Source organism: Lactuca saligna, chromosome 5 (assembly GCF_052625555.1).
Source record: "Lactuca saligna cultivar CGN05327 chromosome 5, ASM5262555v1, whole genome shotgun sequence".
In the NCBI taxonomy this organism is placed as follows: domain Eukaryota; kingdom Viridiplantae; phylum Streptophyta; class Magnoliopsida; order Asterales; family Asteraceae; genus Lactuca; species Lactuca saligna.
This window is the reverse complement of record NC_136421.1, coordinates 36,612,109-36,684,197: the sequence shown is the minus strand read 5'-3', so window position 1 is coordinate 36,684,197 and position 72,089 is coordinate 36,612,109.

Sequence of the window (72,089 nt, the reverse complement as noted above, 5' to 3'; positions counted from 1 at the left end):
CCGAATAGATAGTTGAACAGATCATAGCTCTGACTACTGACTTTACAAGTCACCTAAAAAACAAACAATGACCTAGTTTCAAACTACTACTCAAAATACCCAAAATACGCCTAGGTCAATCCTAGTAAAAGTCAAAGGCCAAAAGTCAAAGAAGTCAACTTCAGACTAAGTACGTCCAGCATACTCAGCATATACGCATGGCGTACTCACCCTTCTAGAAGTGGGACTCCAAAGGAGTACGTGCAACATACTCAAAAGTACACCCAACGTACTCGGCCAAATAGTAATCTTCCCATTATGTTGTTACTCTCTTAAGTCCTTTCATCTAAATCCTATATCTAGTCCAAAATAATGTTCTAAATCATAGAGTTTCCAACTTTATGATCTTGCATGGCTATTAAGTGTCCAACACCAAAACCCTAACTCTAGACACTCTAAAACATCCAAAAGGACAATTCATCTATTCTAGAGTAGTCCATACTTACTTAGACCAAGAATATGGGACTAAAAAGCACAAAACTCGATATCTAGCAAGATCTACTGAGATAATCAACAATTTTGGAACTTTATACCTTCTGTAGGTTAGTCAAGGAGTGTAAAACTCAGATCTCAAAGCATGGAGTTCTTTCCTTGCTTTCTACTGGCTTCTTTACTTCCACAATTGACGCCAAACACCAAAAATAAGCTCAAAACACCACCAATGGAGATTAGGGTTTGTAAGGGACGAAGTGGGCAATGGATGCTAATGAGGAGAAGAGGTCTTGGGAGTTAATGATGCTTAAATAGGGCTCAAACCCTATAAAATAAGGTTTCGGTTTTTGTCACGTATGCCTAGCATATATGAGTGTATACATAGCATACTTAAAAAATGTGTCCTAGATATATTGAAGCCATGGACCAAAATGAAAGAAATTCTTATTTTAGGGTCAAAAATGCACATTACATGAGTAATGAAAGTTACAATTCTCCCCCACTTGAATCAGACGTCGTCCTCGAAGTGCAGTGATGCGAACAACTCAAGGTATTTCTTTCGTATCTCTACCCTAGGTTCCCAAGTCCATTCAGTACCCTTCTAATGCTATCACTGGACCTTGAATAAAGATACCACCGTGTTGCGTAAGGCCATCATTTTCTTATCCAAAATTATCATTGGCCTCTCCACATAGTTCAAGTGTTCATCAACCAGAATATCATCCAAATGCACCATTGATGAATCATCAGCCACACACTTCCAAAGTAGAGAAATATGGAAGTTTTTGTGAATCTGACTAAGCCCCTCATGCAACTCCAACCAATAGGCTACCCTGGCTAATACTCAAAATGGATCAATATATCAGGATCCCAACTTGGCATCTTCCTAAAGTGTATTACTCCCTTCTAGCGTGATATCTTCAGCAAAACCATGTCGCTAACCTGGAACTCATACTCTGAACGATACCTATCGGCATAACTTTTCTATCGAATCTGAGTTGTCTGCAACTTCTGACTGATCTGCTAAATAAACTCTATCGTCTAAAGAACTACTCGGTCTTTCCTATGATCCTGTGACTGACCTCTCCCCAACAGACTAGGGTACGAGTCTTCCTCCTATAAATAAGTTCAAATGTGTAACATCCTGACTCCCAGGTATTAGTTTCAAGTTTTAAATTTACATTTTTAGAACCTACTCGACGAGTTAGTTGTCCCCAAATTTTCGTGTAGAGATTGATCAGGCCGCGAGATTTAGGGAACCTACTGGACAAGTTGGAGGACCCAACTCAGCGAGTTGACGCTGTTTATGAAAACCCTAATCTTTAAGGTTTGCACCCTATTTAAAGGACCTTAATGTTGAATAACGTGTCTAAGTCCATAACTATATTTGGTATGTACTTGACCCGACTTGGCATGGTCCAATTGGGTTGCATGGCATCATGCATTTGAATAGACTAAATGAGAGAAATAACACTTATGGTTTATTAATATATTATAAGTTCTAATATATTAATAGTGTTATTTAATTAGTATTGATCAAGAATTAATTTGGAATTAATTAAGTGATCAAAAGATGACTAATTAAATATATGGGTTGATTATGTAAATCATCCATAACTTGTATAGTGGGCTAAAAGGCTCCATGGATTATCAAGTTGGGTTAAACCCATAGGATGCTCCATGGGAGTTACAAACCCATGGGTTATGGAAATGAAAAGTCATATCACATTAGGGTTTACATGATGTAACCCTAGATGTGACACACTATATAAGGAACATGATACTCAAAAAAATCGAACTCATTAAGAATAAGAGAGGGATAGGCTGATTTTTACAAGTATTATTCATGCTCAAAGTCATTCCAAAGCATTTGGTGTTGTGTGAACCATTTGAGGCATCACACTTGGGGTGGAAGGTTCTCAAGGTTTTCAAGGAATCAAATCAACTACAAGGTATGTAATTCTAGCCATCTTTTTAGATTAAAAGTTCCCCATGTATGCTAGATAGGATTATGAACCTTGGAAATCATATTTTGCATGTATTTTAGACAAACATAGATCCAAGGTTTTCTAGGCTTGCATGAACACTTACCGGTGTTAAAATGCTCAAAACCCATCAGTGGTATCAGAACCTAGGCTTGTTTGTTAAGAGTTGATGCAAAATAGTGAAAAAATTGAAATTTTGAGTTGTCTGCCCAGGGGACTTGACGACTCCATGGGGAGGACTCGATGCGTCCAAGTGAAAATGCATCCAAATCGGTGAGTCAATTCGTGTACTCGGCGAGTTGGCCATGCAGGGTGCAAAATTTCAATTTTTGCTACTAGAAATGGACTAGAAACATTACCCTAAACCGTTTGATGTTGTAAAAGTTGTTTTAGATGGTGTAATGGTTGTTCTAATCCTTTTACAGCGGCTAATATCAATTTTCATGATTATATGTGTTCATATGTTCTTGAAACTTTGATATATTTATTCATGTTCTTATGAGTTTTTGATATATCATAGGAATGACTTGTTTAAATGATTAATTCATGATCTTTATGTGTTTTAATGGAGTCCTTAACTTTTACTCAAGTTATGGATAACCAAAAGTCTCTTTGTGTTAAAAACCATTAAAAGAACACATAAGTTATAAAATGAAGAGTCTTCATTTTAATAACTCATAAGTTATGACTTTCAATGGTTTTGTAAAGTTACAAAACTTGCCCTCAAGTTTTGGAACATATAAAGTCACTTAATAAACTTTAGTTCCAACCCCTAGATTTTTAAAAGTTAAAATCAACCCTTATACTTTATAATATTATAAGTTAATATATATATATATATGTGTGTGTGTGTGTGTGTGTGTGTGTGTGTGTGTGTGTGTGTTTGTATAAGAGCAAGTCGTCTTATCATTAGTAGGTCTAATTCAAGAAGCCGCTCTATAAGGGGTTATAAGGTTGTTGACTATAAAGTGGCAGCTTAATGGGTGTCCACTCTTACCCACGACTTCCTTGATTGGAGGAGGGTCGTTAGCCGAACGGGTAGGATAAGGACTTATAAATTCTAGTTAAAAGTATGATGAATATTATAAAGTAACTAAATATTTATTAAATTCCCAATCTTAGTTAATTTAGGAAAATGTGAATAATGTGCTAATCCATGAAATTACACTTTACACTTTGTTTAATTCGTTGGTGGAGCGTGTGTGGTTAACCGGAACACTAACTTAGACTTAACAAGGTAGGTAAAGGGTGACTTGAGATTTATCATAGTATCGGTGGATCGTGTGTGGTTAACTGGCACATCGATTGAGTGATGAACTTTAAGGGTACCAAATAATTTGCATGGTTACTTCACACCTCGTTTTGTGATCCTCGGTATCCCAGTCACAAAACTTGGAGGGCACACTCGAGATTGAAACATGCCTTTGAAAAGTTCATTGAATCTCAAAAGAATCTAGGACTTTCTAAGAACCAATTAAAAACCTAATATTTATATTTTGTTTTTCATGGTGGAAATTGGTGAATCGTCATTCACCTACCTTTCAAATATGTTATAGCTTAGATTACGACATAGCTCTTCTAAGTTATGATATATTGTGATTGGATCCTAGCCTTCATATTACATTTGGGTGTTTTATTAAGGAATCTCTTTATATCTAAACTAAACTTGTTCTCTTATTTTCAAATGTCTTCCAACAACACTGCTTCTGGCTCAAACCCTAATGGCTCATTTTCCCTCATGATCCTCTATGGGAAGGTTATCTTCGATGGTTCCAACTTTATGGATTGGATTCAGAACATCAGGATGGTGACTCGCTACGTGGATAAGGAATATGTCCTCGATAAGAAGCTAAAGGAGATCAACGAGTCTACTACTATTCCCTAGGAGATCAATGGCTTCCGAACTCATGAAAGAGATGCCACCAAAGTGGCATCATGATGGCCACCATGACAGCTGAACTCCAGAAGTCCTATGAGGACTACTACCCTTTTGAGATGCACCAAGATATGATGGAAAGACACCATCAGAGTGGTCGTCAAGAGCGGTATGAAATAATCTCCTCCATGATAACAACCACAATGAAGGACGGAGATTCCGTCACGAACCACATGCAGAAAATGCAAAGGTATGTGGATCGTTTGCTAAAGCTTAATGTGAACTTCCCTGAGGAGCTTGCAATAGATATCATGTTGCACTCCGTACCCTCGTGTTATGATCAATTCCACATGACATACCACATGAATAAGGAAGAAGTCACACTCAGCAAACTTCAAGGACTCCTAAAGATCACAGAAACAGGTCTTAAAGGTAAGTCGGTTGTTAACACTCCTACTCCTACTCCAAACTCTGCCCCTGTCTTGGAAATGGGGAATGGTATAGGGAAGAAGAGGAAGAACTCTTCGAAGAGTACCAAGGCTAGGACCCTTGATGGATCTTCTTCAAGTGAAACCAAGAAAGGTTTCGTCACTCCTTCAATAGACCTAAAAGAGCTTGAATGCTTCTATTGCCATGAAAAGTCGCATTGGAAGCGGAACACCCCAATGTATGAGCAAGATGTGAAGGATGGGAAAGTTAAACCCAACCATGCAGGTATTTACACTATTCTATCTAATAACTCACCCTATTCTAACTCTTGGGTCCTTGATACCGGTTGTGGTATTCGTATATGTTCTGATTTGTAGGGACTAAGAAGAAGTGAGAATGTGGAGCATGGAAAGATAAACTAGATCATGGGGAATAGGAAAGCTTCACCTATCACCAAGATTGGAGTTTATTCTTTGTTGCTAAGTAGTGGGTTTACTTTAGATTTGGATAAATGTTGTTATTCGCTAGAAATGGTAAGAAATATTATTTCCTTTCATGCTTTGTACAAATAAGGGTTTACCTTTTCTTTTGATAACGAAATTGGAGGAATAAATGCTTTCTTTTTATAACATTCTTTATTTTAAAGCATTACCTTGTGATGGTGTATGAAGCTGAATTCGTTGTAGAAAATCTAGTAAATAATGTGTTGTGTATTGATTCTTCGAGTAATAATAACTTGGATAAAGCATCATTATGGCATTATCGTCTTGGATATGTGAGCAAGAAAAGCATAGGCCAACTCCAAAAGGATGGAGTCTTGGAGTCATTTGACCTAAATTCAGATGATAGTTTTGAATCATGCTTACTTGGAAAAATTACAAAGTGACACTTCATTTGTTCTTGTGCTAGGGATGAAGGTTTGTTGGATCTAGTGCACACGGATGTGTGTGGAGTCTTCAAATCTGCCACAAGGGATGCTAATCGTGATTATTTGACTTTTACTGATGATTATAGTAGATATGGATATGTCTATTTAATCAAGCATAAGTCGGAGACTTTTGAAAGGTTTAAAGAGTTTAAACAGGAAGTCAAGAATCAATTGGGTAGGAACATTAAGATGCTTCGATCCGATCGTGGTGGTGAGTATCTTAGTAAAGAGTTCCTCGACTATCTTAAGGAATGTGGGATTATCTCACAATTAACAACTCCCAGGGCCCCACAGGTTAATGGTGTGGCTGAGAGGAGTAATCAAACCTTGTTGGATATGGTTCGTTCCATGATGAGTCGAGATTCGCTACCAATCTCATTTTGGGGGTATGCCTTAGAGACTACCGCCCATATCCTTATTCTGGTCCCTACAAAGAAAGTTGTCAAAACTCCTCATGAGATGTGGACTAGTAAAGTTCCCAAACTGGACGACATAAAGATTTGGGGTTGCAAGGATTTCATGAGACGCGAGACTCATAATAAGCTCAAAGGTTGAAGTGAGAGGTGTATTTTCATCAACTACCCACAGAAATCCTTTGCTTGCCTCTTCTACAGACCTAGTGACAATGTGGTCTTTGTAGCAAGGAGAGGTGTCTTGAGAGAGAGAGAGAGAGAGAGAGAGAGAGAGAGATAGAGAGAGAGAGAGTTCATAAGCCAAGGAAACAGTGGGAGAAAATTGACCTTGAAGAAATTCAAGAGTCAAGTGGTGAAGGAACTTAAAGCCCTAGCACTCAACCTGAGGAGGAAACTCCTTTTAAGCTAATTGACAAGTTTGTACCTCTGAGGCGTTCCACAAGGGTTAGGAATGCACCTGAGCATTATTATGTTTTCCATATTACTACGGAAGGTCAGACTCTTTTCAGTGTTGAGACATTAGTAAGTCTGGATGAACCTAACAGTTACGTGGAAGCCATGACAAGCCCCGAGTCATCCAAATGGAAAGAGGCAATGGACAGCGAGATACAGTCCGTGTATGACAATCAAGTTTGGAACTTGGTTGACACTGTAAGAGGTCATAAGATAGTTGGGTGCAAACGGATCTTCAAGAAGAAAACCGACATAGACAAAAATGTACAGACATATAAGGCGCGACTGGTTGCAAAGGGTTTTTCTCAAACTCTGGGAGTTGATTATGATGAGACCTTTTCACTAGTAGCAAAGATTAAGTCCATTAGGGTTCTGTTAGCCATCGTTGCATTTCATGATTATGAAATATGGAAAATGTATGTCAAAACCGCCTTCCTTAATGGAATTTTGGCTGAAGATGTTTACATGTGTTAGCCAGAGGGTTTTGTCAGTGCAGAATACCCTAATAGAGTGTGTAAGGTCGAGAAATCCATTTATGGATTGAAACAGGCACCTCGCAGATGGAATCTTTTCTTTAATGAGAAAGTCAAAGGATTTGGATTTTCAAGGAGGGAAGATGAATCTTGTGTCTATGTCAAGGCTAGTGGGAGTATAGTTAGCTTTTTGGTACTGTATGTGGATGACATACTACTTATAGGTAATGACATTCCAAACTTACAGGAAGTGAAGTCCTGGCTTGGGAAGTGTTTCTCTATGAAAGACCTAGGAGAAGCTGCTTATATTTTAAGGATAAGGATTCTGAGAGACCGGAGTAAAATACTAATTGGAATTAGTTAGAGTACCTACTTGAAGAAGGTGCTAAATAGGTTTAGCATGTAGGACTCTAAGAAATGAGAGTTGCCTATCTAGTGTAACGCCAGACTGAATAAAACTCAGAACCCAAGTATTTAGGCTGACATAGTAGAAATAAGTCGAGTACCTTATGCTTCTGCAGTGGGCACGATCATGTAGGCTATGACTTGTACTCGTCCTGATGTAGCCTTTGCCTTGAGCATGGTTAGCAAATATCAGGGGAACCCTGGAAAGGCTTACTGGACTACGGTAAAGAATATCCTCAAGTACCTGTAGAGGACTAAGGACTGGGTTCTTACCCTCGGTGGGAGTGATGACTTGAGAGTTGTAGGGTATAGTGATGCAAGCTTTCAGACTGGTAGGGATAATTTCTGGTCTTAGTCAGGTTGGGTCTTTACCTTAAACGGAGGTGTAATCACTTGGAAGACTTCTAAGCAGGAGACAATGGCTGATTCAACTTGCGATTCAGAGTATATAGCAGCAAAAGAGGCGATATGGCTGAAGAACTTCATTGGAGACCTTGGAGTTGTACCAGCTATAAAGGAGCCAATGGAAATTTTATGTGATAGTGAAAGTGCAATTGCCTTAGCCAAGGAACAAAGGCATCACAGGAGATCTAGACACATCGACAGAAAATACCATTTCATCAGACGTCGAATAGAAGAAGGAATCATCATGGCAAAGAGGGTATCATTGGATGAGAACCAAAATATCCCCTCATGATGGGACTGAGTCGGGTTAAGCATCTCTAGCATGCTCGGAGCATAAGGCTAAAGGATGATATTAGTTTTAGTAGTTAGATAATTTTTGAAATTTGTAAAGTGTAAGTAACATTTGATGATGAATAAAAGTTGTGTTTATTTATGAGTAAAGTGTTGCTATCTTTTGTCAATCATTTACTATATTTCTTTTGCATGTTTTGATTTCCAGAAAAATTATGTTTGGTATATCATATTATTCGAATTCTCCACTGCCGGTCATATGTTAGAAGTAGGTATAAATCAAGATTGTTATGAGTTTATTGTAGAGGTCTAAGTTGTTGGAAATGGCTACAACATTCATGAATGCTCATAAGTTCTAAGCATTAGACTCAACCCACGCTCACTGGTATCATTTCATGTAATTTATCTCGAGTGATCGACAAACAGTAATATCATATAAGTCATCAAACCAAGAGATATGACTTGTTTCCTATGATTTGGTTATGCATTGATGGTATGAAACCGCATTGGTAACTCGATGTTATAAAACGCACTTTTGTGTGTGATTCAACAAGTAGTAGAATAAGCATATGAGTCGAAGTTTATTTATTCCTTCTTGGATTAGAAGCAATATATGGGCACCTCGATGATTTTGTTTTGACCTATGTACCGGGATCGGTCAGAACTAAGTTGATGTGTTCAATTAAGTTCTTTGTCAAACAAATCGGAAACCGGGAAACAAACTGCTGGACAATAAGAAAGACAGTGTTCCATGTATTTGCCCGGTTGATATCTAGAACAAAGGATTGTATGATCATGTATCTTAAATGGCGCATTACCATCTTCTCAGTTCCGAGAGACCTTGAAAGAGTTACGATTGTTGATCGGTTCCTGAAGTCATACTTACAGATATAGTTATTAGACTTATCTAACTGGGAGACTATTGGATAAGGTGTCTAAGTCCATAACTATATTTGGTATGTACTTGACCCGACTCGGCATGGTCCAATTGGGTTGCATGGCATCATGCATTTGGATAGACTAAATGAGAGAAATAACACTTGCGGTTTATTAATATATTATAAGTGCTAATATATTAATAGTATTATTTAAGTAGTATTGATCAAGAATTAATTTGGAATTAATTAAGTGATAAAAATATGACTAACTAAATATATGGGTGACTTATGTAAATCATCCATAACTTGTATAGTGGGCTAAAAGGCTCCATGGATTATCAAGTTGGGTTAAACCCATAGGATGCTCCATGAATGCTCAATGGGAGTTACAAACCCATGGATCATGGAAATGAAGAGTGATGTCACATTAGGATTTACATGATGTAACCCTAGATGTGACACATTATATAAGGAACATGATACTCAACAAAATCGGACACACTAAGAGGAAGAGAGGGCTAAGCCGATTTTTACAAGTGTTATTCATACTCAAAGTCATTCCAAAGCATTTGGTGTTGTGTGAAACATTTGAGGAATCACACTTGGGGTGCTAGGCTCTTAAGGTTTTCAAGCAATCAAATCAACTACAAGGTATGTAATTTTAGCCATCTTTTTAGATTAAAAGTTCCCCATGTATGCTAGATAGGATTATGAACCTTGGAAATCATATTTTGCATGTATTTTATACAAACATAGATCCAATGTTTTCTAGGGTTGCATGAACACTTAGGGGTGTTAGAATGCTCAAAACCCATCAGTGGTATCAGAGCCTAGGATTGTTTGTTAATACTTGATGCAAATTGTGAAAAATCGAATTTTTGAGCTGTCTGCACGGGGAACTCAATGAGTCCATGGGTAGGACTCGACGAGTCCAAGTGAAAATGCATCCAACTCGGCGAGTCAGTTCGTGTACTCGACGAGTTGGCCATGTAGGGTGCAGAATTTTGATTTTTGATACTGGAAATGGACTAGAAATGTTACCTTAAACTGTTTTGGTGGTGTAAAACTTGTTTTAGATGGTGTAATGGTTGTTCTAATCCATTTAAAGTGACTAATATCAATTTTCATGATTATATGTGCTCATATGTTCTTGAAACATTGATATGAATATTCATGTTGTTATGAGTTTTTGATAGATGATAGGAATTACTTGTTTAAATAAATAATTCATGATATTTATGTGTTTTAATGGGGTCCATAACTTGTCCTCAAGTTATGGATAACCAAAAGTCTCTTTGTGTTAAAAACCATTAAAAGAACACATAAGTTATAAAATGAAGAGTCTTCATTTTAATAACTCATAAGTTATGAATTTGAGAGGTTTTGTAAAGTTACAAAACTTGCCCTCAAGTTTTGGAACATATGAAGTCACTTAATAAACTTTAGTTCCAACCCCTAGATTTTTAAAAGTTAAAAATCAACCCTTATACTTTATAGTATTATAAGTTTATATATATATATATATATATATATATATATATATATATATATATATATATATACGTATAAGAGCAAGTTGTCTTATCATTAGTAGGTCTCATTCACGAAGCTAGTATATAAGGGGTATAAGGCAGCTGCCTATAAAATAGCAGCTTAATGGGTGTCCACTCTCACCCACCGCTTCCTTGATTGGTGTAGGGTCGTTAGCCGAACGGGTAGGATAAGGACTTATAAATTCTCATTAAACGTATGATGAATATTATAAAGTAACTAAATGTTTATTAAATTCCCAATCTTAGTTACTTTAGGAAAATGTGAATAAGGTGCTAATCCATCAAATTACACTTTACACTTTGTATAAGTCGTTGGTGGAGCGTGTGTGGTTAACCGGCACACTAACTTGGACTTAACAATGTAGTTAAAGGGTAACTTAAGGTTTATCATAGTATCGGTGGAGCGTGTGTGGTTAACCGGCACATCGATTAAGTGATGAACATTAACGTACCAAGTAATTTGCTTGGTTACTTCACACCTCGTTTTGTGATCCTCGGTATCCCAGTTACAAAACTTGGAGGGCACACTCGAGACTGAAACATGCCTTTGAAAAGTTCATTGAATCTCAAAAGAATCTAGGACTTTCTAAGAACCCATTAAAAACCTAATATTTATATTCTGTTTTTCATGGTGGAAATGGGTGAATCGCCATTAACCTATCTTTCAAATATGTTATAGCTTAGATTACGACATACCTCTTCTAAGTTATGATATATTGTGATTGGATCCTAGGCTTAATACTACATTTGGGTGTTTTATTAAGGACTCTCTTTATATCTAAACTAAACTTGTTCTCTTCTTTTCAGACGTCTTCCAACAACACTGCTTCTGGCTCAAACCCTACTGGCTCCTTTTCCCTCATGAACCTATGTGGGAGGTTCATCTTCGATGGTTCCAACTTTATGGATTGGATCCGGAACATCAGGATGGTGACTCGCTACTAGGACAAGGAATATGTCCTCGATAAGGAGCTAAAGGAGATCGATGAGTCTATTGCTACTCACCAAGAGATCGTTGCCTTCCGGACTCATGAAAGAGATGCCACCAAAGTGGCATGCATCATGATGGCCACCATGACAGCCAAACTCCAGAAGTCCTATGAGGACTACTATCCTTTTGAGATGCACCAAGATATGATGGAAATATACCATCAGAGTGCAAGTCAAGAGCGGTATGAAATAATCTCCTCCGTGATAACAACTAGGATGAAGGACGGAGTTTCCGTCATGAGCCACATGTAGAAAATGCAAATGTAACATCCCAAGTTTAGGAGTGCAAGTTCAAGGTTCAAAGTGTAAATAAGGATGGTCAACTCGACGAGTCCATGGGTGGACTCGGCGAGTAGAGTCGCGATTATGGTCGCGTGTAAAGTGGCCAATTCGGCGAATCGGCGGCTGGACTCAGTCCCCTTAGCTTCTACTGAAGTCTAGAAACCCTAAATCTGTTTGTGAGAGCATTAGAGAGCATTTGGAACCTTGATAAGTGCTTGGTGAAGAGATTTTTTAAGATTAAGAAGGTTGGAGCAAGGGGCTTTGCAGATATTTGGTTCATTCTTCAGTTGGAGCTTCCTTTTGAGGTAATAATTCGTTGCTGGAGCTTTTGAGCTTCTAGACCTATCATTGTGGAGTTTTAGGGAGCTTATTTAGAGTTATTTCGGGTTGGAGGTGGGATCTGACATTGCTACCTCAGATCTGGAATAGAGATGATCCAGAAGTGCGTAAAGCCCCAGTCCTTGAGTTGTTAGTGAAGCCTTCTTGTCCCAAACCCTAGCCCAAGAGTGTTTTATGCTTAGATCTCTTTGGATTCACGTAAAGTTTGACACTTTATGTGATGGATGGGTTGAGGAGACTAGATCTATGGTTGGGAGTCCCTGCATGGCTTAAAAACCCATTGTATGGGTTAAGAACTAGAAGTACTCGACGAGTCACATGGGTGTACTCGGCGAGTTGAATGAAGATAGGCAGGAACTCGACGAGTTGGAAGAACAACTCGGTGAGTCTGTTGAAGATTGCCTTGGACTCGGCGAGTTTGTTCTTGGACTCGGCGAGTCTGGTCGTGAAGTCCTAACCTTTTTGGTTGAGTTGTGAATCGGTGAGTCGAGGGACGACTCGGTGAGTTGAGCAGGAAGTGACTCAGAGTTTGTTGGACTCGGCAAGTCTTGGGGCGACTCGGCAAGTTTAGTAGTGGATTGGGAGTTTCTGAGTATAGGGACTCAACGAGTAAGCGGGTTGACTCGGTGAGTAGAGTCAGTCAGGAAGGTTGACTTTGACTGAGGACTTTGACTTTGACCTAGGGTTGGCCATTTGACTTCCAGGGGTATTTTGGTAATTATTGGTATTTATTGAGTTCAGTCTTTTGGTATTATCAGTGGTGGAGTTCGTGCTGGAGGTTGGAGCAGCGTGATCTTATCTTTTCAGTCAGCAGTTGCGAGGTGAGTTATCCTCACTATATCAACAGGGTCTAAGGCACCAAGGCTGAACCTTTATCGGATTGTAATCCGGGTATTGTTGTTACGTTATTGCTTTGCTATGTTTGCATCCTGGTAGTTAGGATGGTATATGTTATAGACCTGGTTAAGATCGGTATCCTGGTATATAGGATGATGTTATGCTAGTGACCGGTTAAGTCGAAATCCTGGTTAGGATGATGTTATGTTATGTGATTTGCTAGATCGGTTTGATTGGATGTGGATTGTTGTATGATTATATGTTTATGTGCACATGGTTTTCGGATTGGGGTTGGGTTGAGGCGGGTCCTGCTTTGTGCTGTAGGCCAACATACCCAGGGCGGACCGATTATCCCGAAGGCCCAGCATGCAGTTCGGATAGGCTGTAGGCCCCAAGAGGGCGGACCAGACGTGCCGAGGCTCAGAGAGTGGACCAGGCCTACTGAAGGCCCCGAGGGGCGGACCAGTCATACTGTAGACTCATAGAGTGGACCAGGTGGGTTAAAGTCCCGGTGCGGGTAGACCAACCACACTGCAGACTCGATGGATATGGCTAGACTAGGAGGGTGGACCAGGTGGACTGCAGGCCCGGTGCAACAGACCAGTCACACAGTAGACCCAAAGTGCATGGCTGTTCTATTATGATATTTTTTGTGTATGGTATATGTGGTCGGTATTTTGGGGGTATCTCACTAAGCTTTCGGGCTTACAGTTGTGGTTTAATGTTTCAGGTACTTTAGGAGACAGTGGCAAGGTGAAGGCTTGATCGTACCGCTCCTCATGTCCTTGTTTTATGATATGGTTCTGAGAATACTCTGATAACAAACGTATTGAAAACCTTTTTGTATTAACTTAATGAAATTGGGTTGTTTTTGAAAAGTTTAAATTGGTTAAAATTTTTGGACGTTACAAGTTGGTATCAGGGCCTTGGTTTGAGTGAATTGGAGAAACATTCGTGTGAATCCAGTCTCAAATCAAGGAGAGTTTTCAATAGAGAATTTAAAATTGTTCAAAATGAGTAGAGGAGGACGCAGAGGTACGATTAGCCGGAGCTAGTAAGTTACCCCAAAATTACCATACAAGTTATTTGTTTATGTGATATGTTAGAACAACATGCTAGAGTTAGGCTAGGGATCTTCAGGAAGTGCATGATAGAGTTGCCTGATTGTGATGCCTCCTAGCCTAAGGTCTCCTTTTTCGAGAATTTTAGTGTTCCTCAAGGGGTGAGGGTAGATTGCTCGTTAGATATATTCATCATTAAGGTGTTATAGGGATACTTGATTTAAATATGGGTAGGTGTGGAAGGCAGTATGGGCCCGTACTACTGAAAGCACAGGACCCATACGCGCATCAAGGAAATCACAACCCCTAGGGTTGGGTTGGAGGTTGATTCCCGGCTTAGTGGGAGGTATCTGATGTTTTGCGGTGTTTTTCAATATGGTGGTTACGAGGCATGCTGGGAGTGGATCCGGGTCGGGGTCGGGAGCAGGAGAGGGGGTCAGGGTGGATTGGTGCCACCCGAGGTCATCGGTCGGATGACTACGGATGAGTTGGACACTAGGATTCGTGTAATCCTGCATGATGAGGTTGCTGCTATGTTCTGGGCCGAGATGCTGGAACTGTTTGGGTCGATCAAGACCGCCATGGTCGAGTATTTTGATGAGCGCTATGCTGCTCTTACAGAGACGGCTACCACGATAGCTACAACGGTTGTAGCAGCGGCAAGGGGAGGAGCCAGTAGAGGTTTTCAGTATCGGGACTTCGATAATATGAAGCCCCCTACTTTTGATGGAGTTTAGGATCCGATTGTTGCTATGCGATGGTTGTCTGATGTAGAGGTATGTTTCTTCACATGTTCATGCACTGCTGATCAGAGAGTGAGGTGTGCTCTGAACCTGTTGAGGCTCGAGGCGAAGGATTGGTGGAGATTAACCACGGGGTCATATTCGGATGCACTGGGGGCTGCGGGTTCGTGGGATCAGTTCCGGGAGATGTTCAGTACCCATTATATTCCATAGGTTGAGAGGGAGAGGTTGGCTCATGAATTTTTGGAACTGAAGCAGGATTCTGAGTCGATGACGAAGATCACCAGGATGTTCACTGAGAGGGTGATGTTTTGCCTGGAGTTTTCTTCGAAGCAGGCTCAGATGTCCCGATATTTGAGTATGCTCAAGAGGGATATAAGGCAGTTTGTGTCTATGCAGAGGTGCGAGACCTTGTTGGAGTTGCAGGAGGCCTCTCGGCGGCGTGAGTTGGAGATTGAGTTACAGTTGAGAGAGTAGAGGCAGGCCCCGACACAATCGCAGCCGGCACCGAAACAGTCCAAGACCGTTGATACTAGGTTGGGAAATCAGAGCAGCCGCACTTGTGGGAAGTGCGGGAAGGGTCACACTGGAGTTTTTAGGTCCAGTGGTGCGTGCCACAAGTACGGGAGAGAGGGGCATTATGCGAGGGATTATCGTCAGTCATCCCCATTTCAGGATATGAGAATTTGTTATCAGTGTCATCAGGTTGGTCACATGAAGGCCAACTGTCCACAGCTTGCTTCAGGACCATTGCAGGCTCTAGCACTGGCCACCTTGAGGATTTCAGGTGGAGGTCAGGGTGGAGCAGAGCCCCCGAGAGCTCAGGGCCATGCTTTTCAGCTTATAGCAAAGGAGGTCAGGGCAGACCCAGATGCAGCTGCGGGTACATTTCCTTCTTGATATCTAGTTATCTTATGGTTGTTATGGAGTATTTTATCTGCTAGTCTCGTTCGCATAATTTATGGCATTGTATCTGTTCAATCTTTCAGGTTTATGGTATTATTGAGGGGTCGATAGTTAGGTGTCGAAATCAGTTAGCACCCAAGGGATTGATGGTCAGATTTTTGGTTGATTGATCTTGTTTCCAGGTATAGTAATTGGGATTTGAGAAGTGTTCAGCGAAGAGTCAAACTCCCTTAGAGTTTGAGATGTGCGATGTCAGATAATTGATTTTGTGGAGGTTGCTCATTTTGATTCAGTTCAAGTTAAAGAGAATTTGTTAAGTAAGAATGCTCAAGTGATGTCGGTTGGGTCACCAGTGGTTGATAGTCAGTACTCTAAGTGGGGAGAATTGGAAAATTCTCAGGAGGATCGACAAGTATTTGAGGTTGATTAGTTGTTTGGGAGTCAGAAGTGTTTCAGTCAGCCAAGAGTGTGGGTTGGTATGAGTAAGTGGCAGATTATTAGGGGCAGGGAGCAGACCATGGATTCAGGAAAGATAGTGTTTGATGTTAGGCCTGGGTTTAGGCCATTGGAAGGATTCCGGGATCGGAACGAGAGTTCGAAACCCCTAAGGGGCTAGAACAGTATGAACGGGAAGGATTCCCTGGAAGGGTAGTTGGAATGATGTATGATATTTGAGAAAACCAGGAAGACTGAAGGCCCAGAGAGGCAGTCCAGACATGCTGAAGGTTCTGAGAACGATCCAGACAGGATGAAGGCCCATGAGGGCAGCCCAGACATGTTGAAGGTTTCGAGAGTGGTCCATATAGCCTGAAGGCCTGGTAAGGCAGTCCAGTCATGCTGAAGACTCTGTAAGTGTTAGTGGATTAGGTATTAGTAGATTGAGGAAATGCATCACCAAGGGTGATAATTGATATGGTCTGGCCCCAATTATTGATCATGTTAGTGGAAAGCAGTGCCTGGAACCGAGAGTCCTTGCGAGCAGATTCATAATATATGGAAATTCGAGGGTAGTGGTTGCTCTACATGGATAATGTAGAGTGAAGTGTAGCTTGGTGGCACGTGCTGGTGCGGTAAGGGTGAATGAGTGGATTTCCTAGAAAGGAAGTGCATGTGGCTCCGAAAGGAGCGTAGGTACTTCAAAAGAGGAGGAAGTGGAATAAGTGGATTATTGTTGGTGCATCAGCTATTGGTAGTAAGTACTAAAATGGTATCAGGGGTATGGAAACACATCTAGACTGAGTGTCTGTCGAGGTTGAGGATGGATTTTCGGTAATGTAGAACTAGAGGAGTTTGTAAGGGATGAAAGAAGGGAGCCTTGGATTTTCGGTATGGTTGTGATCAGGAGGTTATGTATGTAGTGGTAATTCATCATGGGGATGCCTGGAGGTATTGTTAGTGTGCTGAGTTTTCCAGCCCGAGGATGTTGGATCAGGTATAGCATGTGTACGTGATTGCATTGGGGAGCTCATGGGAGTGCTCAGGAGCTGAAGGATGTGTCATTCTATAAGCTCGAGAAGGAACGAGTTAGATTCGGAAAGGGAAGCGGGATGAGCCCGAGCAACTGGTACTGGGTCAGGCCCCGGTGGATCAGGGTGATATCTAGCTTGTAAGATCCAAGTGATTGTGGTGAATTGGATTTCTTGAAGTATCATCGGGTGGTATTGGGTTGATAATTGATATTATCTGAGGAAGAAGCCGGTGGCCAGCTTAAGGGAGATGCTAGGATACTGCAAGGGAGGAGTTGGGTTTATAGGATTTCAGTTGTAGTGATTGGAGAAACCTGGATCGGTTAATGGCAGGAGGTGCATTGCAAGAGTAGTTTCTGGAATTGTGTTGTCGCAGGCTTCAAGGACAAAGACTAATTTAAGTGGGGCGAATTGTAACATCCCGAGTTCAGGAGTGCAAGTTCAGGGTTCAAAGTGTAAATAAGGATGGTCAACTCGACGAGTCCACGGGTGGAATCGGTGAGTAAAGTCGTGATTCTGGTCGCGTGTAAAGTGCCCAACTAGGCGAGTCTGCGGCTGGACTCGATGAGTTGGTGCTGAAGAGAGAAAAACCCTAATCTTCGGGGTTGCACCCTATTTAAAGGACTTAATGCCCTCCCCTCAGTCCCCTTAGCCCCTTTTGATGTCTAGAAACCCTAAATCCGTTTGTGAGAGCATTGGAGAGCATTTGGAACCTTGATAAGTGCTTGGTGAAGAGATCTTTGAAGATTAAGAAGGTTGGAGCAAGGAGCTTCCTTTTGAGGTAATAATTTGTTGCTGGAGCTTTTGAGCTTCTAGACCTATCATTGTGGAGTTTTAGGGAGCTTATTTAGAGTTATTTCGGGTTGGAGGTGGGATCTGACGTTGCTACCTCAGATCTGGAATAGAGATGATCCAGAAGTGCGTAAAGCCCCTGTCTTTGAGTTGTTAGTGAAGCCTTCTTGTCCCAAACCCTAGCCCAAGAGTGTCTTATGCTTAGATCTCTTTGGATTCACATAAAGTTTGCCACTTTATGTGATGGATGGGTTGAGGGGACTAGATCTATGGTTGGGAGTCCCTGCATGGCATAGAAAGCCACTGTATGGGTTAAGAACTAGAGGTACTCGGCGCGTCACATGGGTGTACTCGGCCAGTTGGATGAAGATAGGAAGGAACCCGACGAGTTGGAAGAACAACTCGGCGAGTCTGTTGAAGATTGCCTTGGACTCAGCGAGTCTGTTCTTAGACTCGGCAAGTCTGGTTGTGAAGTCCTAACCTTTTTGGTTGAGCTGTGAATCGGTGAGTCGAGGGACGACTCAGTGAGTTGAGCAGGAAGCGACTCAAAGTTTGTTGTACTCGGCGAGTCTTGGAGCGACTCGACAAGTTGAGTAGTGGATTTGGAGTTTCTGAGTATAGGGACTCGACAAGTCAGAAAGTTGACTCGGCGAGTAGAGTCAGTCAGGAAGGTTGACATTGACTGAGGACTTTGACTTTGACCAAGGGTTGGTTAGTTGACTTCCAGGGGTATTTTGGTAATTATTGGTATTTATTGAGTTCATTCTTTTGGTATTATCAATGGTGGAGTTTGTGTCGGAGGTTGGAGCAGCGTGATCTTATCTTTTTAGTCATCAATTGCGATGTGAGTTATCCTCACTACATCAACAGGGTCTAAGGCACCAAGGCCGAACCTTTATCGGATTGTAATCCAGATATTGTTGTTATGTTATTGTTTTGCGATGTCTGCATCCTGGTAGTTAGGATGGTATATGTTAGAGACCTAGTTAAGGTCGGTATCCTGGTATATAGGATGATGTTATGCTTGTGACTAGTTAGGTCGGTATCATGGTTAGGATGATGTTACGTTATGTGATCTGCTAGATCGGTTTGATTGGATGTGGATTGTTATATGATTATATGTGTATGTGCACATGGTTGTTGGATTGGGGTTGGGTTGAGGCGGGTCCTGCTTTGTTTTGTAGCCCAACATACCCAGGGCGGACTCGTTATCCCAAACGCCCAGCGAATGATCCGGATAGGTTGTAGGCCCCAAGAGGGCGGACCAGACGTGTCGAGGGTCGGAGAGCGGAGCAGGCCTACTGAAGGCCAAGTGCGGGCGGACCAGTCATACTATAGACTCTAAGAGTGGACCAGGTGGGTTGAAGGCCTGGTGCGGACGGACCAACGATATGGCTAGACTCGGAGCGTGGACTAGGTGGACTGAAGGCCCGGTGCGGTGGACCTGTCACACAGTAGACCCGAAGTGCATGGATGTTTTGTTTTGATATGTTATGTGTATGGTATATTTGGTTGGTATTTTGGGGGTATCTCACTAAACTTTCGGGCTTACAGTTGTGGTTTAATGTTTCAGGAACTTCAGGAGACCGTGGCAAGGTGAAGGCATGATCGTACTGCTCCTCATGTCCTTCTTTTATGATATGGTTCTTGGAATACTCTAATAATAAATGTATTGAAATCCTTTTTGTATTAACTTAATGAAATTGGGTTGTTTTTGAAAAGTTTAAATTGGTTAAAATTTTTGGATGTTACAACAAAGGTATGTGGATCGTTTGCTGAAGCTTAATGTGAACTTCCCTGAGGAGCTTGCAATAGATACCATGTTGCACTCCTTACCCTTGTGTTATGATCAATTCCACATGACATACCACATGAATAAGGAAGAATTCACACTCAAAAAACTTCAAGGAATCCTAAAGAACGTAGAAACAGGTCTTAAAGGTAAGTTGCTTGTTAACACTATTACTCCTACACCAAACTCCGCCCCTATCTTGGCAATGGGGAAAGATAGAGGGAAGAAGAGGAAGAGCTCTTCGAAAGGTACCAACCCTAGGTCCCTTGATGGATCTTCTTCACATGAACCGAAGAAAGGTTTCGTCACTCCTTCTTTTAACCCAAAAGAGGCTGAATGCTTCTATTGCCATGAAAAGTCGCATTGGAAGCGTAACAAACCAAAGTACCAGCAAGATGTGAAGGATAGGAAAGTTAAACCCAACCATGCAGGTATTTACACTATTCTATCTAATAACTCACCCTATTCTAACTCTTGGGTCCTTGATACCAGTTGTGGTATTCATATCTGTTCTAATTTGCAGGGACTAAGAAGAAGTGAGAATGTGGAACATAGAAAGATAAACTAGATCATGGGAAATAGGAAAGCTTCACATGTCACCAAGATTGGAGTTTATTCATTGTTGCTAAGTAGTGGGTTTACTTTAGATTTGAATAAATGTTGTTATTCGCCAGAAATGACAAGCAATATTATTTCCTTTTATGCTTTGTACAAACAAGGGTTTACCTTTTCTTTTGATAATGAAATTGGTGGAATAAATGCTTTCTTTAATGATATTCTTTATTTTAAAGCATTACCTTGTGATGGTGTGTATGAAGTGTATCTGTTTTCAATAATCTAGAAAATATTATGTTGTGTCAGACGATAATTGTGAATCATGCTTACGTGGAAAAATGATAAAGTCACCCTTCACTGGTTCCTGTGCTAGGGGTGAAGGTTTGTTGGATCTAGTGCACACGGATGTGTGTGGACCCTTCAAATCTTCCACAAGGGATGCTAATTGTGATTATTTGACTTTTACTGATAATTATAGTAGATATGGATATGTCTATTTAATCAAGCATAAGTCGGAGACTTTTGAAAGGTTTAAAGAGTTTAAACAGGAAGTCAAGAATCAATTGGGTAGGAACATTAAGATGCTTCGATCCGATCGTGGTGGTGAGTATCTTAGTACAGAGTTCCTCGACTATCTTAAGGAATGTGGGATTATCTCACAATTAACAACTCCCAGGGCCCCACAGGTTAATGGTGTGGCTGAGAGGAGTAATCAAACCTTGTTGGATATGGTTCGTTCCATGATGAGTCGAGCTTCGCTACCAATCTCATTTTCGTTGTATGCCTTAGAGATTGCTACCCATATCCTTAATCTGCTGCCTACAAAGAAAGTTGCCAAAACTCCTCATGAAATGTGGACTGATAAAGTTCCCAAACTAGACCACATCAATATTTGGGGTTGCGAGGCTTTCGTGAGATGCAAGACTCATGATAAGCTTTTACCTCGAAGTAAGAGGTGTATTTTCATCAGCTACCCACAGAAATCCTTTGGTTACTTATTCTATAGACCTAGTGACAATGTGCTCTTTGTAGCAAGCAGAGGTGTCTTCTGAGAGAGAGAGGGAGAGAGAGAGAGAGAGAGAGAGAGAGAGAGAGAGAGAGAGAGAGTTAATAAGCCAAGGAAACAGTGGGAGGCAAATTGACCTTGAAGAAAATCAAGAGTCAAGTGGTGAAGGAACTTCAAACCCTAACACTCAACCTGAGGAGGAAACTCCTGTTGAGCCGATTGACAAGTCTGTACCTCTGAGGCGTTCCATAAGGGTTAGGAATGCACGTGAGCATTATTATGGTTTCCATATTACTATAGAAGGTGAGACTCTTATCAGTGATGAGACATTGGTAAGTCTGGATGAACCTAACAGTTACACAGAAGCCATGACAAGCCCCGAGTCTGCCAAATGGAAAGAGCCAATGGACAGCGAGATACAGTCCATGTACGACAATCAAGTTTGGAACTTGCTTGACACTGTACCAGGTCATAAGACAGTTGGGTGAAAATGGATCTTCAAGAAGAAGACCGACATGGATGGTAATGTACACACATATAAGACGCGACTGTTTGCAAAGGGCTTTTCTCAAACTCTTGGAGTTGATTATGAAGAGACTTTTTCACTAGTAGCAAGTTTTAAGTCCATTACGGTTTTGTTAGCCATCGTTGCATTTCATGATTATGTAATATGGCAAATGGATGTCAAAACCTCTTTCCTTAATGGAAGTTTGGCTGAAGATGTTTACATGTGTCAGCCAAAGGGTTTTGTTAGTACAGAATACCCTAATAGAGTGTGTAAGCTCGAGAAATCCATTTATGGATTGAAACAGACACCTCGCAGATGGAATCTTTTATTATATGATAAAGTCAAAGGGTTTGGCTTTTCAAGGAGTGAAGATGAATCTTGTGTCTATATCAAGGCTAGTGGGAGTATAGTTAGCTTTTTGGTACTGTATGTGGATGACATACTACTTATAGGAAATGACATCCCAACCTTGTAGGAAGTGAAGTCCTGGCTTGGGAAGTGTTTCTCTATGAAAGACCTAGGAGAAGCTGCCTATATTCTGGGGATGAGGATTTTGAGAGACCGGAATAAAAGACTAATTGGACTTAGTTAAGGTACCTACTTGGAGAAGATGCTGAGGAGGTTCAACATCAAGGACTCCAAGAAAGGAGAGTTACCTATCCAGTGTAGCGCCACACTGAGTAAAACTCAGAGCCCAATACTGAGGCTGAGATAGCAGAAATGATTTGAGTACCATATGCTTCTACGGTGGGCTCGATCATGTATGCTATGACTTGTACTCGTTGAGATGTAGCCTTTTCCTTGAGAATGGTTAGCAGATATCAGGGGAACCCTGGCAAGGCTCATTGGACTGCGGTAAAGAATATTCTCAAGCACATGTGGAGAACTAAGGACAGCGTCCTTACCCTCGGTGGGAGTGATGACTTGAGAGTTGTAGGGTATAGTGATGCTAGCTTTCAGACTGATAGGGATAATTTCCGTTCTCAATCAGGTTGGTTCTTTACCTTAAACTGAGGAGTAATCACTTGGAGGAGTTCCAAGCAGGGGATAGTGGCTGATTCAACTTGCAAATCAGAGTATACAGCAGCAATCGAGGCAGCAAAAGAGGTGATATGGCTGAAGAACTTCATTTGAGACCTTGCAGTTGTACCAGCTATGAAGGAGCCAGTGGAAATTTTCTGTGATAGTGAAAGTGCAGTTGCTTTAGCCAAGGAACCAAGGGATCACAGGAGATCCAGACACATCAACAGAAAATACCATTTCATCAGACATTGAATAGAAGAAGGACTCCTCATGGCAAAGAGGGTATCATTGCATGAGAACCCAGAAGATCCCCTCACGATGGGACTACGTCGGGTTAAGCATCTCCAGCATGCTCGGAGCACAGGGCTGAAGAATGATATTAGTTTTAGTAGTAAGACAATTTTTGAAATTTGTAAAGTGTAACTAACATTTGATGATGAATAAAAGTTGTGTTTATTTATGAGTAAAGTGTTGCTATCTTTTGTCAATCGTTTACTATATTTCTTTTTCTTGTTTTCAATTCTAGAATAATTATTTTTGGTATATCATATTATTTGAATTCTCCACAGTCGGCCATATGTTGGGCGTGGCTACAACATTCATGAGTGCTCATAAGTTCTGAGCATCAGACTCAACCCACATTCACTAGTATCACTTCATGGAATTTATCTCGAGTGATCGTGAGATGGTAATATTAGATAATTCTTCAAACCAAGAGATATGACTTGTTTCCTATGAGTTGGTTATGCATTGATGGTACGAAACCGCATTGGTAACTCGATGTTATAAAATGTACATTTGTGTGTGATTCAACAAGTAGTAGAATAAGCATATGAGTCGAAGTTTATCTGTTCCTTCTTGGATTAGAAGCGATATATGGGCCCCTTGATGATTTTATTTTGGCCTATGTACCGGGACCGGTCAGAACTATGTTGATGTGTTCAATTAAGTTCTTTGTCAAACAAATCGGAAATCGGGAAACAAACTGTTGGACATTAAGAAAGATAGTGTTCCATGTATTTATCCGGCTGATATCTAGAACAAAGGATTAGATGATCACGTATCTTATATGGCACATCATCATCTTCTCAGTTCCGAGAGACCTTGAATGAGCTATGATTGTTGATCGGTTCCTGAAGTCATACTTACAAATATAGTTATTAGACTTATCCAAGTGGGAGACTGTTGGATAAGGTGTCTAAATCCATAACTTTTTTTAGTATGTACTTGGCGCGACTCGGCATGGTCCATTTAGGTTGCATGGCATCATGCATTTGGATAGACTAAATGAGAGAAATAACACTTGTGGTTTATTAATATATTATAAGTTCTAGTATATTAATAGTATTATTTAATTAGTATTGATCGAGAATTTATTTGGAATTAATTAAGTGATCAAAAGATGACTAATTAAATATATGGGTTGATTATGTAAATCATCCATAACTTGTATAGTGGGCTAAAAGGTTCCATGGATTATCAAGTTGGGTTAAACCCATAGGATGCTCCATGGATGCTCTGTGGGAGTTACAAACCCATGGGTCATGGAAATGAAGAGTCATGGCACTTTAGGGTTTACATGATGTAACCCTATATGTGACACACTATATATGGAACATGATACTCAACAAAATCGGACACACTAAGAATAATAGAGGGCTAAGAATATTTTTGCAAGTGTTATACATACTCAAAGTCATTCCAAAGCATTTGGTGTTGTGTGAAACATTTGAGGCATCACACTTGGGGCGCTAGGCTCTCAAGGTTTTTAAGGAATCAAATCAACTACAAGGTATGTAATTCTAGCCATTTTTTTAGATTAAAAGTTCCCCATGTATGCTAGATAGGAATATGAACCTTGGAAATCATATTTTGCATTTTTTTTAGACAAACATAGATCGCATGAACACTTAGGGGTGTTAGAATACTGAAAATCCATCACTTAAGCCCCCTTTCCAACTTCCTTACCACCTTTTCACGTACAGAAGAAAACCTTAATTGAGCTAACCCTTATTTTGAGTGTGTGTGTGTGTGTGTGTGAGAGGCTAAAAGTCTATGTTTTGTGTGTTTCTTGAAGATACTTGATGATTTAGAAGCTTGGAATGATAAGGGGCTTGTAGATCCAACATGTACATCATTTTGTCATCCTTTTGGAGGTAAAAAGTCATTACCTTGTCCATTTTCTTGTTAGATCTCTTCATTCAAGAGTTTAGGGTCATTTCTAGCTTATCCTTGAAGAATTTCTAGTTTTGAGCATGATTTGAAATTGTGACTTCAGATCTGGACTCCTCTAGGACCTCATGTACATAAAGTTTCAAGCTTTATGAAGCCTTGGCCCTTCTCCATACCCTAAACCTCTTTATAAGGCTTGTTTTGAGTGTTTTAGATTCTTGAAGCCTTGCATGCATGTAAAGTTAGCAAATTTAGGTACCAAATACACCCTTGGAGGCTAGATATACAGTTTGGGGCCTTGGTTATGCTTAAAAGCGTCTAAATGAGGAAAGGACTGAAGGAACTCGAAGAGTTGCATAGTTAACTCGACGAGTTGGGTGAGCATTTCCCGCTTTCTTGATTCTGCATGGACTTAGCAAGTTAGTGAGATAACTCAACGAGTTGGTAGGGGTTTACTGAGATTCTGAATGTTGCATGGACTCGACTAGTTGTCTAATAACACGGCGAGTTGACTAGGGTTTTCGCGATCTTCTGAGTTCCGAAGGAACTCGACAAGTTAGGTCAACATGGACTATTGACCTTGACCTTTAACTTTAACTTTGATAACGGGTTAACCAAGTTTGACTTCTGAGGGTATTTTTTTAATTTGGTAATTTATGGAATTGGATCAATGATGGTTTTAGGTGTTGGTGTTTGGATCCGTGTTTTGGGATTCGACGTTGTGAGGTGAGTTTTCCTCACTATACTCAAGGGTCAAAGGCACCAAGGCCATCACTTTTGATTGTTATCCTACTTTATTGTTAGTGTGATATGCTAGATATGTATCTAGGTAAATAGGATGGTTCTATATGGTTATGATCAGTTAAATCTGTATCCTGTTAGATAGGATGTTGCTATACTTAGTGATCTGTAGATTGGTTTGTCTTTCTGTAGAATGTTATATGATTATCTGATATATATATATATATATATATATATATATATATATATATATATATATATATATATATGCACATGTTTGATTGGTGGTTGAGGCTTATCTGCTTTGTTTAAGAGCCAATAAACCAGGGCATCCCAACCCGATGATTGTGGGCCGAGAGTATTCCATTCCAAGGATGATTAGACTCATAGTATGTGGACCCATAGTATGTTGGCAATCAAACCCGATGGATGAGGGCATGGGGAATTTCAACTTGAATGTTGATTGGGCCCATAGTATGTAGTTATTATATGTGTGTTATTTGTTGTGCGGGTATTTTGGGGGAACTCACTAAGCTTTAGGCTTATAGATTTGGATTTTGTTTCAGGTACTTCGGACGATAGCAAGAAGGAAAAGGTGTGACAATACACTTCCTCATTTTGTGAATTTTTATGGATGTTACAAAATGGTGGTGAATCGATACTGGATTGATAGCTATTGTTGTAAGAGAACTCATCCAAAGGAAGGTAGGTATCCCAACTCCCACTGAAACCTATGACATATGCTCTCAACATATACTCATGTGTTTGAATGGTCCTCAGGATTTGGTCATCATTCTGCAGATCATAAGCAGTGCGAAGATGCAATCTCGTACCCAGTTCCTCGTGGAACCTCTAACAAAATCGGGAAGTGAACCGAACATCTCGATAAGATATAATAGAAACCAAAACATCATGTCGAGCAACGATCTCACACACATAAACCACGATAATTTCTTGGCCTATGAGCTCTCTCGAATAGCTAGAAAGTGGGCAATCTTGGTCAGACGATCCACTATAACCCAATCGCATCAAACCCCATTAGACAACTGAGGTAACTTTGTGATAAAAATCAATGGTGATATGTTCCCATTTCCACATAGGAACCTGCAAAGGCTGAACCTTTCCATGCAGCCTCTGGTGTGCGGCCTTGACCATCCGACAAGTCAAGCACCTCTCAACATATCGGTTTATCTCCCTCTTCATACACGGCCACCAATAACTAAGTCTCAAATTCGGATACATCTTGGTGGCTGAAGGGTGTATCAAAAATATACACTTTTGTGCCTCCTCCAACACAGTCTGTCTGATCCCACCAAAATATGGTACCCAAACCTGACCACACTAGGTCAATAACCCATGGCTATCGATAGAAAATATGTCAATTTCACCCCTGATTCGCTCCTTTTTCCAATTCTCCTTCTTGAATCCCTCAGCCTAGGCCTCTCTAATTAGATCCAGAAGTGGTGAATCGATAGATTTCCTCACACATAAGCTCCCAATAGAAGAACTAACCGACTTGTGGCTTAAATCATCACCAACCACATTTGCTTTCCTCAGGTGGTACAAAATTTTGTAGTCATAATCCATGACCACGTCAAGCCACCTACGTTGTCTCATTTTCAAATCTGGTTGATCCATGAGATATCTAGGACTCTTTTTATTCATGTAGATGGCATATCGGACCCCAAGCAGATAGTGCCACCAAATACTAAGGGATACCACCAACTCCCCTAACTCTAGATCATGCATCGGACATTGAACCTCACGCAGCTTCAACTGCCTAGAAGCAAAAGCAATCTCTCTCCCTATCTGCATGTGTACTGCCCCAAAACCCATGATGGATGCATCACAAGATACAAAAAAATCCTCAACACCCTCAGGTACAGTCAACATTGGGTCCTCACATAACTTATGTCTCAGTGTCTCAAAAGTAGCTTGCTACTTAGGCCCCCAGCGAAAATCCACACCCTTCCTCATTAAATGAGTGAAGGATACAAAAACCTTGGAGAAATCCTAAATAAATCTATGATAATACCCAACTAAACCAAAAAAAACTCTTGATCCCCTAGGGAGACTTTGGGCCCTCCCACTGCATAATATCCAATATCTTGTTCTGGTTAATGAGGTGCCCCAAGAATAGGACCTACCGTAACCAAAACTCACACTTCAAAAACTTGGCATACAGTCATTCCCACCTCAAAACTCCAGAAGCTCTTGAAGGTGCTCCTCATGTTGCTCCCTGGTCTTGGAATATACCAAGATATCATCAAAAAAATAATGACTAATGGATCAAGCATTGACATGCATACCCGATTCATCAAAGCTATAAATGTTTCAGGTACATTGGTGAGCCCAAATGGCGTCACAACAAACTCGTAATGACCTTAAAGAGTCTGAAATGTTGTCTTCTCCACATCCCCCTCACTAACCTTTATCTTATGATACCCTGGCCTCAAATCGATCTTGGAGAATCAAGATGCACCCTGCAATTGATCAAAATAATCATCAATCTGTGTAAGTAGGTAACGATTCCTCATTGTCAACTTGTTCAACTCTAGATAATCATTACACATGTGGTGCAAACCATCCTTCTTCTTTACAAGCAGAATCAGTACTCCCCAAGGAGAACTGTTAGGTCTGATAAACTGCTTGCCCAACAGCTCCTGAAGCTGAGAGGACAACTCATGCATCTCTATTGATGCTAATCTATATGACGCCTTAGTAATCGGGGACGCACCGAGAACCAAATCAATCCGGAACTCCATCTGCCTATCAGGTGGCACACTGGGTAACTCCTCTTGAAAAACATCAAGGAACTCCCTGACTACAAGCACATCCAAAACCAAAACCTCCTTCCCGACCCAAGTGTCAACTACATAGGTGATGTAACCCATACACCCATGCTATAAATACTGTTGAGCCCTAGAAATAGAACAAAAGGTCGATTCAACTCTGGTACCCTCTCCATAAATAATCAGTTCTCCCCTACTTGGGGTTCGAACTACTACCTGCTAACCCTCACAATTAATCATCAAACCAAACTTACTCAACTATTCCATACCTACTATCACGTACACATTCCCCATGCAGATAAGGATCAGGTCAATCGTGTAACACTCCCCGAAAATCTCCAAAAACACAACCCCGATAAACGCTCGATGTCGAAACCCTGTGTTTGTTGGTGATAGAAACTCGCAACTGACTCTCCACATCTCCAAGAGTCATATCAAAACTCCCACTGAAAGACCGAAACGCAAAAGACCGACTCACACCCAATTCTGTCACACACCGAAACCGATTGTGGAAACGTTCCGGGGCGGAGAATGCCATGTAGTATCGCAACCAATGTACATAATAAGCATAGTAAACACAAAACATTACATAGAAATATTTACATTGTTTGAAAACAAAGAGTTACAAAAGTTATACATATATATCATATAAACAAAAGTTAAGACGAGTCTTCTATACATTACGTCTTCTCCAAAAGATCGTCGTGTACCTGTCTAATGTGGACCTGAGAATACAAGCAGTTTGAAAATCAGCATAAAGCTGGTGAGTTCATAAGTGGTTTATTTTTGTAAAAGAACAGGTTTCCTTTGGTTGTTCTGAAAAGTTCGTTATCTCAGGAAAAACCCTTTCCTATATGTGAATTCGTGATTTGTTTATTCTACAGTGTCGTTAGGAACAATTCGTTATCCCGGGAAAAACCGTTATTTCCTACAGTCATGGTTAGTTCTTGGTTAGGAATTTTTTGTCCTAGTATCTATCATACTTGTCGTATTAATTAGGTATTCTGTTATCCTAGTTATCCTGCACTCGATTTTCGAATATCTACTTTACTTAGCAGTATTTTCAAGACTCTGTCGATATCCAAAGGCGTACTTTCGTATTAATTTTATTTGTATTCGTTTTATTCGTATTCGTATTATTCGTATTCGTTTTATTCGTATTTGTATTATTCCTAGTTGTACTTTCGTCGTTCTATTACTATCTGAGGGTGTATCTTATTAGTATTAATCCTAATTAATGATTAGTATGAATTCTTAGTAGATTATGAAATATAACATAGATTATAACACTTTATCAAGAAATCTATGATTAATCTGAAAGCTAACTCTGCAATTCGAATTATTGGTTAATACGGTTTTCGATATTAAAAACAGACAGAATATAAACATGTGAACTGAAATAATAAGTTTGAGTACAAGATTTCCTTGTACTTTTTCTTGTATTACCCCCTGAAAACATTTGAAAAACACGAAAAAAGAGTAGGGGTATGAACTCACCAGTCGCGGAATGTGTCGGTTTGGATGATAAACGTCAGTTCGGGGCTTGAACGCGTGCGAGGTTCCTGTGTAATATGAAAAGATACACATTTGTATCTAATTAGGCTTTGTACTACTAATTAGTTGAGGATATACACTTCTAGTCACGAAAACACTTCATATCAAGTGTTCGGAGTGACCCGGGTGGCATCTAAGGGTGTGTAGGGCCTAATTATGGAGTTTACTTTTCAAGAATAAGCCCTTAGGGGAGTTTACGGTCCAATGATCATATCCCATGAGTTTACGGCCATAAACTCATAGGTGGTGTGTTCTTGGATGCCAAATGGTCTTACAATGCATACGGGAAGGTTCTAGGGTTGATTCCATGGCTTAGGAAGTGATCAGGACTTGAAATGACCTTGGATAAGGAGTTTACAGTTTATGAAGATGTTCTTGGGGAGTTTACTACCTTAAACACATAATTTTACAACCGTAAACTCATGTTTGTCCATGATTCATGGGTTTTAGTGGTCGTAGGTTAAGCATACAAAGCTCTAGATCCAATTCCAAGCCATACAAGGTGTTAAAGGAACTTTAACACCCATTGGAGGAGTTTATGGTCTAAGGAGGTGTGTTTACGGTCCAAGAATGTTCTTGGGCCATAGACTCAAGTTGTCCCATTTGTGTATGTTTTGGTGCATTTCTTGAAGGATTATAAGGTTCTAAGCACTCATGGAAGTTCATGGAGGCTTTTGGAGGTGTTTAAGGGAAATTTAACACCTTAAAAAGGTGTTTATGGTCTAAGAATGAGGGTTTATGGTCCAAGCATGTTCTTGGGACGTAAACTCATGTCCATACCTCAATTGGTGAGATTTTGGGGTCCTAAGCTCATGCATGCAAGTTTCTAAGCCAGATTTAAGCACTAGGAGTGATTTGGAAGGTTTTGGGGGCTTCAAAACCCTCTTTAGGGGTGTTCACGGTTTTGGAAGGGTTCTTAAACCATAAACACATGTTCATGAGTCTTTTGGGTGATTCAAACATAGATTTTCATGATAAGAAAGCTTAACAACAAGCTAGGATAGATTACTTACCAAATTGAAGCTTGAAAGGGAGTTTTTGGATCAAACTCGAGTTATTAGAGAGAGAATAGTGAGAGAAAGTGTTTTAAGAGAGAGAGAAAAAGCTTCAAACTGGGGAGGCGGCAGGGGTGAATTTGTTTGTGTTCTCTTAGTGCGTCTGGCAGATCTACAAGGTGGCATTTTTCTGTCATAGAATTTTCAAAGAGAAAAGGGACATTAGTCTTTTAGCAATTGGATGTAAGTCGAGTGTCGTTAAATTAGTTCATTGGTTTTCAAGTATAGTATTTCCCAACTTCCATATGTTTGCATTAGCAAGTAATTCATAGAAAAAGTTTATGCAATTAAACTTATGAATTAAATAGTGATGACTCAAACAGAGTCGTGTATTCGGTTCCGTGTCTGACTCATTCCTAAGATTCGTTCGATGTGTCTCAGTTATGTGTGATTAAATTTTTAATAAACTGTCGATGCTAATGAGTCTGCCCTAAGTCCACAACCAAACAAGGAACAGGTCCTAAGGCGGACTCGTCATTTCTAGGTCGATTACCGCTTTAATTACACATAACAACGAGGTACACTTAAAATCTTAGAATTATCAGTTGTAAATTGTTTGTAATACCACATAGTAAATCTCATGTCAGCATTCAATGAAGTAAAATGCATGTCAAATTCATTGATAACTTTTTAGTACATATTGTCTTAAGAAAATTTGACCTCACAAGGGTCTAAATTACATCAATGCAAAAGATAGTTTTTGACAGCACAAATGCCCTTTGAGTAGTGTAATCACTAAGTCGCAGGGTCAACCTACATACAAAAGAGTTGCACCAACGTAAGCTAAGAAACCTATAGTACAAAGATGTGTGAGTAGTATTGAGTTCTACTCACGGCGATCCTTCCCTGGTGGAGCTTGGGATGATGTCGATGCACCTTGTAGTTTCGCCAGTCTCCGCTCGGTTGCAAATATTCTCTCCTCGAGCGCTCTGTATCTTTCCCGATACTCCCTTGTTTCTGCTCGAGTATCGAGAAGGTCCTGAATAAGTTGGTCTCGATGGTGGGAGTCTCGTTCTAAGTCTCTGGTGCGAGCAGTGGTAGTTTCGACGATGGTACTCAGCTCCCAGACTTGATCGATCGTCGTCCTACCACGATCATCCATACTCGCTATCCGTTGAGTCATGATGGGGAGGGCTCTATCAGCCGGTCCACCGTGGATGAGGTCGTAATAACCTCGTTGGTCGCCATATTGTGACCGCTGGCGTTGTTGTTGGCTCCACCCTTCGCGTTGTTACCCAACGGGGCTCAGGCCCGTTGTATTCAAAGCAGTGTGCGGGCACCCTCGCGCTGTAAGGAAGGTTGAATACTTCCTTTTCTTCTTCAATTTCATTCTCAACCATGACTATATCACCGTCTTCCTCTTCTTCTTCTTCATCCCCTCCTCTTCTTCTTGTTCTTCCTCTTATTCCTCCTCGGGTTCCTCCTCGGGATCCTCCTCGGGGTCCTCTTAGATTTGTTGCTCGGGCTCTTCCTCGATCCATCCAGCATTTCCCTTATTGGGAAAGTACAGGTCCCTGGGTAGGTGAAATCCTGCCATGTCGTCTGTACGAGAATAGGGGTGTAAGTAGCATGTAGCGGTTTATAATAATAATATTGTGTTATAGCAAACATACAAATATTCCTATAATATTTTTGAATATTTAGGTTTGGTTCTTAATGCTTTATTTGTAGTGTGAAGTTAGATTATTAGATTTGTTTCCCACCATGACTATCCCCTAGTATACGTAAATCATGCCTCGGACAGATATAGTTGATCAGGATATATCCCTCCCAGGCTTGATTCACATATACCAAGGTATACTCATGGTGCACAACTCCTCTTCTTTTAATTTGCGTTCTCCTAGTTATGACACTACTCGAGTATATAATGCATGTAGGTATACTTTTAAACGAGAAAACTATTTATTTTCTAAAAGTATTCCCCCATTAAAATGTTTTAAAATCAGATACTTTTAGTCCCAAATGTGTTTATAGTTTGTATATCTTATGTGGTTTGATATACTTAATTCACTATAAATCGCGCTCTGATACCAATCTGTCACACCCCCAAACCAAGGATGGCGGAAACATCCGGGGGTGGAGGACTTCATGTATAGTATCATAACCACAATTGCAATAGTAATTTAAGCAACCACAACCAACATATATATAATTGAAAGAGTTACATCATTGTATGAGTTACATGTTTCCAAATCAAATACAATATGTTAACCAAACATGAAATGTTGACGCCTTAATGTCCCACCCTCAAAATGCACTTTGATACTTGTTTAGTGATTTCCTGAGAATACAAGTTGTTTGAAAAAGTGGCAACACAAGGGTTGGTTAGTTCATAAGCTTTTATTTTCAACTTGATAAAAGTCTTACTTTTGTAAATTTCATGTTTGTTTCAGAAAAATCCGATATTTTCCTTAAAATGTGTAATGTAGTCTTATATCCGAAAACCAAAATGTATAAGTAACCTTTATTACTTATAGAAAATGATGTAAGTTTAAATCGATATAAACATGTTTGAATTCAATGAAATTCCCGTAAATTGTTATGTTTGTTTATACTTTTTGTTAGTTTATTATAACCATGCTATGACCTAGTTGGCCTGAAACGACGTTCTTCAAGCGTCGTAAATGTTTATGACATTTGTCACCCCAGACCTGCCGGTCTAACTGTTGCATGCAGTTAAGGTGTGGGTTTGTCAAGTCTAATATAGATCTATATACAACTATCATGCTCTCCCTCCAGGAGACTCTGCTTACAATACAGGACTTAATGGTAAATGTGAAGCTAGTATCTTACAAGGTTATTAACGAATTTACGTGTAATGTAACGAAAATCCATTTTTGTATGAATGTACCCTTTTAAAATGTATGTATTATGTGGTGTATCATAAACTATACCTATTATAGTTTATCAAAAACAATGGTAGTAATGGTAATGTACGCAAACTATATTTAAAATAGTTTATTCAAATGTTTGCATGAGATGGACATACTTTGATCTTAATCAATTTGTCATCCTTTGTACATGTATCAAATCCATTTATTAATTCATGCATGTCTATATAACAAGACGAAAATGTCATTTATTGCAATAACATGTACTCACATAAAGATGTACACCTTGCTCGACATGTTACAAAGTGAAATGAAATCATTAGTATTTCTCTTGTTATTACAGATTTCATTATTGTTCTTAGAAAAATTATTGAAAATTCATAATAGATCCAAATCAGAATCCGTAAATCCCGGGAGTTTATAAAATCAGTCTAGTTTGTCTATATATTTTCCCATGATTTTTAGTGGCCTCCAACTTAGGTGAAAACGTCCATAAACACAGACTGGTCCAGATTGGTTCTTGAAATGATATATAGTTTTGCAAACATCACCATAAATTGTAGAAAAATCGTATGGAGATGTGCAAGTAGCCATTTTAAATCTAAGAACTTGAACTACTTTCACCTTGTACAGTTTTGAAAACAAAAATGTTTTAGTTGACCAAAACAGTCCATGAATGGAGTCCAACTTTTCTGATGTAAGCTGTTAGAAACATTTAGTTGTGTTCTTGACGATTTAACTGGTATCCCCCCGCCCCCTTAAAACTTAAGAAAATATTAAAATATAGGGGTATGAACTCACCTTATGTGATTTCATTGGCTGAATGTTGAATAATTGAAGTGTTCCACTCAAGAACACTTGAAGGATCACTTGAAGATTTGAGAATCTAACACAGTAATGATGGAGTGTGTGTAAGGAATCAATGATTTGTGTAAAAGGAAATGTAATGATGATGTGCACGAAAGTACCCATTAATTTTAATATTTATAACCTAACAAACTTAGACTAACTATGCACTTATAGGCAGTGTACCTAGTCAGATTACAGTATAGCTTAGGTAAGTCGGGTTTCGATCATAGGGAACTGTAACACCGTAAATTTCAAGACAAATTTTTTTATTTAAAATAATCATTTTATTCTTAGAAACACTTGTTCAAAATCTCATTCATAGTCGAATTACAAAACATAACTCCATTTCCACTTGCATAGAAAACCAGGATCCTCCAAAATATGACTCTTTCTTTGGTGTGTACAATCAAGCCGGTGCCGTCCCGTGATACTGAAAGAAACCTGAAAAACATCACACAAAACACTGTAAGCATGAAGCTTAGTGAGTTTCCCAAAATACCACACATAACACATATTAGCCACTTGAGGCTATAACTCTATGGGTCCGTGCACCCAAACTCTGTGAACCCTCAGGTTCTAACTCTGGGAAGCTTCCGGTTCCAACTCTATAAACATGCACAGCATAAATCACATAGAAGTAATGCAGTACAACACATCACGTACATATAGCATACAAATACTCTGATCACATAACTCTTGTTACCTACTCGAGGTAAAGTATAGTGAGAAGACTCACCTGGCAAGCAGAAAGCAGACATCCCCACACTTAAGTCTAGAACTCGCCACCGCCTAACACGTAAGGCAAATACTCTCATGAATATAACTCTCGAGACTAGAATCAATCCTCTCATGGCACCCTCTTAAGGGTAAAAGACTATTTTACCCCTCTCTTGGCCCGAAGGCCACATCGCTGACCAAACCCTAAAAGTCAACGGCAAACCCTTGGTCAAAATCAAAGTCCTCAGTCAAAGTCAACCCCTGACTGACCCTACTCACTGAGTCAACCCTGTGACTCGTCGAGTTCCCATAATCAGAACTTCACTCAATCCGCGACCTAACTCGCCGAGTCACCCCAAGACTCGCCGAGTCCAACAACTCTGAGTCCACTCACACACAACTCACCGAGTCATCCCTCGACTCACCGATTCTCGACTCAACCGGAGAATATCGGGACCCTTCGACAAGACTCGATGAGTCCAAGAACAGACTCGCCGAGTCTAAGGCTATCATCAACCTACTCGCCGAGTTGTTCATACAACTCGCCACGTTCCAGGCCATCTTCATCCAACTCGCCAAGTTGTTCTTCCAACTCGCCGAGTCCCAGCTCATCTTCAAGCAACTCGTCGAGTACACCCATGTGACTCGCCGAGTACCACCGGTCTGAATCCATTCAGAAGCATTCCAGGCCATGCAACTTCTCCAAAACATAGACCTAGCCTCTTACCACTCATCCATCACGTAAAGTGGCAAACTTTACGTGAATCCAAAGAGATCTAGGCCGTTTGCACATTGGGCTAGGGTTTGGGACATGTAAGCTTCACTAAACACTCCAACACAGGGACTTTCATGCTCTCTGATTCTCCTCCCTTCTAGATCTGACGTAGCAACCTCAGATCTAACCTCTAGACTTCCCATTACATCCATAGACAAATTGCCACAAACCCCCAAAATGAAGAAAAAACATAACAACAGTCCAATAACAAGAAATTACCTCTAAGAGATGCCCCAACTACAATGTAATTCGAATCCAAGCAAAGCCGCTTGCTCCAAGCCTTCAATCTCCCAAAATTCCTTCAACAATTACTTCCCCAAGCTCCAATCCACTCAACAATGGTGCTTCTCCATGATTTAGGGTTTTCTTGGGCTCAAGGGGTGATAAAGAGGCTGGGAGGAAAACATAATGATCTTTATATAAGGCTCAACCCCGAGAATTAGGGTTTTCTCCACTCAGCGCCTACTCGCCGAGTCCATTACACTGACTCGCCGAGTCGGCCACTTAACACGCGACCAAGTCACGACTCTACTCGCCGAGTCCGCACATGGACTCGCCGAGTCACTCTTTCCCAAGTTACTCTTTTAGCCCTTCAACTCTACTCTTGATATTTCGGGATGTTACAGGAACGGTGGATTAACTTAATATATTCGATTATAGGTTACAGGTCACACGAAAAGAATAAAAGAAATAGATTAATAAATCTCAAACTAATAATTAATTAACAACTCTCGATAAAATAACAGGGAAAACAAATCTCTTCAGGTACTTTGGTTTAGACAAATTACACCTTAAAAACATAGACAATTGCATACACGAATTCATTTATTCATGTTCACCGATTCCTAAAATGATTAGATTCGCGTTCACTATAACTAATCCTTTAGCAAACAAGTCAATTCAAACAGTGATCAATTGGTTAAACTAACATGCTTCCTAGTGTTCAGTTCGTATCAAGCAAGACTTGTAATAATAGTTAATCAAATTAGACATTCAATTAACCTCTTGTTGATGGTCATCAAACAAGGCTCACACATTAACTTACTTATTCCCATGTAATCCTAGTTTCACATTCGTTATTCCTAGACTTATAATCTCGATGGTCATCAAAATCATAAGAGACAAGCAATCAAGCATATGTCCATACAACTCAATTCACTTAACAATTAACAGCAAATAATTATCATTAATACGTAAGGATCTTTTAACAAGCTTGCAAGATAAATTAAACACAAGCAAACTATTCAATATAGCAATTAGTCTAATAATCAAAGCTTCATTCAATCATAAACTCAAAGTAAAAGGTTTTTACACCCAAGTCAGAAACTAAATACAGAATAGTAACACAATGGAATGCTAAACATGGTCACGTTAACAGCCCATAGGATTACCGACATGTATCCGCTCTCCAACCCTTGCGATCTCCTCTCCCGTTAGCTTAACGGCCTTCCGGCCGCCTTCTAGACCCTCAAAACGGCTTAACAAAAGTTAATTATCGACTAAATTAGGTTAGAAGTCAAATCTCCCCTCCTGGTTAGCTGAAAATCAACTTTTATAATCTTTGTAGCTGACTTAAGTACGCTGGGCATACATAGGATTACGCGGGGCGTAGTCAAGATTTACACGCGATTGAAGTTATCTGAAGCCACCCAGTACGCGGCGCGTACTCTTTAGTTACGCGGGGCGTACGACGATTTTGGGCACTATGCTAGGTGTAATGCGACGTTACGCGGGGCGTAATCCACTTCTTCAGCATTTTTAATTTCTTTTAGCTCCTAAGTCCGGTTTCCGCTTCAGTCTTTTCTTTTGTGCTTTATGGACAACGAATAGCTGCAAAACATAATTCAAAGTATTATGAGTACTTTTTAGTTCTAAAATAGAATAAATAAGGCCAAAATATTAAGATAAAGTGCATAAATATATATATAAAAATACACATATCAAAATACCCCACACTTAGCCTTTACTTGTCCCCAAGCAAATTTACATTTATTTTACCAATATTGCACTAAACAATCCATTTAAAACTCAGCCATTATGACAAGACCTCAACGCATGTATTTGTGTCTAAAATTTTCCTAAAGTACCCCTCATACTTTAAATACTCACAATCTTCATAAACACTTGCCCACTTTTTCCGAACAATGCTCATTTTATGCAACCCTCCGAATCCATCCGCAGAAAACCTCCTAACCTCAAGGTATTTTTAGTTGAGCAACCTAAGTATACATAAACTAGAATTACAATTTATGATACCACTATGGAGCTTTTTAGGAATTCTTCACTTTCTTAGCAATTTGATCTTTGATTTCTTCGAATTCACCACCTTATTTGATTTGATTTCTTGGTATCTTCAACTTTTTTGAATTTCTTGAAATTTTGATCTTTTGATCTTCACTTTATTTGCTCCCAAAATTCTTCAAACTTTTCCGTAATTCTCTCTTTTTTTTACATGTACCTCTCTTTTTTCACTCAAAACCTACATGTTTAAGCAGAGGCGCTCAACCTCAACCTTTATTGGTTAATGATAATAATTTTCCTGGATACATTTCAGGTTTAGTCTGCTAAACATATTGCATCCTTCAAACCGAGTGGGGTTATGTTTTTGTTCCATGATTTCACTAAAATAAGGGAAGCCACAAATGCACTATAACGTATATTGGCTCAACTAAACATTTGAGTTCTCATCGGATCATTTCATACAATATTAGCAAAATTTTAAATTATCACTAGATTTTTCTAAATTAAACTATTATTTCAAGTTTTCTTTTAAAATTTTAAATTTTTAAATTTCCCTAAATCTAGCAATTTCCAACTATTATTTCATTTTTATAATTTACTTTTACCGACCCCCTACCCCACACTTATTTCATACAATGCCCTCATTGTATGCTAAAACAAATTAAGAACATAAACAAGGAGAAAAAGGAACAGACTCCCCTGGGTAGTTGTGGCGAGATCGAATGGGGCTGCTACAGGTTGCTTCAAATATTGCTGAAAAACTGAAAACTGGAACTGCTGCTTCATAATTTGCCGAAAAATAAAATCAAGACCGCCATCTTCAAAAAAATGTGGTGCAAAAGATCGCAACAAATGCAATGTATAATAACCATGACGTGGGAAAGTGTCGACCACGTCGTCTCGTCAAGAATGACATCCTCTTCTCGCGATGAAAAATCCCCCACAACATAGGAAAGTGTCAACCATGTCATGGCAGTCGGGATGATACTTCTCCCTCGCGTCGAAATACAACTCTAATAAATATGCACCCCACACTTATGAAAAATTATGGGTCTTGACTATAATCTTCGAACTCTCACACGGCTCTCTCTAGCAACAGTCGAACCTAGCTGCTGAACTTACTGCCAGCTTTCTAAGAGCGAAAATTCTGCAGAGATCTAAACAACCAAAGAGCATCAACATGGAAAACAAAAGTAAAAACAAACTAAATTAAAGATCAATTACACACCAAATAAAAATACTTAACTAAACTGAAAATAACACAAAATAAATATAAAAATAAAAAGGATAACTAAATCACTCATCATCTCCATCATCCTACTGCTGTGTCCCAGAAGTACCGGCCCCATCATATCGTGACTAAAATGGTGGTGGGTAGGGAACCGAATACTGAAAACCCTGGTGGGCAAAGAATGCGTTCAACGCATTCCCTTGCCACTGCTGCTGCCTATCCACATGTGCAACATACTTACTAAGGTTCTGGACCCTCATGTCAAGACGATCAATACCCTGAGCTAGGTAGCGCATATCAATCTCCGGCTCAGGTCCCTGCTGTGCTCCCCGAGGAGCAGGTCTACGCCGCGGGACCCGTCTCGGCTGTGGCTCGGCGGCACCCTCCATATCTGCCACATCATCTGCTCGTACTCTCAAGACACCATCTCCACCTTGCTCCAATACACGCATCGACTCTAACAGCTGAAGACTCATCGGCCTCATGTCGTGGAACACCATCGATCTCGTGATCTCACGCGTCAGCAACTGATATGATCGGGCTAAACGCGTGATAAAATGCCCTCCGCAAATCGGGCTGTCCCCCCGAAGTCCCCTGGTCCTCCGTCCCAAATATACAGCTAAAGCAACTGGAAGGTTCAGGTGCCTCCTGGGAGTAACTAGTGCCCATAGGAAATACAAGTCCATTGAAGGCACTCTCTCACTATTCTTGTGATGCGTGAGAGACATAGAAATCAACCGGTGCAACATTCGGTATGTAGTAGACTGAATCATCCCTCCTCGTGCGGTAGATGGTGTATAAACTGCCCCTATAATCTCGGCCCAAAAAGTGTTCTAGTTATAGTCATCTGGCCACTCCGTAAGACAATCAGCAAGGAATGTCGGGAAGTGGACACTCCTCGTCTCATCGGCTGTGTAAATACCCACTCGAGTCGCAAGCTCTATCACGCTGCATTCCCGGCTCACTCCACCCAGTCTGAAGGCAAAAGCTGTCCTGTCATCGGATGCCTTCCTAGGATCATAGGAAACTGTAGCGTAGAACTCCAGCAAAAACTCCCGATAAACAGGCTCCTGGATCTAGAACAAACGTGCCCATCCCTGACACACAAACAAGTCCAGACCACTCGCGTCCGAGTGCGTGTATTGCAAAAATCCCTGGATCAATGCAGCTAGTCCGATCCGAGTAGCCAATTCCCAATCGAATGATGGCGCTATATCAATCTCTTTGGTGAGAAGCAAGCTCAAGTTGGTGACATAACGCGCCCGGGTAGCATCGTTCAGCGTTTGCGGAAATTGTAAAAAACGATGATCAGTCACATTCTCGGGTAGGTTGGTCCTTTGCGTCCTTTGAGCCATAATCTGCACAAATACACACAAACACAAAACCAAACACAATTTCACAGAATTAACAACTTTTTAAACCAAAAAAATTGAGGTTGGGTAAGGTCTGTACGCTGGGCGTACGTCCAGGTGCACGACTCCGTGTTCCAGTCCATTTGCTTGTGCTAAAGTCATAATCCACATCAAAATAAACATAGTAGGGGCAACAACACAATTAATTTTTGACATCGCATGGTCCAAAGGCAGTAGGGAAAAAAAGGGGACCACCCTTAAAAATCAATCCCCATAATATCGTGTCTAGTGACAATACTCAACAGGGAATCATGTGTAGCAGTCAAGAACTCGAAGTCAACAGGTTACGCTTGGCTTTCGTCCCTGAGGTCAAATCGATGGGTGTGGGACGGGATTAAGACGAAATTAGGTCCTAGGGTTTAGTTTATTAACCAAAATCGGTCCATTCAAGCCCTAATCAACACATACATTTGCGAAATCGGCCCTAATTCAAGAACCCCATAAACCCTAGATTTCGAACAAAGGCTAAATGCCACTTATTCCATCGATTGAAACACAAATAGATAACATTGAGTAACCAAAAAACTTACTTGTGTGTTGAATTTGACAAGAAAAGAAGCAAAATCGAGATTATTGGAAGGGAGTTGTAGTCACAGTTCGTGTGCGAGAGAGGAGTTGTGAAAAGAATAAAGAAGTCAAAGGGTCAAGAGATATACCTGGTCGCTGCTTTACGCAGGGCGTAACGCCAAGTTACACGGGGCGTAACCCTATCCCCATGAAAATCCATACGCGATCCGGGGTTTATTACGCTTGGCGTAAGTAAACTTACGCAAGGTGTACATTTAAATGAAACTTTTCCTTTTTTCTTTAATTTAACTTCCTTTTCTTTTAATTATTTAATTAAGGGACCTAAAACTTAATTATTATTATTTTTTTTCTTTTTAATTTCTTCAACTAATGATGACTTCACGATGAGTGATAAAAAAAAATAAAATAAAAAAAAAATAAAAAAAAAAACTGAGACGTCATAATCACTTATCTTTGTCGAGATCAAACAGCAACGGTTGATCAAAAAAAAAACTTTTGCATGCAAGAATTGGTTTACTAAAATACCTACTTTCGGGACCCGTTAGAATATTTCCTTTGTTTTCCTTGCACCTTTAACTAAAAGTGGAACAAGAAGTGACCTAACTAGTCAAGAACAGCAAGAGCTCGGTCTTCCACTTAACCACCACAATACGCCTTGCTATACTACGCCTGATGGATTGAGTTGGAAAAATCAACAAAGTAGTAGGCTAAGTAGGTCAAGAATTCCCTAATCGCTTTCATTCTCGAAACCCATGCAAAAAGTAAAGTCAAGCAATGTGTACAATCCCAAATTCCTGCAAATAAAAACAAGAACCTTCCCGACAAGTGAAATGATATCATCGAAAATCAAACTAAAAATAAAAACTAACTAAAAACTAATAACGAATAATCAAATAAACTAAATTAATGACAAACCGTTCCCCGGCAACGGTGCCAAAAACTTGTTGTGCACGAAAGTACCCATTAATTTTAATATTTATAACCTAACAAACTTAGACTAACTATGCACTTATAGGCAGTTTACATAGTCAGATTACAGTATAGCTTAGGTAAGTCGGGTGTCGATCACAGGGAACGGTGGATTAACTTAATATATTCGATTATAGGTTACAGGTCACACGAAAAGAATAAAAGAAATAGATTAATAAATCTCAAACTAATAATTAATTAACAACTCTCGATAAACTAACAGGGAAAACAAATCTCTTCAGGTACTTTGGTTTAGACAAATTACACCTTAAAAACATAGACAATTGCATACACGAATTCATTTATTCATGTTCACCGATTCCTAAAATGATTAGATTCGCGTTCACTATAACTAATCCTTTAGCAAACAAGTCAATTCAAACAGTGATCAATTGGTTAAACTAACATTATTCCTAGTGTTCAGTTCGTATCAAGCAAGACTTGTAATAATAGTTAATCAAATTAGACATTCAATTAACCTCTTGTTGATGGTCATCAAACAAGGCTCACACATTAACTTCCTTATTCCCATGTTAATCCTAGTTTCACATTCGTTATTCCTAGACTTATAATCTCGATGGTCATCAAAATCATAAGAGACAAGCAGTCAAGCATATGTCCATACAACTCAATTCACTTAACAATTAACAGCAAATAATTATCATTAATACGTAAGGATCTTTTAACAAGCTTGGCAAGATAAATTAAACACAAACAAACTATTCAATATAGCAATTAGTCTAATAATCAAAGCTTCATTCAATCATAAACTCAAAGTAAAAGGTTTTTACACCCAAGTCAGAAACTAAATACAGAATAGTAACACAATGGAATGCTAAACATGGTCACGTTAACAACCCATAGGATTACTGACACGTATCCTCTCTCCAACCCTTCCGATCTCCGCTCCCGTTAGCTTAACGGCCTTCCGGCCGCCTTCTAGACCCTCAAAACGGCTTAACAGAAGTTAATTATCGACTAAATTAGGTTAGAAGTCAAATCCCCCCTCCTGGTTAGCTGAAAATCGACTTTTATAATCTTTGTAGCCGACTTTAGTACGTTGGGCGTACATAGGATTACGTGGGGCGTAGTCAAGATTTACATGCGATTGAAGTTATCTGAAGCCACCCAGTACGCGGCGCGTACCCTTTAGTTACGCAGGGCGTACGGCGATTTTGGGCACTACGTTGGGCGTAATGCGACGTTACGCGGGGCGTAATCCACTTCTTCAGCATTTTTAATTTCTTTTAGCTCCTAAGTCTGGTTTCTGCTTCAGTCTTTTCTTTTGTGCTTTATGCACAACGAATAGCTGCAAAACATAATTCAAAGTATCATGAGTACTTTTTAGTTCTAAAATAGAATAAATAAGGCCAAAATATTAAGATAAAGTGCATAAAAATATATATAAAAATACACATATCAAATGACCATAAGGAGGGTGATGATACTTACCAAATGAAGATGAAAAGCTTCAAAAATGACTTGGAAATCTCGAAATTATATGAGAGAATTTGAGAGAAAAGATGTGTTTGATCTTTTGGTGAAATGAAAGCAAGTGAGTGAAAATGAGGAGAGAGGATGAGTGTCCAGCTTTAGTAGTGTGGAAAAAGTTAAAAATGATGAAAAAGCACATTGACAAGACCTGGATATGGTGGGAGGAGTATGGCTGGTCATGGACTGGGTGTGAGAGGTTGCTTGTGTCATAAGTTAAAGATAAGTCAACACTCCACCTCCTTGTACTTTACCCATTAAATTTTATTCTTTAAAAAAATATTTTCATAAAAATATGATTAAACTATGAATATTTAGGGTTTATTATGTAAAAATATGAGGTTTGGTGAAAATATTGCGTTAAAATCACAAAAACGGGCTTAAAATGTGAAAATGGTCAAAAATTGAAAAAATATGCGAAAAATGTCAAGTCTAGCCGGAGGCTCGGCTTCTGATGCTTGGAACCGAAAGTAGAAGGGAAGGATCGAGAGTGTAGAAGAAGGAACCGAGAGCGAAGCTCGGTCTCGGTGGCTATCAGCGAGACTCGGTCGGAGGAGGGGAACCGAGAGAGAGTTTCAGTCCGAGAGACTTCGCCTTTCCTAGTTTCGGCCCGAGAGCTTCGCCTTTCCTAGTTTCGGTCTGAGAGACTTATAAGGTTCGGTTTCGGTTCTTTCTTGGTTTCGGCTTCCAAGTCTCGGTCTCGGCCTTCATGAGGAGTTTCGGCTCCTTGAGGCTGATTTTCGCTTTTTTGCCCCGTTTTAAGTCGTTTTTGACCCAGTTAAGAGTCGGGATGGCCAGAAAGACTAAGAAAAGTTACGGGAACTTTTGAGACAGATTTGGGAGAGATTTCTAATAAAAAGAGATATGGTGAAAATGATTGAGAGAGGTTTTGTTTGAGACCTTTTTGAGTGTCCGGCTTCACAATGCAAGGTCCGTAAACCCCATTAAGCCATGTTTTAAGGCCCCACACACACCCGATGAGTGTGTAATAGTGTTTTATCTCTTTGGTTCAATGTTTAGCATTATTAAAGCTATGAAATTTCAAATGTACTAACTTTCCAATGATGTTTTCTCCTTAAAATAGTGGGTTGTTTAGTAAATACGCAATGTAAACCCTAATATACAAGGGCTAAATGGGTCGTCTGGTTTGACTTGTTGACTTTGACTTTACCCGAAATTGACTATTATCATAATGTGTCCTTTGCGGGAAAGGAAGAAAGGAACGGATCACACATGGGGTTAGTGCTTAATGACATGAAGAATTTTTGGATCTGTTATGAGATATGTGTGTTGTTCTCAAACCTTCGAGATGCAAATTCAATCGATGACTTACGTTTTAAGTTTTCTTCTCGATACTCCTGAGTTTATCTTAAACTGATTCGTTTTAGTATAAAACAGATTTACATGTGAAAATGTTCGTTTGTTCTTGTATATGAAAGTAACTTCTTGAAATCGTATTTCCAGTATGTAAAAGTTCGTAGTATTCTCGTAAAACTATACCTATTATAGTTTTCTAAAAGTGCGTTTCATTTGTATAGTAATTCCTAGTGAAAATGCTCACTTGTTATGAAAAGTATAATTTTTGTAGTGCCAAAACTAGACACATATACCTGTAGTATAAACAGAGTGTTAGGTTTACATAAATACATAAATCGTTTCTTATTTCAAAAGATAAGATGTTATCGTGGTATAATTTGCATACGAAAGTTTCCCTATAATAGTTATAAATCACATATGATTCCATTTATAAAAACCATATAATGAAACTTTATTATATAACACACGATAATAATCGAGTGTTTTACTTGTATTCCCCCCCCCCCCCCTAAAAGCATATAAAAGTATTTATAAAACATTTAAAAGTGTGAATTATAGGGGTATGAACTCACTTGAAAGATCGAAGAAGGCGAGAAGAAAACCGGACAGAATTTCGCCGTGAGAAACCGGATTTTCTCGGGATTCTCGGGAATCTTGGGAGTACAAACGACCCTCGGGACTTGAGCAAGGTAACCGGGACTTCGGGATAGCACGTGCACGGAAAACGAGGCAAAAACACAAGAGATATGAGAGGAAATGGCTCTTTTCTTCAGAACCCTCGCATCCCTTTTATAGGGGTGGGGACCGCCTCCGTACGTGGGGCGTACGCGCGTACACTGGGCGTACGTGTGCATCACGCATGAGCGCATCCTCGACTGCTTCGGACTCCAGATGGGACTAGACATAGGCTCGCATAGGGCGCGACGTGGACGATCCGAGGCCTAGGCCTTGAGTACGATGGCCGTACGCGTGCGTGGCTCAGCCTTCAGATAATACCGAAATTTCCATTAAAATTTATAATTTTAATAGTTAATAAACTTCAAAAATCCATATCTTCTTCATACGAACTCCGTTTTCGATGTTTTTTATATCCACGCGTAGGTGAGACTATACTCTACAACTTTCGTTTAGATTCCGTCGGCAAATTTTCAAATTATTTTTATTATTTATTTTTAAAAGGTCGCGGTACGAAAATTTCATTAGAAATTCATAACTTCATTATCTGACGTCTGTTTTTGCCAGACTTTTTACAGTTGAAAAATCATTGTCGAGACCTTCGATTCTCATCTAGGTCATTCCGATCAAAAATCGCTCGATCTCTGATTCGAGTTTTTAGTTGTCTGATGCTAAGTCGAACTTGGAAAATTCATAACTTCCTTATACGAAGTTAGATTTGTGCGTTCTTTTTACGTACGATCATAGTTTAATGATATCTAACATAATAGGTAATTTAATTAGTGATTTTTGGATATTTTATTTTCGAAGTAAATTTCATTATAACAAACGTGGTTAAAATACTTGACTTTTTAGGTCGTTTACATAGAGTTGAAATATCGGGTTGTCACATCATCCCCCTGTTAGAGGGAATTTCGTCCCGAAATTTAAAGTAAGAAAGATACAAATGAATCAGAGAAAAAGATGTGGGTACTTTTGTTTGATCTGATCTTCGCGTTCCCATGTGAATTCAGGTCCTCACTTAGCGTTCCAACAGACTTTCACGATGGGTATGCGACATTGTTTCGTTTGTTTGACCTCTCGGTCCATGATTTCTACCGGTTCTTCCACGATGTTGAGGCTCTCGTTGATCTCGATCTCATCGAGTGGGATAACAAGAGTCTCATCGGACAGACACTTTTTCAAGTACGATACGTGGAAGGTTGGGTGTATGTTACTAAGTTCACGTGGTAGATTAAGTTTGTAAGCTACAGGGCCGATTCTGGCGAGAATCTCGAAAGGCCCTATGTATCTTGGGTTTAGCTTTCCACACTTTCCAAAGCGTATTAAGCCTTTCCATGGTAAGACTTTCAATAGAACGTAGTCTCCTACTTGGAATTCCAAAGTTTCCTCCGTTGGTCAGCATAGCTTTTTTGTCGGTCTCTAGATGCTTTCAACCGTTCACGAATCTGAAAGATCTTCTGTGTCGTTTCTCATATGATTTCCGGACCGATGAGAGTGTTTTTAGTATCTCATCCTTTAGCTAACTGTGTGTCGCCAACTTTAGTCCAACACAGAGGGGACCTGCACTTACGGCCATAGAGGGCTTCAAATGGAGCAGCCTTTATGCTCGTATGATAACTATTGTTGTATGAAAATTCGACAAGGGGCAAATGGATATCCCATGCCTTTCCAAAGTCAATCACATAGGCTCTTAGCATATCTTCCAAAGTTTGTATCATTCTCTCACTTTTCCCATCTGTTTGTGGATGGTAGGTTGTACTCATGTCTAGTCTAGTCCCCAAGGAACTTTGTAGTGACTGCCAGAACCTTGATGTAAATCTACTATCTCTATCAGAGATAATGGACATCGGAACACCATGCAATCTCACTATTTCCATTATGTAAGTTCTTGTAAGCCTTTCCATCTTGTCAGTCTCCTTGATTGGTAGAGAATGCGCGGATTTGGTCAATCTGTCGATGATGACCCATATGGTATCAAGTCCACCCGTCATCTTGGGCAACTTGGTTATGAAATCCATAGTAATCTCCGTTCCCATTTCCATTCCGGTATCTCCGGTTGTTGTAGTAATCCTGAAGGTTTCTGGTACTCGACCTTAACCTTAGCGCAAGTAAGACATTTACTTATGAAGGAAGCAATCTCTGCTTTCATGTTAGGCCACCAGTACAGTTTCTTAAGATCCAGATACATTTTATCTGAACCTGGGTGAACGGAATACCTCGTGTTGTGTGCTTCGGTCATGACCACGTCTCTAAAACCACGATGTCCCGGTGTCCTGATACGGTCCATGAGATAATAGGCTCCGCCACCCTTGATTTCTAGATTCATTTCCATTCCTCTCAGGGATTCACCCGTCACATGTTCGGGTTGTAAAGCTTCTAGTTGAGCCTCCTGAATTTGTGTGTATAAGTAGGAATGGACAGTCATGTCCAAAGATTTGACTCTCCGACCAGTGTATTCTTTTCGACTGAGGGCGTCACCTACTACATTGGCCTTGCCAGGATGATAACGAATTTCGCATTCGTAATCATTGAGTAACTCGACCCATCATCGTTGTCACATGTTGAGATCCTTCTGATCGAAAATGTGTTGAAGACTCTTGTGGTCGGTGTAAATAGTACTCTTCGTTCCGTACAAGTAGTGTCTCCAGATCTTCAGAGCAAATACCATTGCTCATAACTCAAGATTGTGTGTTGTATAGTTTACTTCGTGTATCTTAAGCTGACGGGAGGCATAGGTAATAACCTTCCCTCGTTGCATAAGAACACAACCAAGTCCTTGATTTTATGAATCGCAATACACTACGAAATCTTCTATCCCTTCGGGGAGGGATAGTATCGGTGCGGTGCACAAGGCCTGTTTCAGTGTTTGGAACGCCTTCTCTTGTTTTGCTTCCCAGTCAAAGACCACACCATTCTAGGTTAATGTAGTAAGAGGTTTCGCAATGCTAGAGAAGTTCTTTATGAATCTGCGATAGTAGCCAGCTAAACCTAGAAATTGACGAATCTCTGTAGGTGTCTTCGGTGCCGACCAGTTCTTAATGGCCTTAATTTTGGAGGGGTCCACATGTATCCCTTTTTTGCTAACAACGTGGCCCAAAAATTTGACTCTTTGAATCCAAAATTCGCATTTAGAGAACTTCTCATAGAGCTTCTCCGATCGTAGTGTTTCTAAGACTTTTCGTAGGAGTTGACTATGTTCTTCCTTACTTCGGGGGTATATAAGTATATCATCGATGAAGACGATGACGAACTAATCCAAGTAAGGATGGCACACTCTATTCATTAGGTCCATGAATACCGCTGGTGTGTTGGTTAATCCGAACGACATCACTACAAATTCGTAGTGTCCATAACGGGTTCGAAAGGCTGTCTTGGGAATGACTTCCTCTAGCACTCATAGTTGGTGATATCTGGATCGTAGATCTATCTTCGAGAAGTAGCTCGCCCCTTGAATTTGATCAAATAGGTCGTCAATGCGGGGTAGAGGGTAATGATTTTTGACAGTAAGTTTGTTCAGCTCTCGATAGTCGATGCACATACGGAACGATCCGTCTTTCTTCTTTACAAACAAGGCTGGTTCTCCCCAAGGTGAGAAACTTGGTCTAATGAATCCTTTTTGGTGGAGTTCGTTAAGCTGACTAGAAACTTCTTGCATCTCTGCTGGTGCCAGACGATAAGGCAATTTTGCTACTGGGGTAGCCCCTGGAACTAAGTCGATTCTGAACTCGACTTGGCGTTTTGGTGGTAATCCCGGTAGTTCTTCTAGAAAGATATCGGGGAAGTCACGTACTTCTGGAATGCTGCTAATTTCCTTTACTTCCCAAATCGTATCGACGATGTGTGCAAGAAATGTCTGATAATCCTTCCACAAACACTTTCGAGCTTAGATGCACGAAATGATGCGAAGGTTTGTACTTGATTTGTCGCCATAAATCACTAATGTTTCATCGTTAGGGAGATTTATACGAACAGCTTTTTCAAAGAACATGATGTCGGCGCGAAGAGGACTTAACCAATCCATGCCAACTATGACGTCGAAACTTTTGATTTGGACTGGCATGAGGTTGATTGGGAAAGAGTGGCTGTCTAAAGTTAATGTACAACTTATGTATATGCAGTTAGTGTTTTCCATTTTTTCATTTGCCATTTGTACAGTGAATGATTCTTCTAACATGCTAGGTTTATGTTTAAGTAAGTGAATAAAGTTTTGGCTCACGAAGCTTCTCTCTGCTCCATTATCGAATAGTATGCATGCATATAAATTATCGAGAAGAAACGTACCAGCAACTACTGTAGGATCAGCTACGGCTTCTTCGTGACCAATAGACAAAACTCGTCCCACTCTGTCGGTATTCGCTGCCTTTGGGCAGTTTCTTTTGTAGTGGCCCACATCACCACAATTGTAGCACACTTGGCCTACACCAGCATTAGGAACTTGTGCAATCGGCTTTACGAGGACCAGCATTGGGAACTTGGTAATTGCATTTGGTGCACTTTGGGAAGTTGCCTACATACGGCTTTGTTGGGTAGAGATTTGTAGGAACGGTAGTAGGTACAGTAGCAGCATTTACTGTAACCAGTTGTTGTTTCTTCGAGGGTTCTTGGGAAGACCCACCCTTCCCCTTATTCCACCCTCTCTTCTTGTTATTGTTGTTGTTGTTGTTTCCCTTTTGTGGTTCTGGTGCAGAAAGTGTTGAGTTTTGATGATTTTCGTGATCAATAAGCGATTGTGCCAGTTCTTTGGTACTTTCAAAAGTGTCAGGTTTTGAAGTTAACACGCTTGACTGAATTTGGGGCGACATTCCCCAAATGTATCTCTTTATTTTCTTGCTCTCAGGAGCAATCATATCTGGGCAAAGGATTGCCAGATCACAGAATCTGTTGGTATAAGTTGCTATGTCGGTACCAATCATCCCAAGAGTCCAAAGTTTGTGCTCGAGTTTTTGAATCTCTCCTCGTCGACAGTACTCCCTCATCAGGATGATTTTTAAGCTCTCCCAGCTTATTGAGTTCGCCACTATCAGAGTAAGTACCTTAACGTGGCCATTCCACCAAGTTAAAGCTCGATCAGTAAGTGTGTACGTTGCAAACTTGAATTTGCTGTGCTTGAATGTAACATCATAAAATTTCCAACCAAAAATTTTCATTTTTACAACCATCAAGACATGAGTAATTAATTTAGATTCTCAAAATAACATCGTAGTCTCAAACGATTACATAACAAAAGATAAAACAGTTTCCCCGAGTGTGTGTACGGTCACGCTGGCGCCTTCCCACGGTCCTCACTCGTACCTGAAACACATAAAGCAACAACTGTAAGCATAAAGCTTAGTGAGTTCCCAAAATACAACATACGCACATACGCCTTTCCAGGCCTTGACCTTCCGGTCCATGTGTCTCAGGGGACTTCCGTCCCATCTGGGTAAACCTTCCGGTCCTACCCACATCAACCTTTACAGTCCATATGACCACGCCTTCCGGCCCATATCAAACATATCATACATGACACATATAGCAATTAACTTAACACACATAAAGCATATACATCGTATTCGACCTTCCGGTCACATAGTCAAAACCCTTCCGGGTACAGTATAGTGAGAAGACTCACCTCGTATGCCTCGCTAAGTTGCTAATCGTAAATCTTGGAATCACTCGGGCTCGAACCCTCGAGCTGCAATCCTCCTACGATATTATAAATCTATAAATATTACTTGCACCACTAAGGTGGACCATCCAAATCAAGTCAACACAGGTTGACCTGGTCAACAGTCTTTAGTCAATTTGGACTAGACTCGGCGAGTGCACAATAGTGACTCGGCGAGTCTACGCGTTTTTACCAACTCTCAAGAATTTTCCCTTTGACTCGTCGAGTACTCCCCCGACTCGACGAGTTCCACCTGGGCCTGAATCACAGGGCCACCGCGACTCAACTCGCCGAGTCGAAGGCCAACTCGGCGAGTCCCATCCTGACTCGGTCCACCTGTCAAAACCTTTCCAACTCTTTGCGACTCACTGAGTCGCCCACAACGCGGTCCAGTCTACACACAAGATGGTCTCAAGGACAATCTTCAAGTGACTCGTCGAGTCTGTTCTTCAGACTCGGCGAGTCCATGCCATGCACCAGCTAAAACTGGCTTTTGCGGTCAGATCCGTTCCATAAATACATAGATCTGGCCTTCCCAAGCTTATTTGTCACGTAAAGTCTCAGTCTTGGTTGCCATGCAATGCATACAAGGCTTATTTTGAAGAAACAACCTTTAATATGGCAAGTATAACTTCTAACTCAAAAGGATGGGCATAAAGCTTGTCATAAGGGGTCTCCTGGACCTGCTAAAGTCCAGATCTAGGTCCCATATCCCCATGGGACCTCTCATACTTCTTATTCAAGCCAAGAAATGCAAGAAGAAACCCTAGATTTGGCCCATCAACACAAAACACGAAGATTGGCTCAGAAAGTTACCTCAAGAAGACCCCCTTGATGAAATAGCAACAGATCTAAGCTCCCCAACACTTCAAGCTTGCTCCTCTCCCTCCTTCCCTTGCACTAACACACAAAATGAAGAACAAAAGGCCTTCAAACACACATACAAGGGCTTACAGACATATGGAGGCTCTTAGGGTTCAAGGTGGCCGCATATGAGGGCCATAAGGTCCTTTAAATAGAGCTTAGGACCGGGAAATTAGGGTTTCATTAAACAGCACGGACTCGTCGAGTCCATCTCTTGGACTCGCCGAGTCCGGACGCGAACCCCTGCTAAAAACCGCGACCCGACTCGGCGAGTTCAACCACCGACTCACCGAGTCCCCTCACAGAATGTCATAATATAAAAGAAATGAAGATACCTGGGGATCCGGGCTGTTACAAATCTCCCCCACTAGAATAAGACTTCGCCCTCGAAGTCCCGCTTAGGCAAAAAGCTCCGGATGCTGCTCCCGCATCTCCCGCTCCGGCTCCCAGGTCATCTCTGATCCCTTCCGATGCTGCCACTGAACCAATACCAGGGGCACCTCCTTGTTTCTCAAAACCTTGATCTTCCGATCTTTGACGGCTACAGGTCTTTCAGCATAATTCAGACTTGCATCCACCTGAATATCCCCTAATGGAACCACCGCTGATTCGTCGGCTATACATTTCCGCAGTTGCGACACATGGAAAGTATCGTGAATCTGTCCCAACTCTGCTGGCAAGTCTAAACGGTAGGCTACCCGACCCACCCTCGCGATCACACGAAAAGGACCAATATACCGGGGCCCCAACTTGCCCCTCTTCCTGAATCGAATCACTCCTTTCCAAGGAGAGACCTTCAGGAGCACGAGATCACCGACCTGGAACTCAAGCTCGGACCGTTGCCTGTCTGCATAACTCTTCTGCCGGCTCTGAGCGGTCAGCAACCTTTGCCTGACCATCTGAATTTGCTCGGTCGTCTGAAGCACGATCTCCGTGCTACCCATAACCTGCTGTCCCACCTCACCCCAACAGATGGGGGTGCGACACCTCCGCCCATACAACAGCTCAAAGGGCGGCATACCAATGCTCGAATGATGGCTATTGTTATACGAGAATTCTGCTAAGGGTAGATAGGTATCCCAGCACCCTCCGAAATCCAACACACATGCCCGAAGCATGTCCTCGAGTGTCTGAATGGTCCGCTCACTCTGGCCGTCTGTCTGAGGATGATATGTCGTACTGAAATGTAACCTAGTACCCAACTCTTCATGGAATTTCTTCCAGAACCTGGAAGTGAAACGCACGTCGCGGTCCGAAATAATCGAGATTGGCACCCCGTGCCGAGATACTACTTCCCTCACATATAACTCAGCCAACTTCTCCGCAGAAGAGCTCTCACTAATAGCTAGAAAATGAGCGCTCTTTGTTAGTCGATCCACAATTACCCAAATCGCATCGACTCCTCTCGCCGTTCGCGGTAACTTGGTAATGAAATCCATAGAGATTTGTTCCCACTTCCATTCGGGAATCTCTAGCGGTTGCAGCTTACCGTGCGGTCGCTGGTGTTCGGCCTTGACCTGCCGACAAGTCAAGCACCTCTCGATGAACCAAGCGACATCCCTTTTCATACATGGCCACCAGTACTCCTTCTTGAGATCCAAATACATTTTCGTAGCACCAGGGTGAATCGAGAATTTCGATCGATGTGCCTCCTCCATCAAAATAGTGCGCGCACCGCCCACAAACGGCACCCAAATCCGCCCCTGAAAAGTCATAAGCCCCCGACCATCCGTAAGAAATCCTGATACCTGACCTACCACCCGTTCCTTCTTCTGGTGTTCCGGCTTTGCAGCCTCCATCTGAGCCCCTCGAATAATATCCAGAATTGGGGTCAAAACCGTCAACCTCATACAAATGTCTCGGATCGGGGCGCTATCCGCCCTACGGCTCAATGCGTCGGCTACCACATTAGCCTTGCTCGGGTGGTACAGGATCTCACAATCGTAATCCTTCACCACATCCAACCACCTCCTCTGACGCATATTCAGATTTGGCTGATCCATCAAGTATTTCAAGCTCTTATGGTCCGTGTAAATCGTACACCGAACCCCGTACAAATAGTGTCGCCAGATTTTGAGGGCAAACACCACCGCCCCCAATTCCAGGTCGTGCGTGGGATATCTCGACTCATGAGGCTTCAACTGCCTCGAAGCGTACGCTATCACATGACCCCTCTGCATAAGTACCGCCCCCAAACCCGATATAGAGGCATCACAATATACCACAAAGTCCTCCATCCCTTCCGGGAGTGCAAGCACTGGAGCCTCGCACAATTTCTGACGAAGCATCTCAAACGAAGACTGCTGCTCCGGTCCCCATGAAAACGCAACACGCTTCCGGGTCATCCTAGTAAGTGGCACAGCGATCTTGGAGAAATCCTTGATAAATCTGCGGTAATATCCAGCCAAACCCAGAAAACTCCTGATCTCGGTGGGCGATCTCGGCACCTCCCACCTCAACACCGCCTCAATCTTGGCCGGGTCGACCAATATCCCCTTCTGGTTCACAAGATGCCCGAGGAATTGGACCTCTTGCAACCAGAAATCACACTTGGAGAACTTGGCATACAGCCTCTCCGATCTCAAAACCCAAAGAATCTCCCCCAAATGCTCCTCATGCTGGTCCCTAGTCCTCGAATATACCAAAATATCATCGATGAATACGATCACCGACCGATCCAGCATCGGTCGGCACACCCTGTTCATGAGATCCATAAATGCAGCCGGGGCATTGGTGAGCCCAAAAGGTATCACTACAAACTCATAATGTCCATAACGAGTCCTGAAGGCAGTCTTTTGGATATCCTCCTCGCGAACCCTCATCTGATGATATCCCGACCTCAAGTCAATCTTGGAAAACCAAGATGCCCCCTGCAACTGATCGAACAGATCGTCGATCCTAGGTAACAGGTATCGGTTCTTAATCGTCAACTTGTTTAACTCCCGATAATCGATACACATCCGATGTGAACCATCCTTCTTTTTGACGAACAAAATCGACGCTCCCCAAGGCGAGCTACTGGGTCGAATGAACCCCTTCCCCAACAGCTCCTGAAGCTGCGAGGATAATTCCTGCATTTCCGGTGGAGCGAGACGGTAAGGCGCCTTGGCGATGGGCGCCGCCCCCGGAACCAAATCGATACGAAACTCCACTTGCCTCTCCGGAGGCACGCCTGGTAACTCCTCGGGGAACACATCCGCAAACTCGCATACAACCGGAACGTCATCAATCGAATTGGGCCTCTCCGTGGTCATGTGAGTATCCATCACATAGGCTATGAATCCATCACAGCCCTGCTGCAAACTCTGCCTTGCCCTGGCCGCTGAACAAAATGCTGACCCACACCGGGTCCCTTCGCCATAAACCGTGAGCACTCCCCCACTAGGGTCTCTAATCATCACCAGCTGTCTCTCGCAGTCAATGACTGCTCCAAACTTACTCAACCAATCCATGCCCACGATAATGCAAACATCCCCCATAGCTATAGGGACTAAGTCTATAGGAAACTCGACCCCAAAAATCTCGAGCACGCATCCTCGAATCACCTCGGTGGCGTATACTGCTCTCTCGTTTGCTATAGCAACTCGCAGGGGATGACTCATCGTCTCCCGATCGATATCGATGTACTGGCTAAAAGCCAGCGAAACAAAGGACCGACTCGCACCTGAGTCGAATAATACCAAAGCAGGCACATGATTCACAAGAAAAGTACCTACGCATATAGGAATATAAGCATAATGTCTCAGCATAAATGTAAATACGTGAAAGAATACATACCGGCCACTACATCAGGCGCCGCGCGGACCTCCTCCGCAGTCAACTGAAAAGCTCTCCCACGAGCCTTCGGGGCCTCGGTCTTCACTGGCCGAACCTCAGGAACCCTGGCAGCAGGCGATGATCCCTGGCGAAGCTGGGGGCACTCGGCCTTCCGATGGCCAGTCTGGTTGCAATGGAAGCAGACCATAAATCCCTTGGGGCAATCCCTCGCAATGTGCCCCTCCTTGCCACACTTGTAGCAAGCACCCGATCGACATGCCCCCTCGTGACCCTTGCTGCATTTCCCACAAGTACGGATCTTCTGTCCTCCGGATCTCAAATCAGCGGACTTGATCCGCTTGGCTGCCGGCTGCGACTGAGCCGGCCGCCGATCCATCCGTTGAGACTCGGCCTCCTCCCTGGCCTGGGTCTCCAACTCGATCTCCCGCTTCCTGGCATTCGCCTGAAGCTCAGCAAAAGTCTGATATGATGAGTTCGATACGAACTCCCGGATGTCTCTCCTCAGCACTCCCAAATACCGGCTCATTCGAGCCTGCTCCGTGGACACCTGCTCGGGGCAGAACATCGCCCTCTCATGAAACTTCCGCGTGATCACTGCAACCGAATCATTACCCTGCTTGAGGGTCAAGAACTCCTGAACCAACCGTTCCCTCTCTACCGGGGGAACATACTCGTCTCTGAACATAGCAGTAAATCTCTCCCAAGTCAAGGCTGAAACCTCCGCGAGAGTGAAGTTCGCCGTCATGAACTTCCACCAATCCTTCGCTCCCAGGCGGAGCTGGTTCAGGGCGAACCGCACCCTCAGATGCTCCGGACATGAACAAGTATAGAAGCATCCCTCAATATCGGCAATCCACCTCATCGCAGCAATCGGATCCTGAGTCCCGTCAAACTCTGGTGGCTTCATGTTGTTGAACTCCCGGAACAGCAACGAGTCACCCCCCTGTGGTCTGGCAGCAGCCACAGCTGCGGTAGCTGCAGCAGCGGCAGCCTCAGATAACGCGGCGTACCGCTCATCAAATGTCTCCATCAGCGTGGTCTTAATAGACCCAAACATCTCCGGGATCTCGGCCCGGATCGCTGCAGCTACCTCCTCGTGAATCATCTGACGAAGCTCCTCGTCAGTCACCCCACTCGTGCCAGGTCTGTGTCGTGGTCCAACCATGATGTCTCTGAAATACAACAAAAGAATATCAGAGACCCTATCAGGCAAAAATCGCACTCGATAACGCTGTCCTGCTCAGTTTTCGATACTCAGGGGTTCCCACTTGGCTGCCTACTGACCCGGTGTCCTTGGTAGTATGGGCCCAATACTGCCAGTTACACCGCGTCGGTATTCACCCAAGTCATCCTCCCCAACCTCGAATCCTGAGCACTCTATTCTTTTCATACTCTTGTTACTCACTCGCTCTCGAGCACCTCATAGAAGCAAGTTTTCCTAGACTAAGGCATCACAAAATCAGGCCACTCTAGCCCTAATATGTATACCTAGTCTACTAGCATGCGTATCATATCATATCATATATCGTAACACATATAATAAGAGTATTTTAGGGATTTTTACCGTTCGGGCGCTGGCTGACCGTACACACTTTTCCTTCTTTGGTCGTCTCACCTTTCAAAATTTAAATTTTAATTAATTAAATTAAATTTTTTGTAAAAACAATTTTCTCCAATCCCCGGTTTGAGTCCAGTTACGCCCGAAGGTGTACCCGAATCCCTCAAACCAAGGCTCTGATACCAACTTGTAACATCATAAAATTTCCAACCAAAAATTTTCATTTTTACAACCATCAAGACATGAGTAATTAATTTAGATTCTCAAAATAACGTCGTAGTCTCAAACGATTACATAACAAAAGATAAAACAGTTTCCCCGAGTGTGTGTACGGTCACGCTGGCGCCTTCCCACGGTCCTCACTCGTACCTGAAACACATAAAGCAACAACTGTAAGCATAAAGCTTAGTGAGTTCCCAAAATACAACATACGCACATACGCCTTTCCAGGCCTTGGCCTTCCAGTCCATGTGTCTCAGGGGACTTCCGTCCCATCTGGGTAAACCTTCCGGTCCTACCCACATCCACCTTTACAGTCCATATGACCACGCCTTCCGGCCCATATCAAACATATCATACATGACACATATAGCAATTAACTTAACACACATAAAGCATATACATCGTATTCGACCTTCCGGTCACATAGTCAAAACCCTTCCGGGTACAGTATAGTGAGAAGACTCACCTCGTATGCCTCGCTAAGTTGCTAATCGTAAATCTTGGAATCACTCAGGCTCGAACCCTCGAGCTGCAATCCTCCTACGATATTATAAATCTATAAATATTACTTGCACCACTAAGGTGGACCATCCAAATCAAGTCAACACAGGTTGACCTGGTCAACAGTCTTTAGTCAATTTGGACTAGACTCGGCGAGTGCACAATAGTGACTCGGCGAGTCTACGCGTTTTTACCAACTCTCAAGAATTTTCCCTTTGACTCGTCGAGTACTCCCCCGACTCGACGAGTTCCACCTGGGCCTGAATCACAGGGCCACCGCGACTCAACTCGCCGAGTCGAAGGCCAACTCGGCGAGTCCCATCCTGACTCGGTCCACCTGTCAAAACCTTTCCAACTCTTTGCGACTCACTGAGTCGCCCACAACGCGGTCCAGTCTACACACAAGATGGTCTCAAGGACAATCTTCAAGTGACTCGTCGAGTCTGTTCTTCAGACTCGGCGAGTCCATGCCATGCACCAGCTAAAACTGGCTTTTGCGGTCAGATCCGTTCCATAAATACATTGATCTGGCCTTCCCAAGCTTATTTGTCACGTAAAGTCTCAGTCTTGGTTGCCATGCAATGCATACAAGGCTTATTTTGAAGAAACAACCTTTAATATGGCAAGTATAACTTCTAACTCAAAAGGATGGGCATAAAGCTTGTCATAAGGGGTCTCCTGGACCTGCTAAAGTCCAGATCTAGGTCCCATATCCCCATGGGACCTCTCATACTTCTTATTCAAGCCAAGAAATGCAAGAAGAAACCCTAGATTTGGCCCATCAACACAAAACACGAAGATTGGCTCAGAAAGTTACCTCAAGAAGACCCCCTTGATGAAATAGCAACAGATCTAAGCTCCCCAACACTTCAAGCTTGCTCCTCTCCCTCCTTCCCTTGCACTAACACACAAAATGAAGAACAAAAGGCCTTCAAACACACACACAAGGGCTTACAGACGTATGGAGGCTCTTAGGGTTCAAGGTGGCCGCATATGAGGGCCATAAGGTCCTTTAAATAGAGCTTAGGACCGGGAAATTAGGGTTTCATTAAACAGCGCGGACTCGTCGAGTCCATCTCTTGGACTCGCCGAGTCCGGACGCGAACCCCTGCTAAAAACCGCGACCCGACTCGGCGAGTTCAACCACCGACTCGCCGAGTCCCCTCACAGAATGTCATAATATAAAAGAAATGAAGATACCTGGGGATCCGGGCTGTTACATTGAAGCAGGAGAAGATTTCAAAGACTGATTCCGTCCTTTCAATCCACTACCTTAAAATCATCACACCGCCCGTTCCATTAAACATCCTTCGTTTAGCATTCGTAAAGTCTTTATAGGTGCACTCCCGGGGTTACTCATGACTATCGCCATGGTTGGAAGGGTATATACCAATTCCTGAACTAGTAGTAACAGGGGTATTGATCTGTGACATGGCAGCCGCCACAGCTGCGATGACTGTTGCCTGGAACATGACAGCATCAAATTGAGGAGGTGGAGGTGGTGGTGGTATCGGTGCTTCCCCACCGTTGTTTCGTCTCGGATTTTTACGCGAAGGCATCCTTCAACTAAAGATTGAAAAGACAAGGGTAAGAAGTCCATAGTATAGAAAATGAATGTGTCTCATGAACTAAATCGCTATAGTTCAACAACAGATGATAGTATGAGTCTCAAAGATAGAAGAACGAAGGTTATTCGTAAATCCGAATATACGAACAAGCGTATGGTTTTTCCATAATATTTTAAAGATTGAACGAAGTACTCAACGTAGTAATAATAGCGTGCAAATTATATTAATATAATAGATGATACAACAATCACGAAAATTTGACTCTTAAAAGGGTCTCCGATTACAAGAATTTTAAGAAAGTAAAAACTTTTAGCCGAGGTCCTAACTTACAACAAAATTTGAGGTTTTCGCAAGCACTACTTGCGACATGTGTTGTGCTTGGAGCTTGACTCAGCATCCGATTGCTTTGATTCCATAAGACGCCTATCGAAAGTGGCTTGTTGTTCCCTTAAGTCTGTGAGGGCTGCATTCATTTATGTTTGGAATGCGCTAGCGCAGAGGTGGGTGTCATTCTACAACATATGCAGACGACGGATGTCGGCCGTGTGAACTTGTACTTCCACGTTGACTTCACGGATTTGATTTTCTTGGACTCCCGATTAATAGGACTGGTTGGCCAGTTTACCTACCATGACCAGAAGTGCTCGGTCGGCTGAACCTCCATCCCTGATGTCGTAGAAGTTTCGACACATACCGTAGGGAGAGCGTATCCCTTGTTGTTTGCTCCAATGGTGGAGGTCACTTCCCTAAATGGGAGTCGGTCCATGGAAGTTCCTCCTAATGGCTAGAGGGTCGACTACTTCTAGTTCTGAGTCTCTACCAGAGTCATCCCCTTCTTCCAACTCGATAGGTTCTTCATCCTCTTCAGGATCCTCCTCTACCCATCCTCCATTGCCCTGGTTTGGGTAGTAGGGGTCCCCTTGTGGGTGAAATCCAGCCATTTGGGTAGTATGCAACAAATACTCCTATAGTATTTAAATTGTACGTTTGATACTAGTGTCTATTTTGGTAAGTTTTGATTTTTTGCTCACTACGATCATTCCTCGATATACGTTAGTCCAATCTTGGATAAATATAGTTGATCAGGCTATATTCGTCCCAAATTCGATTACATATCTCGAGAACTAATCATAGTGTCTAACTCGTCTTAATACTTTTTGTATAGTTCTCATTATGAAAATATGTCGTTGTATGCATGTATTTTGTATTTTCATGACCTAAAATAATCTATTTAAATGAAATAAGGATTTTAGGTGTGAAAATCTTTTGTGAGAGACTTTGAGTCCCTAAGCATTTATAGTTTGTATATCTTATGAGGTTCGGTATACTTAGTTCACTATAAACCTGGCTCTGATACCAATCTGTCACACCCACAAACTGGAACGGCGGAAACGTTCGGGGCGGATGACTTCATATGGTAACGTAACAAATGAATACATAGTAAAGAAAGCAATACAACCATCATATATATAATTGAAAGTTTACATTGTTAAAAGAGTACATGTTCAAAACCAATTACAATATAATGCCAAAATATGAATTTAAACTAGTGCCGCAACGTTCCTTCTTCAAAAGCTGTTTGGTACCTGTAATTACTGAGTCCCTGGGACATACAAGTAGTTTTGAAAGAGTAGATCAGCATGTAAGCTGGTGAGTTTCATAAGCATTTAATGATAGTATTTATGTGAAAAATGAAATTGGTTTGTTTTTGTTTGTTAGTTTCTAGAAAATCCCATATTTCCTACTGGTATAAATGTAGCCTTAAATCAAGACCAATGTTTGTAAAAAGTTGATTTTTTCCCATCTATGAGTAGTGGTTTAGAAGTTCCAAACTTATATCACAATTAGGTTTTTCATGCATGAAATAAATAAATTTATGTACGTATAAAACCTCCAATACGTCTGAAAAACCCTGTAAATCAATGTGTTTTTAATATTCCATGTGAGTTTTATAGCCATGCTATTGACAAGGAATGCCTATACACAACGTTCTTCAGGCGTTGGAATGTTCTGACGTTTGTCACCCCAAATGGTGTACTGTAGCTAACAGTCAGGGTGCGGGGTTGTCAATCTCGTATAGATCTATACACAAACACCATGCTCCCCCTCCAAGGGATTCTAGTATATAATACAAGACTTGAAATGTGTACTCGAGCGTACGTGAAGTTTAATGTCTCACAAAACATAGTATAAAACATATTTACGTTTGAAAATGTTCGTTTGTTCTTGTATATGAAAGTAACTTCTTGAAATAGTATATCCAGTATGCAAAAGTTCGTAGTATTCTCGTAAAAGTATACCTATTATAGTTTTCTAAAAGTGCGTTTCGTTTGTATAGTAATTCCTAGTGAAAATGCTCACGTGTTATGAAAAGTATTATTTTTGTAGTGCCAAAACTAGACACATATACATGTAGTATAAACAGAGTGTTTGGTTTACATAAATACATAAATCGTTTCTTATTTTAAAAGATAAGATGTTATAGTGGTATAATTTGCATACGAAAGATTCCCTATAATAGTTATAAATCACATATGATTCCATTTATAAAAAGCGTATAATGAAACTTTATTATATAACACACGATAATAATCGAGTGTTTTACTTGTATTCCCCCCCCCCCCCCCCCCCTTAAAAGCATATAAAATTATTTATAAAACATTTAAAAGTGTGAATTATAGGGGTATGAACTCTCTTGAAAGATCGAAGAAGGCAAGATGAAAACCGGACAGAATTTCGACTCGAGAAAGCGGATTTTCTCGGGATTCTCGAGAATCTCGAAAGTACAAACGACCCTCGGGACTTGAGCAAGGTAACCGGGACTTCGAGATAGCACGTGCATGGAAAACGAGGAAAAAATGCAAGAGAGATGAGAGGAAATGGCTCTTTTCTTCGGAACCCTCGCATCCCTTTTATAGGGATGGGAACCGCCTCCGTACGCGGGGCGTATGCGCGTACGCTGGGCGTACCCGTGCATCACGCATGAGCGCATCCTCGACTGCTTCTGACTCCAGATGGGACTAGACATAGGCTCGCATAGGGCGCGACGTGGACGATCCGAGGCCTAGGCCTTGAGTACGCTGGGCGTACGCGTGCGTGGCTCAGCCTTCGGATAATACCGAAATTGCCATTAAAATTTATATTTTTAATATTTAATAAACTTCAAAAATTCATATCTTCTTCATACGAACTCCGTTTTTGATGTTTTTTATATCCATGCGTAGGTGAGACTATACTCTACAACTTTCGTTTAGATTCCGTCGGCAAATTTTGAAATTATTTTTATTATTTATTTTTAAAAGGTCGGGGTAAGAAAATTTCATTAGAAATTCATAACTTCATTATCTGATGTCTGTTTTTGCCAGACTTTTTACCGTTGAAAAACCATTGTTGAGACCATCGATTCTCATATAGGTCATTCCGGTCAAAAGTCGCTCGATCTCTGATTCGAGTTTTTAGCTGTCCGATGCTAAGTCGAACTTGGAAAATTCATAACTTCCTTATACGAAGTCAGATTTGTGCGTTCTTTTTACGTACGATCATAGTTTAATGACATCTAACATAATAGGTAATTTAATTAGTGATTTTTGGATATTTTATTTTCGAAGTAAATTTCATTATAACAAACGTGGTTACAATACTTGACTTTTTAGGTCGTTTACATAGAGTTGAAATATCGGGTTGTCACAACTCATGTCCTTAATTTCGATATTGATAGGGAAACTGGGGGTTCTAATAAAATAGTTATGTAGGAAATTATTTTCTTGCTTTCTATGTATCAGTCATATGTTGTTTCCTTTGTGTGATTGGAATATATCCGACCTGGAATGCAACATATGCAACTCTATCTCTATGCATATCCATATCTTTGAAATTCTTTCTATTTGTTAGCCATATGATGTCCCTTCTGCATGATCAGAAGATCTGACCTAGGACGCAGCATATGCACTCTACTAATTCTTTAACCCATATCTATGTTAGTCATATGTTGTTCCCTCTGTATGATTGGAAGACATCCGACCTGGGATACAACATATGCACTTCTATATCTGACTTCTTTCTTAATGATTGAATACTCACCTAATGTAAGGAGTTCTTTGAATGTTCTTGATTACCGGGGTGTGTCGGGAATTAGGAAACACGTTCTGGTACATCTAAAATTGAACCATTTAATAGGTTTTCTATAGATCTCGTTGCTTAATTTAAGTAGACAACAATATCCTTGGCCGTCGTCAGCTAAATGTCCATTTAAGAATATAGATCTCACTGACTTGTCACTTATAACCTGTCCAATTTGTCAACATTCTTTGTGTTTAAGTCGATCACAATACCGATGATTGACTAGATCTAAACATGCAGGTGTGTGCAGATAAACGATATTGGATTGTCTCACAACTTTGATCCCAAAATTCTCTTAAATTTAGCTTTTGTTTCTATTTTTGATTAAATTTGTTCATAGTTTTCTTTTATGCATCAATTTAGGGGGAGAGCATATATATATATATATATAATATTTTAAAAAATCAGAAAATTAAAAATCAAATAAATAATAGTGTTATTTCTATTTTATTTCTTGTTCAGGAAAATCTAAAATCCAAAAATATTTTTGTTTATGTTTTATTTTTTTCAGAAAATATGAAAAATACAAAAATATTGTGTGCTAACTTTGTTTTTAGTTTTGTGTTTATATCAAACAAAAATTTTCTTGAAGAGTGAATTCAGATGTAGATGATACTCATGGAGTCTGTGTCAAAAATTTCTGAGCCAAGGCTTCTTCCGTGATCATCGAAAAATTCTCATTTGAAGGAGCAAGAAATGAAGATTATTCTTTCAACATTCAGTCTTTCAACCCCAGAAGCAAGGTGAAGTTGTACTTGAATATTATGTGACAGATCGCATTGAAGCCTCCTCAATCAATTTGTTGCTATCATGTACCTGCTGAAGTGATCCAGAAAATTTGATCTCTCTATTCTCTCTGAAGATTCTCAAGCTGAAAGCGCTATCTTTCAAGAATTAGTACATTAAGCCTCTTCACCTAATGTGCGTTCAGTGTCAAATTTTGAAGAATAGCCCAATTGCTCAACATGAAGTCATTCATTGAAGATTCATCAAGTTCATCTTGAATTCATGAAGAATTTGAAGATTAAAGCTGAAGCCAAACTCCAAATGAAGATTGACAAGAAAAGCCAGCTACATTTTTAAGGGGAGCTTGTTGGGTCAATTAGAAAAGAAATCTATAAACCAAGGGGGAGATTGTTGGGTCTAAAATTATGGTTTATACTTTGCTTTTCTAGGCAATTGTAATTTTCTATCTACGACCAAAAAGTGTTTAGGGACCAATGGGTGTTTACGGCCGTAAACCCATTTATGGCCCATATTCCCCAAGTATATGTATATGTGTGTGTATATATATATATATATATATATATATATATATATATATATATATGTGTGTGTGTGTGTGTTAGGTGGTTGATGAGTGATTGATGAACAGAAGAGAGTGTAGGGCTAGAGAGAGAGAGAGAGAGAGAGGAGCATAAGTGTGTGTAAGTGTGTGAATCTTATTTAAGGGAATTTCATTAATATCATCAATTCAAACAAGATTCATATTATTCTTCTTCTCCTTCTCTTCTATTTTGATCTGGCATCATCCGTTCGATTAGGATTTCATACCATCAAATTGATCTGATTGATACACAATCAGATTGAGGACCTACAGAAACAACCGAAATCGAAGTTGAGGGACCAAAATACGAGCTCGCGTCGTAGTTTAAGAAGAAAAGTGTTTAAAGTGTGCATCTGATTTGTTTATAGTTGTGGTCCCGTGTTCTATAAATCACATGTCATAGGCTTTACGACTCACATCGTGAGTGTCCATCTAGGCTAAATAATCAGGCCAAATTAAATAACCATGAAGTGGGCTTTGGACCACGATGTGTTTTTGTGATTTATTTGTCAAAAAGTCCATTTTTCCTTAAAACTTCCATTTCTTTTAAAATAAAAATTAGCCACTCAATATTTATGAACCTCACACTTGATTTTTTACCATTTTCAAAGCGTTTAGATGATTAATATCCTAAAATTCAATGAAAATGCAAAAATTAAAAATGAAAACAAACGAAAAGAAGAATTGCAAATAGAGCTCGGGTTTCCTCCCGAGAAGTGCTTCTTTTTAGTGGAGTAAGGAGTCAAACTCCGTGCCGCCGAGTGTCCATCACCATTTGCACCTTTTGATCCTTCCATATTTTCTTATGAGCTTGCACTCGACGAAGATAAGACTTTTTAAAATTTCCTTTTTACCCTTAGCTTCACGCTCTTCAGACATCCTTTTTACCCCTTTATTCTCCACAAGTTTAGGTTTTGCTCCGTCTTCACTTTTTAGCTCCATAAATTCAACCTTCTTGTCCAAAGTTAGCCATTTTTCTTATAAATTAACTCCTTCCTCATCACTCGATACTAAGTCTTCTTCACTCTCCTTACTCACCCAAGATGTTGGAGTTTTGTAAGCAAAACTGTGAAAACTGTTGGAATGAATGTTTTTCGCTTCATACGTTTGACCTGTTGAATTGACTGGATTTCTTATTCCGTTAACTTTACTAGTTCTTCAAGCTCATTTTCTTCATCTATGTTAAAAACTTCACCTTGAGCATTATTATTCTGAAATCCATCTTCCACTCCAAAGATAACTTCTTCATCTCCAACTCTCAACGTAAGTTTGGACTCACGAATGTCTACCAAAGCTCTAGTAGTATTGAGTAAAGGGCGACCAAGAATTATTTGCAAATTGGTATCTTCTTTCGTATCCAATACAATAAAATCAATTCGGAAAACAAACTTCCCAATTTTGACCAATATATCCTTTACTATGCCTCGAGGATGAGTTACTGAACGATTTTCCATATGAATCGTCATTCTCATTGCCTTTAAATCCATAAGATTTAGCATTTTATAGAACGAGTAAGACATTAAATTTATGTTTGCTCTGGAATCAGCTAAAGCATAAGTCTTCATGTTATTTCCAAATTCACACGGAAGAGTGAGGCGTCCAGGATCTCCCATTTTCTTTGGTAATTCACCCATTATCACTTTAGAACTCTGCTCACTAAGAATCAGCTTGGAATTCTTCTTTAATTGTTGGCGATTGTCGAGTAAGTCTTGCAAAAACTTAGCATATTCAATAACTTGGGACAATGATTCAATAAAAGGAGTGTTTATTGGAATATCCTTCACTTGATTTATAAATGTCAAATGTTACTGCTCTAATGGGTGAATATTAGCTCAAGACAGAAATGGAAACGGAGGACGAAAAACTCAATTATCAACAAAAAAAATTATGTTCATACTGCCTCCATGTCGTGGAGGTTGAATCGCCACGTCTTGGTCACATGAATTCAACATTATTTTTTTTCTTTGATTTTTTGTCCACTTCGGCTGTGGTCCGGGTTGATGTGGCTTGACTTTGAGGGCTTCAAGGAAATCAGAGATTGTATCTTCTTCATTTTCGATCCCTGTTACTTGTGGTTGAGATTCTTTTAAAGGAATTTTTGGAGAAATTCGATCATTAACCAAAGTGATTAGTTGTTCAAGTTAAGATTCGATGTTTTATATTGATGTTTGATGATTCCTTAGCAAAGCTTGCTAGTCCTTCATGAGAATTTGATGGTCTCTTATCATTGCATCAGTCTCATCATGTTTTTCTCAGAAGTCTCCATGAATCTAGTGAGAATGAACTCTAAATCGACCTTCATTTTAGGTGGTTGCTCTTTTTGATATAAGCCTCAGCCAGTTTGCCTACAATTTTCTTCATTTTGCTTTCTATATTCATCATATGGAAACCACTGTTTATTTGGCTTCCTCCAATCCCCATTGTATTTGTCTCCACTATAGTAATAAACTTGAGCCTTCTTATTCCCGCTCTCATCAAAGTGGTAATCTTTGGTCAAATGTGGACCATTGCATCTTACACAACCAACTCAAATAGCATTTATGGATCGGTCCATCTTTGTCATCCTTCGGTCCATAGTGTTCAGCGGAGCTAAAACGGCAACCATATCTTCAGAAGTGCCACTCCTAGTTCCTTTCTCTCTGTCATGTGTAGGATTATGGTATTTACGTGAAGGTTTGGAAAACTCTTCAATCAATTCCTTAATCTCACAGGGATTTTTCTCTGTTAATGGTCCTTGAGAGTCAATGAGCTTCCTTGTCATCACGTTTACCCCATCATAGAAGATTAATACTTCTTGTTGCTCATTCAAATCTTTTTGGGGATCATTTCTTATCAATCCTTTGTAGCACTTCCATGCCTCATAGAGCGACTCACCCGTTTGTTGCTCAATGTTTTCTATGGCTTTCTTGAGTTTAGCAACTTTAGAAGGTGGGAAAAAATGTTCTAGGAATTTTCACACATTTGCGCCCAAGTAGTAATTGCATCGGGTGGTAGTACCTTCAACCAATCTTTAGAAGCTCCCTTAAAGGTAACGGGACGTATTCTTAAAAGCACCGCGTCTCATGGAAATTCGCGATGTTGAACTAATCAGCTATGTCCTTCACTTCATCAAGGTACTTGTAAGCATCTTCATGATCTTTCCCGGAAAATGGGACTTCATTAAGCGCGGAAAGAATATGTCCCTTCAGCTCGAATGTTGCAGTAGTAGGAATTGCAGGTTGCACGAGCCTGGGACTAGTATCCTCTCATATTATTTTCTTATATGCCTCTATGGACATGTTGGTAGTATTCTCCATCTCATCTTCGAGTTAGATTTCTTCTTTATCGGTTTTTGATTCGGAATCGGTTGGCCCAGTCTCGTGCAACCTCCATGGACATGTTGGTAGTACCCTTGCAGATCTGGTACCCTCTCCATCCACCGTAAGCACTCCCTTACTAGCGACTCATAGAGTCACCAACTGATGCTCACAATCGATCACAGCTCCAAACCAACTCAACCAGTCTACACCTAGTATGACACAGACATCACCCATCGCGATTGGTACCAGGTCTATCGGGAACTCAACACCAAAAATCTATAATACACATCCTCGAATTACATTAGTAGCAAAAACCACATGCTCGTCGGCTATAGAACCCCTCAAAGGTCGACTCAACGCATCTCACTGGATACTGATGTGATGACTAAAAGCTAAAGACACGAAGGATCGACTCGCACCCGAGTCAAATAACACCAAAGAAGGTACAAAACTCACAAGAAAAGTACCTATACACAACACAATATATGCACAATATATCTCAAAATAATATGAATAAAGAAACACATACCGGCCACGACGTTAGGTGTTGCACGGACCTCCTCCACTGTCAGCTGAAAGGCTCTCCCATGAATCCTCGGTGTCTTAACCTTCGTTGGGCGACTCTTAGTACCAAGTACAGCAGCAGGTGCGGATCCCTGAATGAGTTCAGGGCACTCGGCCTTCCAATGCCCGATCTGGTTGCAGTGAAAGCAAACTGCAAACCCCTTGGGGCAGTCCTTCGTAATGTTCCCCTCCTTGCCACATTTGTAGCAAATCCCCACCCGACACGATCCCTCATGACTCTAACCGCACTTACCACAAGTGCGGCCCTTCTAGCCCCCAGCTCTCGCATCAACAAGCTTAGCCTGCATCATCGCTGGCTGCAACTGCACTAGTCTCCGGTCCCTACCCCGAGACTCCTCCTCCTCTCTGGTCTATAACTCTAGCTCAATCTCCCTCCGCCTGGAATTGGTCTGAAGCTCAGCCAATGTTCGGTATGATGATTTCACCACGAACTCTCGTATATCCCTCCTCAATATTCTCAAATATTGGCTCACATGTGCCTGCTTGGTAGACACGTGCTCAGGGCAAAACAACGCCCTCTCATGGAACATCCTCGAGATCTCAGTCATAGTTTCTGTCTTCTGCTTGAGAGACAGAAACTACAGGGGCAACTATTCCCTCTCCTCCTGGGGAACATACCCATCTCGGAAAAACTGTGTGAACCTCTCCCATGTCACTGCATCATGATATGTAGGGGTAAAGTTGGTTGTCACAAACTTCCACCAGTCCCTCGCTCCCAAGCGAAGCAGGTTCAGTGCCAACGGAACTCTCAAATGCTATGGGCATGAACACGTGTAAAAACACCCTCAATATCAGAGATCTATCTCATAGCAGAAATCGGATCTTGTGTCCCATCAAACTCTGGTTTCTTCATGTTGTTGAACTCCCGAAACAATAACGAGTCACCTCCATGTGGCCTGGCAGCGACGATAGTTGCGGTGGCTGCAGCAGCAGCCGCGTTAGTAACAACAACATATCTCTCATCAAATGTCTTAATCAGTGTGGTCTTAATAGACCCACACATCTCAGGTATCACCTCTCACATGGCTGCAGCCACCTCCTTATATATCATCATGTGAATCTCATCATCACTAGTCCCACTGCTCTCGGGGTTGTGGTGTGTACCCACCATGATGTCTCTGAAACACAACACAAAAATCATCAGCGACTCGCTTGAGTATACTCACACTCTATCACCCATCCCTACTTGCTCCTTAGCATCCTAAGGATTCTTACTTGGGTTGCATACAAATCTGGTGCTTTCAGTAATACAGGCCCAATACTACCTTCCACACCAACCTGTACTCACCCCAAGTCCTCTTCCTAGGATCCCAGTTGACAAGTACTCTATCTCTCACAAAGAGCAGACTATCCTCTTAGTCAACATCTCATAAGCTCATCTAGGTATCTCTTCCTATATTATCCCTCAACTCAAAACTCTCTCTAAGTGATTCCTGATAAATACTCCTACTCAACATATACTCAAGGAAAATATCAGATAGTAGCAACACCTATGCTAAGGCATCACAAATCAGGCAACTCTAGCCCAAAATATGAAATACCTAGCCTATGCTCTAGCATGCATCCCTAACATCTCATAAAAATCTCATAACACAAATAAGTAAGAGTATTTTCGGAAATCACCATTTTAGCTCTGGTTGATTGTACACACTGCTCTAACTCGCTTTTCTCTTAAAACTCTTTCTCATTTTTAGAAAAATTTGTTTGTTTTGAAATTTTTTCTCAAATCCTAAGTTTGAGTCCAGACACACCCGAAGATATATCTGAATCCCTCAAACCAAGGCTCTGATACCAACTTGTAACACCGTAAATTTTCATACGAAATTTTCATTTAAAATCACATTAATCTCATTGGCACTATTACATCCAAAAATTTATGGTATGTCTTGAAATCTTTTAGAGTTATAATTTTTGCATAAATAGATCCTTAAGTACGTTGGGCGTACTTAAGTGTACGCTTAGCATACTAATTCCTTTTGGTCGCGGATGATTGAAGGTACGTTGGGCGTACGCACCAGGGATCAAAAACCCTAATTCTTGGACTTGAGGCCTATATAACCAACCTTAACTTCCTTGGACTGAACCCTAGAGAACCTCCCTGCCCTAGAACGTCAGTTCACTTCCAGAAACCTTGAGAGATCATCTTTGAGCCTTAAAAGTGTGCATTTATGGCCTTTTAGTGTCTATTTCAAGAAGAAGAGTTGGTCAAGAAGGCTTGGATCAAGTGGGTGCTTCAAGATCTTGTCTCATAATCATCTTTTAGAGCCTCTGGAGGTAAAAAGCTTACATCTTTCCTTTTTATTCTTTAGATCTATCTAGGGTTTTAAAGTTGGCCCCTTTTGATGAACTTTGAACCTCTTTTGGTCGAGTTGAACCCCCTATTTGATAAGAAAGTCAGATCTAGAGTCC